The sequence below is a fragment of the Crocodylus porosus genome, unplaced genomic scaffold, assembly GCF_001723895.1.
Source record: "Crocodylus porosus isolate Cpor-Errol unplaced genomic scaffold, CroPor_comp1, whole genome shotgun sequence".
In the NCBI taxonomy this organism is placed as follows: Eukaryota; Metazoa; Chordata; order Crocodylia; family Crocodylidae; genus Crocodylus; species Crocodylus porosus.
Genome location: NW_017728917.1, coordinates 4,493,188 through 4,557,963, shown reverse-complemented (window position 1 = coordinate 4,557,963; position 64,776 = coordinate 4,493,188). Strand labels below are relative to the sequence as shown.

General features: G+C 42.2%; 1 protein-coding gene across 1 annotated transcript; it reads left to right on the top strand.

Moving 5' to 3' along the window:
• The first annotated feature begins 9,610 nt into the window (after positions 1-9,610).
• Positions 9,611-41,885, top strand: LRRN1 (leucine rich repeat neuronal 1). The gene is made up of 2 exons (XM_019536607.1): positions 9,611-9,800; positions 37,648-41,885. Exon 2 carries the CDS (start codon positions 37,904-37,906, stop codon positions 40,052-40,054), a length of 2,151 nt encoding a protein of 716 aa, XP_019392152.1. The 5' UTR covers positions 9,611-9,800; positions 37,648-37,903; the 3' UTR covers positions 40,055-41,885.
• The last annotated feature ends 22,891 nt before the right edge of the window (positions 41,886-64,776 follow it).

The following is a 64,776-nucleotide window of genomic DNA, read 5'->3' as shown; positions in this document are numbered from 1 at the left end:
TTGGGGCAAAGCATCCACGCCAGAAGATAGGCGGGTGATCCAGGCTGACCTGGACAAGCTCAGCAAATGGGCAGACGAGAATCTGATGGTGTTTGAAATCTATGAAACACAATCATTCTTCTCCTCATAGATCCAGGAGGTACAATTAGGCCCTGTGGTTGCTGGCATTTCACTGAATCTCCAGGGTGTACAGAGCTTAGCCAGCATCTGCACGGCCAGGAAATAGTTTGTTCTGTGCCTTTTATTCTCCTTTTGGCTGTTACTGAGACTACTTATAGCCTTACAACAGTGCCTATCTGCTTCACCTGCTTTCTCACGAACCCTCACCCACAGTTTTCTAAATGAAGAATATTTTTAACATGAAACTGATGAGATAAATTATATTTGGATTTATAATGAAACAAAGATTATTTCTAATTAAAATGAAAATATTTATATTGCTGTACCTGTCACACATGGAAAGTGCTATGAATATCAGCAGAATCTGTTTATTTAGTTTATTGCTCCAAAATGCTCCACAGGGAACATATCAAATGTACATGATTTTGCTTTATAATTAAGAAAAAATGCATATTCTCACCTACAATTAGTTCCAGGTGACCCAGTTACTGGGCCATCATCAGACATTGCCCATTTTTTGGAGCAGAATATAAAGAATAAAGTTTAACCTTTGTTCTTGAAAAGTATGTTTAGTGCTTTATCTGGCATGTGTCAAGCACCCCTCCAAAAGAAGGTTATGCACAAATAGCCACACTTCAGTCTTTCACCAAATCAACTAAATAACTTTGGGCAGGTGACATCTGTATTTGTCTGTCTGCTGGCACTACCAATATGGCTGGCAAACCTAACTAATGCTGATTCTTGTCATATGGATACCCATCTACTTGGATCTAGATGGAAAATACTGTTGTTTAATTTTCAGCCATGCCACAACTGACACAGGGTGTAGGGACTTCCTATCATCCTACCATCTTGGGAAGCAATAAAGGTTAAAAGCTTCATATATAGGTACAAAACTCACAAGCTTTGCAGTCCTCCAAAGCACAATGTTTATTCCAGAGGGAGTTTGGAATAAATTATGCTCAAATGAATATCTTCTGAGTTGCTATATTCAGATGTTAGCATATGAAAAGGTTTGAAAAAACATCTTCATTCTATACAAATCATATCCCTTTCGGGACCACAAATACAGCAGACAGATTGATTTACAGATGCCAGTTCAACATCTTAGCATGGAAGCATTCTTCAGTTTCAAGGTTAATTTCACATTAGGAAGATTTTTTTTTCAATTAATATGTTCTAGAAAAGATATATTTACTATGAAAAACCATAGCCTCTGAATTGGCCAAGATATATCCAGTGCAAGACTGGAGGGAGGAAAGAAGGGGAGAGAGAAATCAGTTTTAAGCCAAGCAGACACAAAGCAGCACTTGAGATTGAATTCAGGATGAAGCCTAGGGTACTTATTCGGAATGGTCCCCACTTTGAAGAAAAACTAGAAGTTATTTTTCATAATATGGCAGTGCCTGGGATTCCCACCTGAGCTCAAGGTCCCACTGTGTCAGGTGCTGCACAGATGCACAGTAATAGCTCTTGCCCTGAGAGGCTCATAATCTCAGTAGACTAGCAGGCAGACAAGAGAATTGGAGAAAAGAAGGACAAACTCAACCAGATACAGACATGACTACAATGACCCCTGCATTTGGACTGTCCAAGCTTCATTACTTCAACTCATATCTCTGAATGGAACTACTTATTCTGAAGCTACTAAAGGCAACAGACTGTCATTTTACCAACACAGGTCACCCTGGTACTCCATTCTCTGCTGGACTTCTACTGAATACAAAGTCCGGTTCAAGATCTCCATGCTGATATCTTTTATTAGACCAACTAATAAAAAAAGATTGTACCCAAAAAAGATTTACCCAAAAACCCTGTCTGCCTATGTCCTTAGTCCAACACGGCTACAACCAATACCCCTGAGATCTCCATGCTGGCATTTATAACCCTTCATGAATTGCCATACCTACTAAAGAGGTCGCCATTGCCTCTGGTCACCTCCTTACCCTGGAGCAATGGAACTAAACACCAAAAACAGGAGAGGCCTTGAGATTGAAATAGATGTTTACTGAATGCAAAACTCACTGTTGAATTAACTTCCCAACAATTAGCTCCTGATACACTTACCATATATACAAACAGACCTGTAAACTAACAAAGACTTTTCTCCTACAGGTAAGGCAGAAGCTGTTTCTGTGTTTCAGTTTTTATTACTTAGGGGCCACTGAGATGTCACAGTGAGGACTATGCACATACCATTATGTACCTTTGCAGCTTTGAGACTTTTGCATGCCTGCTCCTTTAAGCATTACACAAATAAATATCTGAGCCTTATATACACCTGCTATATAATATCATGAAATTTAAAGGAAGGCTTTTTTTATTGTCAGGGAAATATAATGAATCATTTCTTGTATCAAACATTGCAAAATGCCCTCACACTAACAGCACACCATGGAAGTCTGGTTGGAAGGGATTTCATGCCCTGTTTATCATGACTTTTATTCTTAGGGTAGATGAAAAATGATAGGCTGGCAATTAAACTTGGTAATATTCTTTAAGGTGAATCAAGCTTTCTAAGAATCTTATGGGGTTTCCTGGAAAAGTGATGAAATGGGATTGGAAGTCTTCCTTCATGAAATATTCACCTTTACAGTGGAAGGGTGCATCCACCAAAAAGAAATGCTCCAGAATGAATAATGCATAAGGAAAGTAGGATGGGATACTTGTCTGAAATGACTGACCTGCTTTAAGAACACAAATCATTTAGGTCCAGCCTGTAGAACGTCTGACATCAAGATCAAGGTGCATTTACTTCCTGGTGCCCTTGAAACAAAGATAAGACAACTGTTTACACCAGTCTTTCATCAACAGAAGCAGAACATTTTTCAGCCAAACATTCCTCCTCATCACAAAGATGGCTTCACAGAAATCATAGTCTCAATCAGCAAACCAAACAGTCTTTATGGAGCAAAACCGAGACTTTCTGTTGAATGCGGTACCTACATACTGCTATGGCTGGCACATGGCTATGCCCATATTGAAACGTATTGTGGAATCCGGTACATATAACTGCACATACAAAAAGACGAATGTATCTGTACATGCCTGTGTGTACTCGGTTACAACATCTGTCTGCATAATTGTGCTAGCGTTATGTAAATGGCCAGTTATACATACTAGTGGCCACTGGATTTTCACAGTTAATTACTGAATGGGCTGCCATGGTAACTTCATGCACAAATCAAGCCCACTTGCAATTCTGAATATAACCCCAGTAGGGTTGCCACTCACTAACCTATCGTCCAAGCTCAGGGTCCTAGGGACAAAATGCAAATACCAATTATTTCCTCACCCAAATCAGTCTTCAGTAACAATCGTATTTATAATGCAAAAAAATCCCAGGAAACCGGTAGGCATTTTTAGAGATTCAGTTTAATTTCATACCAGTTTGCAGCAGTTTCTGTTGTGATGCACAGCAATGTTCTCTGGCTCACACTATACTCTGCTGCCTTTCTGTGTAGATTTCCCACTGATATCACAGGGGTTCTCCTTACGGAAACGTATGGTAGGTTTTCCCAGCACAGTTCAGAGAACAGGACTCCACGCACACTCAAAAAGTTAAGCAGTTTAGTGATACGATGTCCGTTTCAGAAAAAAAATGTCAATGGTCAGGGAGAGCTGCATAGACTACTGCTTCATTCTCAGAATCACATTCATGATGGTAGCACCTAAGGACCAGCCAAAAGCAGGGCTCCAGTGCAAGCGCTCTCCGAATCGCTCTCCAAATGCAGAGCAACTAACACTCCCTGCCCACAAATGGTTCCAATCTAAACAGACGGGACAGGCACAGGGCGAAGAGAAAAACATTATTTCTGCAAATTTGGGGAAGGGGAAATGAGCTAAAGGAAAACAAAAGGCAGGAGAAAGCATAGTGAAGGCAGCAAGGCAGGAAAAAGGGGGCAGGAACAGAGGTTAAAAGAATAGGGAGGGAAGGAAGAGTTAGAGCAAACAGCTAATCAGGGAAAATTAAGCACTAAGAACTTTAGGAAGTTCATTTAATGGCTGAATTCTTTTTCTTTGACTGCTTCTGCTCCTTCCAGCTAGAGTTTCTGACTGGATCCTTTTCACGGTGCTTCCCCAAGACCACACAAGGAGGACAGGGCAGTGAAAAAGAGAGGCATCACTTCCATCCTACTGGCCCTGGAGAGAGAGGATGTGCGTTGAAGGAGGGAAGGGGTCTCTGCCCAGTACAGTTTTGGTCTAGCATTCTGTATGTGTGAGGCAGAGAAGCAACCCAAGCCAGGCCCTATGAAAAGAGGGCAGGAATAAAGTGAAGTTGAGGTTAAAAGACTTCCACCACATTCAGTAATGCCTGGTCTGACTGCTTCTGCAGCTGTTCCTATCAGCTGGAGTCTTGGGCTAGCAAAACTCAATTACCATCAATCTCTCCTATCTTTACGATACAAATTTATTTACTTACAGTTTAGTGTCACGCAAGTCACTTTTTAAAAATGAGTTCAATGACAGAAGCAGAATTCCCAAGCACGAGCATTTAAAAATCATGAACAAGGCCTCAAAGGCATGAGATGAGTTGAAAACTGAGCAATCTTAACAAATATTGCACCACGTAGATTCTCTCCGCAATTGAGAAACTTTTTTTAAACTAAAAAAATCAGACATTCCCCTAATAGCTTGACTCCAGAAACTGAAACTTTAAGAAAAACATTAAAGGCTCCTTATAAGTGTAAACGTTGGCCCCACTGTCAAATATTGTCCTCTGTTGCACAACTCAAAAAGCTGGGTAACATGGATGGGAGTTAATTCTGGCATATGGATGGGAGTTAATTCCAGCCATGCTGAGCTCCTACAACTCATCATTCAAACTCTGCCATGTTGCAGGTGAAGACTCTTGCAAGCAAGCATGCATATTCACCTGGTCACTCAGCCACTGAGGTCCTAAAATTGGACATTAGGGTTTACTACAAATGAACTAACCTAGTGGCTAGACCAGCAATTCTTAACTGGGGATACCATGCAAGCACCTACATGATTCACAAGATGAACTCAAAGATGTTGAATAGGAATCCGAAGTGGCAAAAACATTCTACCCTGTTGTGGTCCTTCTGAGTTCTTTGCAGCAAAAAAAAGGTTTATTGCTCTATGGTTTTCCCATAGTCAAAAAAGAAAGTGAAAGCAAAGAACTGGCACTTTCCAATGGGTCTTGAGTCTAACAAGGGCCTTAGTTTAACAAGGTTGAAAACCACTGGGTTGGACAAACATAATCGGCTTCCAGCGTCAAAATTTACCACGTGAAATATAGACAGAGCCATCCCTGGGGAAGAAGGGAGGGTGAATTGGGACAACTGCCCCAGGCCCTGGGCCCCACATTTTGGGGGCCCTGTGGTCAGTGCTGCATAGGCCCTGCTGCAGCCACCACGCACCACTGCCACCAAGCCACCGCCACTGCTGGCTCTGGCCGCTTGCCAACACCGACCCTTTCCACTGGCTCTGGCTGCTCACCATTCCCCCCCACAACCCAGTCCACCAGCTCCAGCCACTCAACGCCGCACTGGGCCCCGCACACCCCTAGGGATGGCTCTGAATATAGATGACTATTTAATATCCTTTTCATACTCCTACCCCAAGCTGCTGTTTCAAATTAAAGCATTTCACTGAAGTGTTTGCCAGTACCAGCACACTGCTTGTGCATGTTCCAAAGCTGGAGGGTTTTCAGAAGCTACGTACTCTACTTCAAAATGTCCTGTCCTACCCTCCCAGGACATGTCCTAGCTTTTTCAGCAGAGTCCCAACATTTCAATGAAGAAGCCAGTTGTGTATAAAGAACACTCTTTACTGGCACATATGTAATAATTGTAGAGCACTGTATGCCCAATTATGTAACTTAGCTTGCAAAGAACTATGGAATACACTGTTCATCTTAACTGAGAACCTTATTTTGTGCTAGCTGTTCCAATAAAACACGTCAACGCAAAGAAACATCAATGCTGCTTCCAGTGTCTCAGCTGCCACAGGACCCAGCCCCTCTGCCCCTCACCCATGGCCAGGGGTGCCAGATGGCGGGCGGGTGAGGTCTCCCTGGAGGCCGGCTTAGGACCCCTGAGGGCAGGGCACACTCGGCCGAGCAGACGGGATGGGCTGCGGGCAAGCAGGGAGTGATATCTGGGAGCAGGATAGGTGGACAAGGGGCTGGGATCATGGGGCAGTGACAGTGCGGGGCCCAGTCCCTGCCCACAGAACCACTGCCTGTCCCGGGGCATGCGGGGAGTGGACTGCAGCTCTGCCTCGACCCTATGCTGTCCCCACCCTGCATCCCTGGACCCACCTGCCCATCCCACTCCCACTCCCAAACACTGCTCCTCACCTAGTCTGTGGCCCCATCCCATCCACCCGGTTAAACATGCCCTGCCTCCAGGGGTCCTGACTCCATGGAGACCCTGCCCGCCCACCAGCTCCATCCAGCACCCCCAGCACTGTGTGTGGGGCAGATGGGCCCAGTGCTGAATAGGATCAATCACTCCCCTCTGCCCGGTCAGTTCAGCAACCCCCCTCCCCACTCCCAAAACAGCTCACCAAAACTCCTTAAGTGGCCCTCCAGCCCAAATAATTGCCCACCCCTGGTGTGGAGGATTTTGCTAGAATACTTCAGCTACTTTATCCTTTTTTATACCAAAAGCAAGCGATGGATAGTGGAGACATAACACGTAGACTGACTGAGAATTCAGAATGCTGTAGAACAGAAAGCAACATTTTGGAGGCCATTTATGGGTTCCTTCTGAAAATTCAATTTCCTTGCATATAAAAAACTTCACTTTTAATAGGATCCAAATGACCTTTTGGACGGATAGAAAAAATTTAGTGCCTCAAAGGGAAACCTGAGGCCGTCAGCATAATTAACCAAAGACCATATTGGCTACATATTTAACTTATCTTCACCTCAATTAAGGAGAGCTTTCCTTGTTATAAATTGTTAAACTGGTTTTTAAATCAGTTCCTTAGAAAGTACCATATTAAGTTTCCATTATCACAACGAAGTTCACCTGTCTTACATGTCCTCGGACTTTTTCCAGTTTGTGTTCAACATCAAGAGAAAATTTTTACCTGCAGGTGTAGCCTATGGCAGGGGTTCCCAAAGTTTTTATGCTGCGGCCTGGCAAACCGTGGCCTGGAAGTGGCAAACTTGCCATGGGCCTTGCACATCCACCAGAAAAGCAAGCACCAAAAAAGTGCTCGTGTGGTGGTGACTGCTCATGCCTAAGTGCTGTTTTATGGCCCAGAGCATAAGGTGTTTTCTGCTGCCTCATCTCTTTGAGCTCCTTACATTTTGGAATATCTAGTCTGTTTTGCTCTGTCTGGCTGGTGTATTTACATGCTTCAGTTCTGAATTGCCTCTAAAGGTAACACTGAATGCTTTTTTGGTCTAACAATTTGAACCCAGACGCCATCCTCCCAGGCCTGAACAAAGAAGCACTCAAGTAATGAAATGTCAGCCAATGTCCACAGTCCGTTATTTCAGTGGATAAAGTGGAGTCGGAAGTGGCAAAAGAAAGATGGGGAACAATACGACACAAGACTGAGAGTCAGAAGAGAAGGGAGAGAGCCAACAGGAAACAAATGGGAACCTGAGCATGTAGAAAGACTTATTCGAACAATTTCAAAGTCTTGAAGTTCAAGCCAGATCCTATCTTCCATCTTAACTAATTCATCAGGCTTTTACTTAAGCACCCACAAAGGATACATGAATATAACTTCAGCGAGTGATGTTGTTTCACTTTTCTATTGGAAAATTTCCTTAACCTGTAAATGCCTCAATTGGAAATGCCCTTTGTTTAGTCTCTAGGTACAGCGAGTTACTGCAGTACAGCAGTTGCCATTAACAGCAGCCCTTGCCTACGGTTACGATACAAAGGTGCTTCAGGGATTACTTTGCCCCTATACTTAGAATAGAAAAAATAAATGTGGTGCTTTGTTGGAAAAGGCCAAACTGTTAATAGCCACGATAGCATGACCTACTGTACGACACCTCAACATTTGCACTGTTCTCCTTCAGATACACTTAAATAATGTTTGTGAAGCATTTTGTCTGGATGAAAGACAAGAGTCAAATGGTGCTGGGTCACAGGCAGGCTGTGAGCTAGTAATTTTCTCTGGTAAGTGCATGGTGGGCTTTAGACTCTAACCTTTAATTTTTCAAGACTTAGGAAGTCTCTCCGCCTCATGGCTGTAAGGACAGGCTTCAGCAGGTGGATTAAATACTGCAACAACCGCCTAAGCCTGCCGATAAACCCCAACAAAACCTTATGGACAGACTTCAATGCCTTGCGGCGGGGTTAAAACAAAAGCCTAAAAAAAATAAAATTAAATTAAATCTAAGTAAGTCTGATCAGCAAGAAATCAGAGGCATCCGGCCCCTACAAGGAGCACCCTTCACATTTCTTTTCAGGAGTGCAGAAAAACTTGAGGACACACACAGGCCCCTCAGTGATGTTTCCTCCACCGAATCCCTGATGCAGAGGTCCTGCACCAAACCGGTCTGGAACAAATAAAGCATTCAGTCATTTAAACTGATCTTTCTCTTCCCTTCTCCATCCTCATCTCCAGCCATGGAGGCTTTTAAGACCCAGCTACACAAAGCCTTGGCTGGGATAATATAAGTGGGGATGGTCCTGCTTTAAGTGGGGCTTGGACTAGATTCATAGATCGTAAGGCTGGAAGAGACCTCGGAAGATCATCGGGTCCAGCCCCCTGCACCTCTCCAAACCCAGGACCTCTCTACCCGGGGGGCTAAGAACCAGGGCTCCCCCCAACTCCCCCCTCCTTGTTCCTGGCCCCTTTCTCAAAGCGCATCATAAAACATGTCAATACCTCCCTCCTTCCCTCTTTCTGTGGGGGTGAGGGAGCACCCCCGCACAGGCTCCAGCCCGGGACGAAAGCAGTGGCCTTAGGGGAGGGCCAACTGGGGTTATAAAAACAAAACCCAATTACGCTGAATATTGGTACGATCACTATTGCACTAAGATACTCTCACGCCAGGCTCCCGGAGAGGGGCAACGCGAAGGGGCCGCCAAAAACGTCCGAGGCCATCGGCACCAAGGCCCCAAACGAGCCCCCGGCCCCAGCCACGGCTGCTCCAAGCCAATCTGTCCGCCCTTCGAAGCCTGACCAGGCCAGACGGGCTAAAGAGCTGCCGGGGGCACGCCACAACAGATGCCCCGGTTTGGGGGCCCGCAGGCAACCTGCCAGGCAAGGAAATGACTTGGTACGGCGCGGGCGGTGCTGAGGGTGGCACGGCTTTACGTGAGGTGGGGCCGCAGCTTGGGGACCGCTGGGCCACTCGGCCGGGCGAAGACCACCAGCCCCTCGAGGGCGCCTAGAGCGAGCGGCCCAACCGCCCCGAGGGCGACGTCCCGCCGGCAGCGCGGGAGCGTGAGGGGGTGCGGGCCGGGGGGGCGGGGCGCGCGGGGGCAGCCGCGCCCCCCGCTTTGTTCGCGGGGAGCGGAGCAGCCAATCGGCGCCCGGCCGTCAGCTGACCGCCCGCCCCCCCCAGGTGCGCGCCGGCTGCGGCCGCACAAAGCGGGCGGGAGCGATGCGGAGCTGAGCAGCTGCGGGGCCGCCTGCAGCCCTTGCCCTTCCTCGCCGAGCCGGACCCCGGCCAGGTGCATGGGCAGCCGGGCACTGCCGCCGCCGCTGCTGCTGCTGCGGGGCTCCGCGTCCCCAGGGTAAGTGCTGGCTCCCTCCTCTCTGTGCAGGGCGGCGGTAGGGGGAGAGCAGCCCTGCACAGGCGTCAGCCGGGGGAGTAAAGTTTGCCAGGAACTCCCCTCCCTCTCCCTGAATTCGGGGCAAAGCATCCCTACCCCTGCTCTGTCCCAGGCCTTGCCCCCCCAGCCCTGCTGCCAGCTTTATTTCAGCTTCCCCCCCCCCCAACACTTAAGTTTCTTCCTCTGCTTGAACCTGGCAGTGCAGCGGGGATGGGATGAGCCCCCCCCCCTCCCCGAGTCCAGCTGCCCTGCATGGGAAGCGGCCCCAGGAGCGAAGTTTTGCTGGCCTCGGGTCCCCGGCGAAATGGGTGCATTTGTCTGCCTGTGTGCGCCTTTCTGATTTGCATGCAAATGGGAGTGTATCCTGGCAGATGTCTTGCCTCATCCATTCACATGAAGGAATTGGAAAAGACAAGGAGTCTTCAGTTTCACAATAGACCTTCAGGAAATGGAAGAAAGGCTCAGTGTGAGGCTTTTTTTTTTTTTCTGTTCGGGAATTGGACGCCTTGCTGTCACCTTTATCTGGAAGCCAAATTCTTTGGGAGCCGTTTGCAATGGAAACATTGCGCTGAGGACGGGGCCCCGTACCTGCATAATTTGTTTGGGGCAGATTTGAAAAATCTCGGTTGCTCGGGATGGATGAGAGAGGTGGGACTCCTGCAGCTTGACATAATGCTTCAGCACCAACTCTTTCGACTTGCATCCCCCCACACGCACCATTAGACTGAAAAATATCCCTCAAACCAGTAAAGGATTGGGCTGTTTAGGCAGGCTTCTAATATTTCACACTGTACTCGGAGGAGGAATATGCACTCTCACTGGGTTCCAGCAACTTAGGGCCAGAACTGGCCCCGAGAGCTAATTGAAGGTAATGAAGCATGGTTTTGGCCAGATAATAATCCGACCTATAATTCTGGTACATTTTTATATTGAGATATAGTAATATATATCAGCAGCATTCTTGTTTTGCATCATGCGGCTCACTGTAACAACCCTGAAAAAAAAATCAATAATCTCATTCAGAGGACCACAAAGCAAGGACTTTCCTTGTCTTTGCTAGCATTAGCTTGATAGACAACACCCTGTGCACTGTTCACCTCCCATCATTGTGAAGCCCAGTTAGACAAAAGGCTTGCAGCATGGGCTGCACGTGAGTCTGGGTGAATATACCTACTAACATGCCAAGCACAAGTTGCCTCTCCCTTTGTTAGTCTCATAAGCTATTCTCAAAAGTAAAAGGGCCCATTCAGTGAAAGGGGTTAACCCCTGCATTCGAAAGCTTCATTGAAAGAGAGAAAGAGAGTGTGCATTGTATTAGAGGGTTCAGTGTTATGAGGAGGAATACAACAGATGTTAGTCTGCTATTTTACATGTTTCCTTAAGTTATTTAGTGCTGGTTCAGTGCATTTTCCCACTAGGCAATGGAAGGCAAAGTAACAGAAACAAACTTAAATCAGAAAATGTTATAGTCCAAAGCCAGCAGATTACCCGACAGGCTGCTTCTAATTTTTTTTTTTTTTTTTGGTCTTCATAACTACCTACCAAATAGCAAATCATGATAGTAAGGTTCTTCTGTGAATATTAAAGTCCGTCTTCCTTATGGAGTTGCAGGATGCCTATAAAGCGAGCTTGACATTTCAAGCAGGACTATAAACAATTTATTGAAAAGTAGGGTAATTGGGGTGCATGTGAAACAATCCCAGAGACATTTGAAATAAACAGAGCTAATTGTTTAATCCCATCATTGCCTAAAGTTACCAATATTTTTCTTTATGTCCCGTAAGTTGAAATGAACAGTACTTAAAGACAGCTGCATATACGAAAGCAACATCCTGGGGAACGTATTAGTTAAGAGTTAATTGTTAGCCCCAATCAGATTGTCAGCCCATCAAATCAAGTCTGCTGCTTTTGGCCATAACAAATACATGATACTTCAGAAAAAGTTGATGCCCTCTTCTCCCGTGATGCTGTGGAGCCTGAAACAAGGGGATTCCTTCCTGATGTGCCAATATGAATACTTGGCTCATGCTCTGAAAGTTGCATTTTTTTTTTTTTTTTTCCGAGGGGGGGGAAACTCTCATGTGATGACCACTTACCCAAAAGGTTTTCTGCCTTTGCTCAAAATGTATCTGAGCAGACTTTTATACCGTTCCCTATGAAATGACATAACCTAGTAACACTTGAATCGTAAAGGCTCAGTCAGCAGTAACGGACTTAAGTATTTGTCAGCAGTTGACATGAGTGACATCCTATGGATTAGAGAGGGAAACGAGTTATCCATTTTGTACCATCTTAAATGGGATATAAACTATAATCAGTTAAAAAGTAGAAAGCAAGGCTAATCGCTGAAGGCAGACTCTGCCCAGGTGGGCAAGTTCATCTGGACAGTAAGCAAACTGGTAGTTAAAAAGGAGTTTTTGTTCAGTTAGCTTTTTAACAGTTTCAGGCTTTGTAAATATGTACAAGTCTTTCATTGGTGGTAGTAAAAAATAGTGCATTCAGGCATTTATTCCAGCTTGTGGAGATAATGAGGGCATCTTTAACTCCTTAATGGGCCTTGGATTAATATTTGTCATAGATTTTGTAAATGGGCATTTGACAGAGTAATATAATTGCCATCAGAATTATTTCAAACATGTATTTCTCTTCTGCTGCACTCAAAACAGTATTCATTTGAAGTAATGAACTAGCCTTGTTGTTCTGGTGTGATACAATAGCATAGCCCTTTGGAGACTAAGGAAAACTTCCTAATTGGTTTGTTTTCATCAGCTGTGCTTTCCTAGCACATCCTTCTATCAGCAGGCTGCCACTGTCAGTGAAGACCACATTGAGAAACTCTTGACTTCTAGGCGAGCTGTGAAATACCTTGAATGAACTATAACTCCAGTAAAACATATATATTATTTGAAACTGCAACCTGCATAGTTTAAAATTCTTGAAATGTAAATTACTTGTATTGCTTGAGTTTCCTGTTAATTTTCATGACCATCAGCTATTATGCTGGCCTCAAATTTACTAATTTATTTTCAAAGTAATCAATTGTGCAAATGGTCGCCTTTGTAACCAAGAGTCTTGTAAGAGTGCTTCTAATGGTATTGGCATTATTTCTGGGCTTTAGTTTGATTCATTAATATTATGGATAGAAATTAAAGTTTGTCACTGTTCTGCCAGATAAACAGAGGGTGAGGTTTGACCTGTACTATTTTTGCACTCTGAGGGCTTGCTTCTAGGGTACTTGCCTAGGCAAAACTCCCAATTATGGACCTGGTCCAAAGACCATTCAAGAAGTCTTCTTTTGACCTCAGTAGACTTTTTGGTTCAGAATACAGAATAGGTAAAGGCTGGAATCAGTTTAGGGCACTTAGAAGAAATGAAACCAAAAGGGGAAAAAATAACTTACATTTACAAAAGAATATGGGACTTGTGCATGTTCAGGGAAAAAAATGCTGTCGAGATCTGGATTGCCCAGCAAATGGCAGCAAGAAAAATGGAAAGGTTTACTGAGCAATCAAATGTCCTTCAGGAATGTTTTGCTCTGTTCTAATGTTCATTTTATAACTAAGAAGCTCTTTGAAGCCCTTATTAATATAAATGAGTTGTAATTTTCTGACCTTAAAGCCATCCCAGTTCACATATATTATTCTATTGGCAGACATGTGGTCTCCACAGCTGTCCCCTCATTTGTGTATGAAATGGAAACACTGGTGGCATTTGTAGGTTACCATAGTTACATGAACAATACATGTGTGATACTTCATCCTTCCAAGCTAAAGGTTTTTTTTGTTTTTTTTTGTTTTTTTTTCTGGCAGACATTTTGTGGACACAGAACTGAAGACAATCTGTGTAAAGTTTTGGGGGACATATAAATAATTTCCTCCTGTTATCTATTTTCCTAGCGCTGGTTCATAGCAATCTAATAAATGCTAACATACCTCCCTTGCCTAATTAAAATCCTACCCTGCAAGATACTGCTCCTAGGACTTAAGTGCTAAGTACCACACAGGAGACATCCAGCAATTAACTGTATCAGACCCTCAAATACTGCAGCATATCTATTTATGTCTTTAGAATATTAGATTCAACCTCTGCCTACCAAAGTTTTGGGTTTAAATGCTCTTTGTTCCTGTTCCTCTGTATAGAATCACTATCTGTAGCAATTTTAATGTTTTCAGTGTTTGATTTCCCACCCCGTAAAGGGAAAACTAAAAGGCAAGAAAAAATATACAAATACTTCAGGAATTTCCACACCAGATTCTTTTGTGAGTCTACAATGCTAAATAAATGTGTCTTTAGGAAAAAAACACAGGGCAACTAACTAAGAAAAAAGTATTCCCATTGATGGCTAAACATCTACAATTAATTTATACCCTACCAATTAATGTATACCCTACTGTTACTAAGTAACAGTAAAAAAAACAAAACAAAAAAAAAACCTGGCAACAATAACAAAAATGCAAATGCATCTTAACACAGACACTGTCATTATATCACAATAACGATAAGTAATGATGAGCTTCCCCAAGAATTTGTCAATTAATATTCTGAAAAGCTATTAAGAAAATCAAATGACAATTTTTTTTGTAGAAAATAGACTGAGTGTATGTTTTGAATTAGTCATTGACATTCCAAATTTTATTTTTAATAGCTGATTTAATAAGCCATCCTTTAGTAATGGGAAATGGATCAATAATAGACCTTTTTTCCCCCAAGATATGCCCAAATTAAACTTGCATTTCTTTTTAAAAACGCATCACTTCTTGCATTTTTTTTCCTTTGGCCTTTCCTATATGTAGGCAGCCCTTTCAATTTTGTTTGTGCCCTGAATGAAAATATTACGGATGGGATGTTCAGAACCACCTAGTGTTGGCCTAACGCTGTTCCCACTGAATCAACTGGGACTCACTGACTTTAATAGGAGTTACTGATTGTTCTTGAAACTCTTAAATAAAAATTGCTCAGTACCTTTCAATTGACAGCATCTCCTAATCTACAATTTCTCATTTTTAATGACGCACACCAGACTTCTAATATCCTGAGTATGCATTTGACTTGTGTGTCAAGGGAAGTGGAACCAAACTTCCCAGCCTCTTGTAGGCTAAAATCAAATATATATTCTCAGATTAGACCAAATGCTTTGAGAGAGTTTTAAGTTATGTATTTTAGGTATCTACCATCTAATTCAAGGCAAATAACTTTTAAAATGGGTCTTAAAATATCTGAGTTGTGTTGAGGATGCATGCAAGTTTTGAAACAGCCCTTTGAAAAGTAACTTTGGGACCTTTACTTACTTGGTTTTATAATTCTTTCTATGATGCCAGTCTTCATTTACAACAGTACAGCTGGCACTCTTTCCCCCTTGCTTCTTCAAAGTTAAGTGGCCTGTTTAATATTGGCTTTTTTGAAAATGACTTATGACTTATTTATTTAGGAATTCTAGAGACTGTCAGCATCTCATTTCTAGGTATTTAATTTAACAAACTAATACGAATACAGCAATTTCTGTGTCTGTCATCATTAATTAACATACTGAAAAACTGCAGGTAGATGGAAATATGACAATACAGAAGCTTTTTTGAGTGTATGTGTATATTTTTTCTTTAGAATATAAAACCAAAAATCAGGTTGCTTAAATATTTGACATTCTAAAATGTTGGCCCAAGTTCTAATCTCACAGGTATAGATGCAATTCCCACACAATTTAATGGAAATTAGGAACTAGCAAACCCTTGGATTCAGGAGTCTTCTCCACATTACTTGCAGTGAACCTGGAAGCGGACCAGAACTGCTTCTGGTCCACTTCTGGGTCTGCGGCCGAGCACACTGGGGAGCTCCCTGCACTTCTGTGGCCCCACCATTGCAGCATTCACGAGCTGCCTGGTACCCTGAGGTATATAGAAAAAACATTTAAAGCTATTTCTATGGCCAAATCATCAAATACTTTGAATCAATTTGGGGGTTGCGATTCAATTCAGAAGGATTAAAGGGTCTCCTGATTAGATTCGAATTCAGAGATTCGGCCACCAAATTGGGCCAAATCTCTGCTGAATCAAATCGGAGACCAAAGCTTCACCCAGCCCTATTGTGTGGTTTTTTTGTTTGTTTGTTTTAAATAGTTTCATAATTGCTTTAAAATTATCATAATTATTGCACAAAACATTTGTTTTCCAAAAACAGAAGTATGACACTCAAAAACTAAACTCTTTATCCTCATACAGTTCTTCGCTCAAAAATAGAATCTGAATGGGCGATTGTAACAAGTGGGCATCTGCCCACCTACCTTGTCTGCCATGCCTTTGATGATAACAATTTGATGTTCATAATGAGGCTACCCATTTACTTACCCCGATGCCAAGGGCCTAATACATGGCTCCAAACCTCTTCTTATACCATGTCTCACAGCTGACATCCATAATGCCCCAGTGCCTCACACTGGGATCTGCCCTCCTGTGCCCTCACATCAGGACTCTCACTCCAGTTCCCCCAATCTCTGTGCCCTTACATTGGGACTCATAATTCCCCACTCAGGGCTCGCAGCCCCTACCTTCTCCTCAGGCTCTGTGCCCAGCTCGGGACCCCCTTGGTCCTCTCGCATCCTTACACTGGGGCCTCATCCCCTTCCCTACACTGGGCTCACCATCCCCTTAATCTCCTTGCCCAAGGAGCCTTACACCTAGCTCCCTCATAGGCTTAGGGCCTCACACCCAACTCCTTAATGCCACTCAGGATTAATAGTGGGCCTAGAGTCTGCCTCGGATCCCTTCCTGACCCCAGCCTCAGGACTCACTGTGAGCCTGGGCTCCAGCTTTGACTTTGGGGTGTGTTTGCCTAGCCTTTCCCCTCCACAAGATCACCCTCAAAGCAGTGGGGGCTGAGGCTTTTTCTTGGTGCCCCACACTCACAGTTCATTAGGGAGGCATGGTGTGGCATTTCCTGAAGACTGCCCCACCACCAGCAGTTCCACCACACCATCCACCCCAGCAGGGTGTAGTTTTAACTCAAGCCCCAGGACCAGGAGCCTCCACCTTCCCCATAGCTCCTGCCCTATACTGCCAAGATGGCACGAGCAGCAGCTGTAGCTGGGTGGTGGTCTTCTCCCGGCTGCTAGCAACAAACTGCTGGCTTCACTGCTCAGGGCCCTGTTCTTATAACAAGCATCTGGGCCCCATTCCCAATCAGGTAGTTGTGCCTTATTAGGAGTGCAAACAGCCACAGGCTGCTCCTCCTGTTCCACTTCCCCCCGAGTAACAGAGCGCAACTTGTGCTCTGTTACAGTGACACACCTATAACGAACCCCCATTCAGGTTACACATTAAAGTTTTACCAGGGATTAACTTGATTTGGAAAACTTTTTATACTTGTGTCTTAAGTGGATTTCCATGTTAGGTTGGTTTCTGGCTCTTCATGCCTTGTGGGTTTGTAAGACGGGCCATAAGCTTTTATTGAAACGATTTTAACTCCGTCATTGGTCTTCCAAGCAGTATATGTATGCACATTTCTAACTGACACCAATTCTGTTCCTCAAATTCCTAAATTAAGCTGCGTGGTGTCTTTATGAAATATATTCATTTTTGTGCTTTTCACTTTCAAATATGCTAAGGTGACTCAGAAGTATTTGGTCTCTGCAAGACTCCTGGATGTCAGCTGCCACCATAAAGACAATTTAGCATTAAAAAGTCATGCAGGTTGGCTCATCTGGCTAAGAGGAATGCTAAAACTTACAAATTAGGCTTGCATTGTAAAGGCCTATCTGCTTTTTCTTTTTCTTCTTTTATAACAGGTTAAGCTGAAATCATTGCCAACTCCAAGCTTTCTTTGAAGTTAACATTCATCGACCTTCAAAGTTTTCACACCACTATCCTTGCAATCTTTCTAACACAGGAGTGGGCAAATCCGGCCCGCCAAACATTTCATCCAGCCCATGGGTGCTCACCAACTAGTTGTACGCTACCCAGCCCTTCTGCTCATGGGGGTGGGAGTGAAGTGCATACACATACACCCCAACATACCCTATTATGCCTCGCTCCCACCATCGTGCAAGGAAGGGCCTGGCCCGGCCAGCATGCAGCTTCCAAGCAGGGCTGTATGGCTTGGGCTGGCAGCAGCACAGAGCCTATACCTAGGGAGCGGTGGGACCGTGGAGTTTGGGTGGGCATCCCCCTCCCGCATGGTGCACAGCCCCCAACGCAGGCAGCAGTAACAGGCAGGAGCACTCAAGGCACTTGTGCCCAGCACAGGTGCTACAGCTGGTGGCATGCAGCTCTGACCAGCACTGCACATTGGGGGCAAGGAGAGTAGTCCAGGCAGCCTGCCTCTGTCAGGCGGAGCTCCCTGTGGTGCACGTGCAGCTCCCACACCACCAGGGGAGGCCCCTGTGATGGAGCTCCCTGCCTTTGCCACTCCCTGTCGTGCAAGTCCCTGTGCTCCGTGGGGAAGCAGGGGCCAGGCTCCCCTCCACTTCCAGCAGAGTCCTGGGACCTGGGGAAGGAAGCTGGCTCCATTGCAGGGGTTACCCCTGGTGGTGCAGGAGCTGCGCATGTGCAGTGGGGAGCCCCATGCAATTAGAGGTGGGCCAGACAGGTTGTACTTCTTGCCCTCATGTGCAGCACTAGCTGTAGCAGCGTGCCACCAGTGGCAGCACCTGGGCCAAGCACAAACATCCTGATCACCCCCACCTGCTGCTGCTGCTGGAGGCTCTCCACCATGGTGGGGGAAGGGGAGGGGGAGTCCCAGCCCCCCCATACCCCACAAATGTCACACACCCCGCAACGTACCTTATTGCCCCCCAAACATAGGCACACTCTCTCAAACCCCAGCTCCCGCACCCAATATACAAGTAAGACTTTATTTTTGAGTTATTATGTAATCATTTCTATATACACTACACAAATACAAATAATGATAAAAATATTTTTTGTAATAAAATTAAAATGTTATAGTAGGTGTTTGCAAGAATGGCGCGTGCCCCTGGCAGCTGGGGTGGGGCACGTCGGTGGCGGGAGCATGGCAGTGGTAAGTGGGGGAGCTCCTGCAGACCACTAGCAGCCAGTGGCAGTAGTGGCCAGCAGGAATCGCGGATCACCCGCAGATGCCACCGATGGTATTAGTGGTGAGCGGCGACTACCCGCAGGTGCCGCTGATAGGGTTGGCAGTGCCTTTTTGCAAGGGATGCACCGCCATGCTCGGAGGGTGCACGTACACCCACATGCACCCCCTACGCATCGCCCCTGGGTGCTTGACTTAGTGTGTGATTTGCTGTTTTTCTGGTTCCAGGAAAGAGATTTCACATTAATCAACCTTCAAAGTTTTCATACCACTATCCTTGACATCTTTCTAAGACAGGGGTGGGCAAAAGAACCCTCACCTCCCAAAGGGAATATTTCTGGGGGGCAGAGGGAGGGACTTCTGGTGGAAAAGGTCAAGCAAGGGTTAGGGGCAGGATTTCCAGTCCCAAGATGGTGACCAGGGGGCAGAGCTCCTGTCAAGGGGTGGGACTACCATTCCAGCCCTTGCCAGCTCGCCAGAATTCATTCAGCGGCCCTTCAGCTAAAATAATTGCCTGCCCCTGTTTTGAGATATAGTTCTCTCTTGTCCTGTCTAGATATGGAAATACTGCACACAGTTCCCATACAGAGCTGGAGAAGTACAGTCATCCTTTCATAGCCCAGTCAAGAGCCTAAAAATGTTCAGAACTTTGAAGTTAGTCTTGATAAATATCCATGTAAATGAAAGAGTATCTATCCTTCCGACTGTAAGGCTGGAGATGTCCATGTCGATGAGGTACACTAGCACAGGCTTTTGTGGGTGGGGGTGTTCTAGAAGTAAGGTTTGCATGGCTTCTCTACCATAGTCAGTCAGCATCTATTTGGCCAGCAGTCTTTAACATCTAATTCTCCTTGAAACAGTTAACACACAGCTTAAATGTCAGTAACCAAATTAAGATGCATTTATGGAGTGTTTGTTTTTATGAAGTGTTGACTTGGGACTAGCCTCTACACTGACTTCCAGTTAAACTCCGCAGTAGTCAGTGGAGTTTTATAATGTCAATGCAGAATGTGGCCTGTGAAGCTAACAGTCCTAGGTTCAGCTGCCAGGGAAGTCAATCGAAAGACTTCTGTGTATTCAAAAGAGTATTGGATTGGGTCCAAAGAACCTGCTTTAGTTGCCTTGGGTTTGCACGCTGGTTTGAGGATCTGCTCATTGTCAGCAAACTGGAGAATCTGGGCGTATGCGTTTACAATAGCACAAAAACCAGTAGTTGAAAATACTGTTGGGCTTAAGAACTAGTATTCCTTTTATTCTGCTTGCATTGTGCTCTGTTTGCTTTTGGAGGAGACGGCTGTTTAGGTTGTCTAGCATAAAACAGAAGATGGTGACATTTTTGTTTGTTACAGAATATAAATCAAGCTGGTAGACTCTATGTACTGTAATTTGCATGTTTATCATGGATGTAATTAATCCTACCTTTTCTGTTTTCTCCTGCGTCGATTCAATTTAAACAAAACCAAAAATACCTAGGAAATGCACACCTTGCTAATGTGCTGCAGTATGAGGCAGATCAGTTAATGATTGGGCCTTAGCTGTTCACTAAATTACAAATGATCTATCCTTCTAACAAAAAATGAAGTAAATACTGATATTAAACACACCAGGTAGTATTGCGAGGAGCAGAAATTAGTTGTAGATCCAGATTTTTACGTGTGGATCAACAAAGTTGGTAAGGGACCTATTTACAAGAAGAAGAAAAAAAGCTTGCTGAGAAACGGTAGCTTAAAGTCAGGTCCTTAAAACATCTATCACAGTACAAGATGCCAAGTGCAGCCAGACAAATGTTCTTCGTAAATTAGTTGGCAAGTCAGTCATGCCTTCCCTCTTTGTCTCTTTTTTTACTGAAGCAAGTCCAGTATACACAAATTAAGCATTTCAATGCCTGAATAAATCATCTTAATCAGAAAAAGTATTTGCATTAAGTAAACAGAACCAGCAGTTTTAAATTCTGGACTGCAAAGTACAATTTAACTTTTGTCTTCTGTAACAGGCAAAAATTACGGAATATACAGTTTTCAGAAGTGTAAGAAATAAGCAGTGATAAGCAGCAGGAAACTTGCTGCCTTGATAACGACAAGCTTCCCCAGTAAAAATTGGGAAGAGTTTGTATGTCCCATTGAAACCATTTATACCCACATTTGTTCACTTTTCGCTGCGTTCTGTCTGTAGATTTATGAACTTTTCTGAACCAAGATCCTGACTTCTTTTCTGTACGATAAATGCATTGTTTAGCTAATTATGGGTGATGCTTAAATAATATAACATTTAATACAGTCCTGTTTAGACAGAGTATAATCTTTGAGATGACAATAGTACATCCTATGTAATAGTTTGCTCTTAGTTTGCCATCATTATTTAATTCCAACAGTAATCTCAAAAAATCTCTCTCTTCTTTTGAAGCACAACACTATGTTTGATTAATGTCATGTTACCTTTAGAAGAAGGATGACTAGAAGGCTTTGCGTTGAGAACATTGAGCTGCTTCTGAAGAAAACTTTTATAGAGACATATATCAAGTAAAGTACACTAAGGTGCTGGTAAAACAGGAGGTGAAAATAAGGCTATTGTTAACTTGAGAAGAATTACTCTTACTAACACAGAGTAAAACTTTAATTTAGTGTAGTTGCAAAAAAACCAAATCTGTGGCTTTTAAATGGAATCGTTTCTGTTATCTAGGCTTGGTTACATTCCAGATCGGCAAGTTAGTGTTAACAGCCTATGTATTGTATCATTCACCACCTCCCATGAGTCATCTATTTATTTCTTTTATTGGTGTGTTCAGTCTTGAATGAGCACTTAGAAGTCCCTATATCAGCCAATTCTATATACAGTTGCATTAACTCATATGTATAAACGCTATGCCATTTAGAATGTAATCCTCTGTCTTGCCCATATCCAATTCCCAGTGAAGTCAGTAGGAGTGCAGAATTCAGTCTGTGCACCACCTTCCAAAAAGATTGGTTGCATGGACAGACTCTGTAAAAAGTAAAGCTCTAGATGGTATTTAATGTTTAATCACCCTGGAAATTGCAAAGCAATTATTTCAGCAGAGCCACGTGAAGAAAAATATTGAAGTGATCAAAGTGTGATTTAGCAACAAAAAATGGTTCTGCCTTTCCTCTTTTACTCACTTGCTTGGTACCAGATCTAGGCTATAAAATAAATGAACTGTTTGTGTGTATACTTTTGTATATATGCTTTTATCACAAGGCTTTTGTGCTTCCTATAGCCACGGTCATTAATATGTTAATTTTATACATGCACACTGGCTCTTCTATTTTATGTATTTATTGGCTACCCTTTCTAGCATGAGGTTTCTCTGGCATCATTCACTGTTGATATTAACCCCTACAAGCTGTGGTCTTCCCCTGGCAGAAGGGAAACCCAGAGGAGTCACAAAATTGGAAACCTCATCTAAAGTTGTATAGGAAGCACGATAATGTCACTACCAGGGAGCCAGTACAGGAGGAAAGAAAAGGTCATTTTTTCTGGCTTCATGAAAAATATGCATTTCTGGCATCCCTCTCGTCTTTCTGGTCAAAGATACGTCACATAGCACCACACCTGCGTGATAATTAATTCTACTAAGCAATCCCCTCTACCCTGTTTAGACAGAGTAGGGGAAGAAAGGATTTTCTCCAACACTTCCAACTAGGTCCTGGTGCACTACTGCCTGTTCAAACGTAGGGACCCTGGGAGTCAAACCTCTTCAACCAGCCTTGCACGAAACTGATAAGGGCCAGATACATCTGAAGGACATTTCAAGTCCTCTTTGATACAGGACTACCTGTATTTTCTGCTTACACTGAGTATGTTGATGAAGAGGGGAGATGAGAAGAAGAATGCAGTTCATGTTTAGTAACTGAACCATGGCCCTGAGTAGTAATGAGGGAGAGCAAACAGTATGGGAAAGAAAAGTCGAGAAAAGTCTTCCTGAGGAAATTGGGTATAACCCGTTTTCTTTCCTTTATTGCTAGGAACTACCTGTCCCAACTGAGTTGAATGAGATTGCTTTTTTTTTGCTGGAGGCAGGGAGGGGGAGATAGGCAGAGAGCACAACTGCAACAAATTGTGTTTCATATCATTCTCAACATGCTCATTTCTAGGTGATCATTCACATGATTATAATATTTGGATACTGTTTACAAAAGCAAAGAGACAGTTACAGTTTTTATACAAATCCAAATACGGTTTGCTAGCACAGGACCAAATTATGCCTTGAATGGCTTTGGGACCTCTGCCACATTGGAGCTGTAGACTCGTTGAGGTGTAGCCTTGGTCCCAGTGAGTTAAATCCAGGTCCCTGATTCTGTAATGAGCAAACCGCTACACCAGTCACTATGAACTTGACAGGTACCTCCTTTGTTTCACCTCAGCTGGGTCAGATGGATAAAGAATGAGAGGAAGGATTACTTACATTTATTTAGTGGATGGCAAACTGAGATATGGGAAGCCTGTGGAAGAGCTAGAGTATAAACAGATTATCAGCTTTCCACTTTAGTGCCTTACCACTGTCAACCACCTCTCTGCTTAATTGTCAACTAATCTTATCAGCAAAGAAAATGGAAAAACGAGTGAGCAAAAAAATCAGTTTTGAAGTCAGGTATTGGCAAACCAGGATGAATCAGACAGTCGGTCATCTAAAGCAGATTTGCTGGTTGGGACTTTGCAGATACTAGTGCACAATGAACAAAAATGCATCCTCCGTAATAGCCAGACCATGAGAATAAGCAACGGCACTATATGCTGCAATAAAAAAATACTCAGAGCAGTAAGTCTCTGCAGATAACTATAGAATCATATAAAATTAGAGTTGGAAGGGACCTCAGGAGGTCGCATCTAGTCCAATACCTTGCTCAAAGCAGGGCCATCCCAATTAAATTATCCCAGCCAAGGCTTTTTGTAGCCAGCTCTTAAACTCCAGGAATAGAGATTCGACAACCTCTCTGGGTAACCTGTTCCTGTGCTTTGCTACCCTTCGAATGAGAACATTTCTCCTAATAGCCAACCTAAACTTCCTTTGCTGCAACTTGAGACACTGAGGGAGCTGGGCTTACTTGATCTGGATAAGTCGTGAGCCGCAGCCTCCTCACCATTTTCATTGCCCTCTACTGGACTCTCTCCAATCTGTCCACATCCTTTCTGTCGTGAGGGGCCCAAAACTAGACACACTACTCTAGTTGTGGCCTCACCAGTGCTGAGCAGAGGGAAGGAATTGCTTTCCTCAGTCTGCTGGCAGTGCTCCTACTGATGCAGCCCAGTAGGCCATTAGGTTTTTTCACAACAAGGGCACACTGTTGGGTCATACTCAGCTTTTTCTCCACTGTAACCCCCAGATCCTTTTCTGCAGAGCTGCTGCTTAGCCAGTCAGTCCCTGTACTGGTGCATGGGGCTGTTCTGTCCTAAGTGGAGGACTTCGCACTTGTCCTTTCTGAACCTCATGAAATTTTTTTTGGTCCAGTCTTCCAATTTGTTGAGGTCCCTCTGAATCCTAGCCCTACCCTCCTGTACTTGGTTCTGTATCTATCTGCTGCTTGTCATCTGCACACTTGTTGAGGGTGTACTCTGTCCCATCTTCCAAGCCATCGATAAAGAGACTGAACAAAACCAACCCCTGGGGCACACCACTTGATACCAGCTGCAAACTAGACATCAATCCATTTGATTATTACCCTTTGAGCCTGATGATCCAGCCAGTTTTCTATTCATTGTACAGTCCATTCATCCAACTCTTACTTCCTTAGCTTGCTTTCAAGAAGATTGTGGTAGACCATACCAAAAACCTTGCCAAAATCAAGGTACATCACATCCACTACTTTTCCCACATCCATAGAGGCATCTCATCATAGAAGACAGTGGAGTTGGTCAGTGAATCCAATGCAACTGCTCCCAACTACCTTCTCCAAGCGCTTAGAAATGGATTCCTTGAATACCTGCTCCATGAATTTTCCAGAGACCGAGGTGAGGCTGACTATCCTTGCCTCATTCTGAAGTCCACAATTATGCCAAATGTGACCAAGTACAGAAAAGAGATTGTCTGGTATTCATGGTTATGAGAATAGTAAAGGCAAAAGGAGGACGAGACGATGATGAAGTTTCCAAGGTATTCTAGCCATACAAGAGATTCTAAATGTTGTGTTAAAAAAATGGTATTACTTTCCATCCGTTGTGGTACATTGCTGTAATTGCCATGCTTCTGAACTTCCTTAATGAAGATCCTCAAGGATGGTCAGAGTTAGCAGAAGGAAGGAGGAAAACTGGTCAAAACCCAGCGCAAGCATTTTTGTAGTTGTGCAAGATCGGAGTACACCATAAGGTTCCACCATGTTGATCCTAGAAGAATTTATTCACAGAAGTTCATCCTAAATGCCAAGCAATGGAGCTGTAAATGTAAGGAAGATGAGCACAGATCACAATCATTGTGAGCAGTGGAAGTGCTCTGCTATCCTATTGGCAGTGACTGACCTGGTCACCAATAGTGATGGGAGCAAAATAGGCTGTATACAGCCACTGAGGTGCAATAAATAAAGGTGGCATTTGGAGTTAGATTTGCCCAGGGTAGTGAATAGTAACAGCAGATGTCTGGGTTGCTGGCAGTATACTGTGGTTACTGCCCATATGAAAACATTCCCATATGGATGAGTGGGTCAGAGGGTCAAGCCATGAAATGTTGTGTCGTGTACTATTGGAGTTAGAGGCACTCCTCAAAATGAAGACCATAGTGAAGAAAATACTGAAAATATCACTTTCATCCCTTCTCAGGTGAAATGTTTGAGGTTAGTCTGTGGAGTCAGCCTTGCTCCTTGGAGTAGGAGAATCCACACCTCATCTCCAAAAAGGTTCCAGCGAATTAACTGTAAACCAAATGTGAAATATTTCATTGGTTATATGAAGACCTACCCTATTTAGAGAATCTTGCGAGCAATTTTAGTTCGCTCACCTTCTGATAAGCATATCCTTGGTTAAACAGGAACTTTGCTACAGACTTTTTTTCATCAAAGGATTGCGTCCCTCTGCTTAACAGAACATTAACATTTGAGTGGTAGCAGCAGAAGCACAGCACATTTCCCCAAGTGCTTACCTGTCACTTCTACCATCAGTAAAAATTAGTGTACAGGCACAATGCTACCCAATAAATTGGCCACTATTGTATTATGTTATATTTTGCTTTGCAGATTTTCATAGCTTTTAAATGTTTTTAAGAGGTTTTGTTCCCTTTAAAAATGAATAACTAGACTATTAGCACATGTAATTTGACAGCCCACTGTTTGAAAGCACTTATTATTCTTGAGGTTTCTAATATGGCTTGTTAAGGCTAATTTGCTAGAGGTTTTCAACTGGAAGTCAACAGAGAGGCAGTGTTGCAATTCCATGCTTGAGTTGGTCGCTCATCAATATACAGTAGCTACATTCTGCACAGCACCCACATTGCACTCATGTATAAATGAGAAGAATCTCTCTACTGTGACTTTACTTCAAAGTGTTAATGAAAATTGCTGTATCTAATGCATAGGCTAAAAACAAGGCTCAGTAACTGATAAATTTTAGAAGGGTTGTTGGATTGAAATATGCTGGTACTATAGTATGCATATTATTAATGGACTGATCTTTGCATTTATTCTGAGAAGATAGACTCTAATATTTTCAAAACAACACCAACGGAACAAGCTACAGTTATTTTCTGAAATACAGCAAATTGACTTGCTTGGAATTAAACAATTTAAAGGTTTCTCTACAAATGTACTAAAAAATAATTTTAACTGAAATGCTGTCTATGGAGGAACAAAAATGTGAAAAAATAAAACATACCTTAGGACTCTTTTAGGGTTATAAAATGCTTTTTGAAATTTTCATACTCTAAGCCTTTGTTTACTACTGTGCTTCTATTAGCAAGCTCCCATGCAGATTTTGGAGCTACAGCATGCTCTTTTAACAAAACAAAGGCTCCCTGGCATCTTCTTCAGCTTGACATTTTCTAAAACATATACAGGTGGAATCTATAAACATCTTTTTTTTTTTTTTCAGTGCCATTTGAAATATTTAATAAGACTTTTTATATTTCAGTAATTAACTGAGAGAGCTTCGCAGTAACATTTTTGGATATTTTTCTGTGCAGACAAAACTATTTTAAATGCAACACATGAGAAAAGTGCTCTTTTAATAGGCTCCCTGTAAACATCCTGGTTATTTCCAATGGAAGACCATGATCCAATTTTTGTCTCTACAGATTCCCTTGATTTTTGTGATACAAGAGTCCTGGGTGGTAGATCTCTTTTCCCAGAGCGAAACAGATTATAGCAATTATAAAATGTAGGCTGTACAATTACAATTTTAAAGCAACACACATTTCATGCAATTCTGCGTATAAGCGTAGTAACGGCACAAGCAAATCACTGCCTGGATGTTTCCCCAGTCACCTGTATTCTCAAGACTAGGTCCTAATTAGCAACAGGTCATTAATAATGCATACTTTTTTTCCAAAAATGGCAGCAACTAATTTAGATATGCAGGCTTGGATTCTGATTTCTGTCCTGTGTAAATCAGGAACAGCTCAAAGGAATCCAGTGGAGTCGCATCAGTCAACATTTAACTGGAAGAGAATCTGGCCCATTGCCTGCAGATGTAAACTAGGAAATGTGTGTGTCATTGATCTGGAGGTACAGCAGGAAGGGGCTGCTGGGACTTTTGTTTTTCCTCCCCAAAACACGCGTTGCCTAAATGTGAAACAAATCTTTTGGATTCTAAGGAGGCATGTATTTTAAGATGACAATGCTGCTACGTTACTGAACTGAACTGTCTTACCTTTTATAACATTGTGGGCCTCTGCTTTCCCTTCCAAGTATTAAAGATACCCACTCTTTCTTCTTTACTCACCTGCCTTGTTTTCTTATTGCACTGACAGTCCATAAGGGCATCGGTGTAGGGACCCAACTGAGCACAAGCAGCAGCAACTCCCATTACCCTTTGTGATCGCAACTGCGATTGTGCAGCTGGAGCCACTTTTTATTGTCCCACTCCCCAAATTGGCAGTTGACCATCCGTCCAGGTGTATTTATGCCACTGCACAGTGGGCCCAAATAGTTGCTGTTGAATGATTCAAAACGCTCCTCATCCCTTTAGGTACAGCGAGCCATTCTCAGAGGTCTTTGACCACTCCAGCATATAATACGAAGTAATTTGCATGGCTTCTTAACTGATGTTTAAGATCGCATAGAAACAAACAAACACTAGGCTGTGCAAAACACCATCGTTTCATTTCGACGTCTACTTCGCCGTTCTGAAGGGACAGAGTCTCGCTTCATCATTTTGTTTCATTTCAAAGCAATGTCCTGCTTCATTTAGCCCAAACTACTTCATTGTTTTGACATTTTGCCTATAGGCTATAATGGGGAATCATGAAAATGCCTAAAACATTGTCATTTCTTGCCTGATTTGGATGAAAATTGCAGAAATGGTAGCCCCTTCAGAAGGCATGAAACCTGCCAAGGTTCAAGTAGATAGGTACAGGGGTTTCTGGAAAATTGCACCTTAAACTCTTCAAAGCAAAAGTCCTGACACTTGCCTGCATCGGCAGCCTCCTCTCATCCAGCATGCAGACCCTGGGGAGGGCTGCAGGGCTGTGCCAGACTCCTCCCAGGGCTGCAGGCCCCCAGATCTGCATGCCAGATGAGGAGGCTGGCGCTGCTTGCACCGAGCACCGGAGAAGATTGCTGCTGCTGCCTGGGCCTCCTCTCATCCAGTGCACAGATCTGGGGGCTCCCGGGAGGAGTCCAGCACAGCCCAGCAGCCTTCCCAGGGGTGTGAGCCCCTGGATCTGTGCCCCAGATGAGAGGAGGCTGCCTTGTTGCCTGGGACCAGTGCAGAGCATGGCTGATCAGAGCCTGGGCTGAGCTCCATGGGAGTGGTGGAGCCGATCGGCAGAGTCAGCGCTGCGCTCCACCCGGCTCCGCCAGCCCCACAGAGCACAGCCCTCCCAGCCAGGCTGAGCTACCTGGGGCTGTGAAGCCACTTGGACAGCAACTCTGGCTCTCCCCTGCCTCCCATGACTGGGCTGCTTCGAAACTTTTGAAACATTTTGAGTGCCCTCATTTGGTTTCAAAGCTGTTTCAGTGCTTTTGGTTTTGTGTTGATTTGCCTGAAAGGCATCGAAACAGCTTCAAAACAAAACACTCAGCGAAATTTCGCACAGCCCTAATAAGCACAGAACTGGAAAAGATCCAGGCCCCTGCTATCACTGTTATCCACATTATATCATGTCTCAAATGTGGGCTTTACCTTAAAACCAATTACGTGCATTTGTCCCTTCCCCCCCACCCCTCATTTTACAAGGGTGATACGGAACATCTCATTGCTTTTGTGTCACCACTGTTCTCTGAGTTAAGTAGTTCTCTTCTATTCCTTGCATTTACAACCCTAATGGAAAGTAATTATATCCGTCTTCAGCCTTCAACTTGCTAGGCTAAACAAGCTGAGTTCTTTCACACACACCCCAATCATTTGACTGGCTCTTAATTCCCCTGACCTCCCTACAAGCTCATCTCTCCATCTGTTTTGGTTTGCATTCATCTTAATTGAGCATGTGTGATTAGAACTGTGCATTCTATTCTAGATGCAGTGTTCCCAAGACTTTACACAATGGCATTACTTCGTTTCCATCTCTAAATGTTCGTTTACACTGCGGGTGCACTGATAAGCTTTTTGGGGCCAATACCAATAGCTGATTTTTAAGGAGGCATATTGGCCGATACTGATCTGCTTTTCTGATACACAACTCAGCAGCTTGAAGAGCAGCATCTGGCTGGTAAGTCTGTTGTGGTGGAAGGGGCATGGGGGGCAAATCAAGGGCCCCTGCGATAGAGGGGTTGGGGTTGGGGCAGGTGCTGCCTGGGCAGGGCAGGGCAGGGTACGGGACAGAACTGTGGTTTGTCGGGGGGGGGGGTGTCAAGTGCCCTCCAGATCTGCATGGGGTGGGGCGGGAGAAGTGCCTGGCTCTTCCTGGCAGGGCTGGGCCGGGCTACGCTCAGGACGGGCATCAGTGGCGCTGGAAGGGGGTCTATAGGGGGCAGCTGCAGCCACCCCAAGCTTTGCTGTAGTCCCCCCACCAACCCCCACTCTCAGCGCTGCTGCCCACCCTGAGCGCAGCCTGGCCCAATCCCTGCCAGGAAGAACCCAGCACTGCCCTGGCCTCAACTCACCCCACCCTTTCCAGATCTGGGGGGCACATGCCCCCCCTTGTGCCCTCCTGGGTGCATGTAGAGGCAGGAGCTGTCCCCCTACCCCCCCAGCCATCAGACAAGCCACAGCTCCATCCACAGCCCCACTCCTCCCTCACCATGGGGGCCTCGATCTGCCCCTTCCCTTCCCTCTCCCCATCCACCACAACAGACGTACCAGGTGTACACAGCTCTCCAAGCTGCCAACCTGTGTTGCTTGCCACCTATGTGCTGCACTGCGGCTGCGCATATGAACAGGGCATTTATCAGCCATAACAGGGTGACTTCTGATGCAGTCAATTTTCTTTATATTAGTGCTAATCTGATATTGGACCAATTTATCTCTGCTTTACACATGCAGGTGTACATGGATTCTGATATGCAATCCACACAATTGCATCTCCTACCATGCTGCACGTGGTGCATGGAGCACCCCTGTGGCTGGGACACTGCATCAGTTGCAGTCTTGCAGCTGCAAGGGTGCATGGAGCACCTGCCTAGTTGGGACACTCACATGAGCAGCATCAACTGCCGTCTCCCAGCTGTAGGGGTGCATGGGGAAGTCCCTGCAGGTGGGACCCCTGTCAGCTGATGGGGCTCCCAGCTGGGGGACATGCTCCCACAGCTGGGAGCCAGTGTCAGCTAAGAGGTCTCATGGCTTGGAGGTTCACATGGCTCCCCACAGCTAGCAGCTCCAATCAGTTTATGGGGCTCCTAGCCACTGGGACCCCTGGCCACACAATTAATGGTGTGATAGGAAGCAGCTACAAAGTTGCTTCACATTTTGTGGAATATAAACATGTGGCCAGGTAACCATTCAAGACGTGATTAAGGCTAGGGAAAGACATTACATACATCAACTGATCAGAAACTGGTTTCAAAATAGCCAAAACCTGGTTGAATGTAGTATCAGACTTAACTAATACTGCCCAGGCTGGCCATGGTCCCCCTTCCTGCACCCAAGGGGGGGCTCTAGCACCACCACCCCCCAGCTCCTGCCCTGAGCAACTGCAGGCATGTGCCTGCATTTCCTCAGTCAAGAGGGAATGTCTGTGCAGTTGCAAATCAGTTCAACCTAGGCAGGTTAGAGTAACCTGCAAAGACTGAATCAATTCAGGCTTTGGCTTTTTTAATGTCTGTCCCTAGTCTAACATGCCTCAAGCGTAATGTGTAGATGGGGCTTAATGGATATTCCTCCCCTCAAACATCCTGGAATAGTTGGTCATATGTAGCATTCTCATGTAACATAAAATCTTCCAAACAGACTTTATGGAGATAGCATCTGTCAGTCCACTGCAACTATTCCAACATCAACTGCTTTACAACAAGGCAAGGCAAGGGCCTCACAAACTGAGGTCAGAAAGAAGGCCACTCAAGAGGGCAACATTCAGACAATCTTGTGAAGACTTGTGGCTCATGGCTCAACTTAGACTTGTCTGAGGCAGGCTTCATTTACGTAGCTACCAATCCAAACTTATGCAGACTATGGTAGAGGGAATTTTTGCAAGATGAATGGATACAGCAGCAATTTCTACAGTACTTATCAGAAATATTCTGTCCTTCAGCAGCAAATATTCCTATCTTTTTGGCCTGGGCATGTTTTTCCATACTTCAACGATTTATAATTGGTACCACCGCAAGAATAATGACACCTTTCATTGAAAAGGCTCATGTTTCACCCCATTACAGTAAAGAACATTTTATTACTTCTGTCGTGCTAGCTGGCAGTTGCTATTAATTATGAAAATTGTTTTTATTCTTTCTTATTATTCCAACTTGTTCTTCCTTATGCTTGTTCTACCATATACTGCTTTGTTTACTTAAGTGTGTGCATACTGTTTCACTTGCACAGTGGCCATGAGTTATTCTGTATGCTGTCACCACACATCTTCTTCCTAACTGACAGGAGATTTAAAACTAAAAGTGTTCCAAAAAGCAACCAAACAAAACATCAGTGCACCCCCCGCACCCTCCTATTGGCATCTCTTCACTTCGCTAGTATTAATGATGGTGTTTAAGACACTTCATGGTTATAAATGAACCGTAGGCCACATGCTTTATGGTGTATATTAAACGTACTAGTGTGTTTTCACATTCTGCATTCCTGGGTTTGTTTCCTGTTGGCTACCGTGGGCTCCTTGAGACCCAAGTGTATATAGGCAAAACTGCTCCTTTTCCCATAATACAGTTGCCCCTTGCCTCATTTTGGCAGCATTGATAAATATTCCAGTGCCCCTTGAAAATCCGGCATACCAGCACCTGCGATTTATAAAGTGGCAGAAGAATTGGAAGATTGGGAGTGTGTTTCAGTTGAAGAATTAAAATGAAAAGGTAGAGAGGAGAAATCATAGTAAAAGACCTATCTGCAAGGTGGGTAGTAAAAGACGTATCTTGTTTCTCTGTAACATCCTCATTTTCCCCTTCTCCTGGGACTAATGCTTATAAATATCCTACTTCAAAATTTAATGTGTTTTAAAGAAATGGGATCAACTGAGAGTTAATTCATGTGTCATCCAGGTACTGAGATACTGGGTATTTATAAGAACAAAATCAAACAAAAAAACCCTCTGATTCTCGCAATATTGACCTGGCCCAGGTGATAGAAGGTTAAACTGTCAAAACCTCCAGCATTTCCTTCTACACTATTTTACATGCTAGTCTGTAGGGTGTCACTCACGTGAGCACAAACATTAAAATGGACTGGGGCTTGCAAAACCAATCAATTTGTTTTTTGATTACAGTGGATTTTTACTTGCAGTGTCATCCATGCTGCCTTGGGCTGGAGGAGATTGGAGGCAATAACCCTCAAGTCATTTTTGAAAAACATTTTTAGTCAAAGAAAATTAAAACTAGCTGCACTAAAAATAACTAGAGAAGAGGGAGGAAGTATCACTATTAACATCTTAAGTTATATATCTGCAATGTTCAGGAACTCGGATTCCATTCCATAAAACTAGAAATGCAGTCTTACAGAGAATGAATTATAAATGTAATGCACATCTGATAGGATACGTTTTAAACAAAGAAAAGGTAGAAATTCACAATACGTCCACAATCCAGGTGTACGTAAACAGTCTGGTGCAGTTTTATTTGAAAACAAACAAACAATAAAACTTGTCGTCCATGTAACCAGAGTGGAGCTAAGCCAATAATTTAGAACAAACTGAATATATAGGTGTAAATATTAAATTTAAGCTCTTTCTGGTTTTGGGCATCATGAGGTGGTAACAATTTCATTGTATTGATTCATTATTCATATGTATTTAAGAAAGAGTCTTTTGGTGTACTCTCAGGATCAGGTATGTGATTTGAGCTTAACTATAATAGCTTAAAAGAAACACTCGGTAGTGTTTCTGTTTCCTGACTGAACAAGCAAAAACAGCATCGACACCCCGGCTTTCTATGACTATTTTTGCCAGTAAATATCTTGGCCGCTACTCCCTTAGCTGTATCATAGAAGTTACAGAAGGGGCTTTGAAAGAGGGAATGGTAGAACGTGTGGCATGGATGTATGGTTTTTTCCTATGAAGGTGACTATGGTGAATTGTAGAGCCACTTACAAGCTCAAAGAGTGGAATAAACAGCTTTGGGAGGCTGGCCCCTATTCAACAGTGGTATGCACTATTCATAGGAATACACTAGACTTTAAAATAACATTTAATTTGGAAGTCTTCACTAAAAAGATGCCCGAGTAGTCAAATGGAACATATTGGAATCTCTCTGTAATTAAGACCAAATGATCAGTTTCCATTAAAACTGAGGTTAAAGTTTACTGAAATTAGAAGAGGGACCTCTCATGATACCAGTTAGGAACCACAGGAGATTTCCATAATTTTAGTAGGATAAGCCAAAAAAGGAGGAGAGTTTCTTTAGTGTTTTTAAGAGAGGATAAGGAACTTTGGTAGTTCAGCTAAAGCCCATTTTTATATGTACTTTTTAAATATAAAATTGATATTTCCAAAGAATTTACAATCCTGTATAATGACAAGTATAGTCCTATAGTATTACATTTTTCTTTTCTTTTTTTTTTTTCTTTTTTTTGGATATAGTAGGCTTGTATCTGCTTTGGTAAACAAAGGCAATTAAGTAAGAGTCTTCTCCTTCACACGTACTCAGACATATGATTTCCCCAGCTGTCCTCAGTTCAGATGAATATCATCAAAATCTGCACAACAGAAACCTATGGGTCTCCCAGTCAGCTTACAGAGGCCAAATCATGCTTTTCTTATCCAGTTTTGTCCCATAGTTTGCTTTTAGTATCTTTGCATTGAATTTGATACACATAGCTTAACTATCCAAGAGAATGGATCAGCCTGACTTGTCAATAGCAACATGCTCAGTGAAGAACAAACCTAGATATAGCGGAAATATCCACCTTGACTAGAACCCATGAAAAATGCCTGTGTAGCTTCACTGCTACCTTTATACGTCCCTCTAAACTGAGTAGCCAGAATAAGCCAAGGTGAGAACAGAATTAATTTTGTTAACCATGTAGCTCTTTTAGTAGAGTATGAGTCTACAGTAGAATCCAAGTACCCATTAAAATATCCTTCCTATCACAGGGCTAGCAGTGGTACATAAGGCCCCCTCTACATCTTATATCTGTTGTGCAGTTACCTTGTTAATTGTGCAACAAATTTAGACTATTTACACATGCAGATTAACTATCCTGCATTAAAAAGGTCCAACCAGCTATAAAGGTATTGCTTAAATAGGTGTAATAACTTGATAGCTGGTTTCTATCCAGCTTTAATTTGCATGTGTAGGCACTCTTCAGTTGAGAGACTGCAGCTACTGCTATCTCCCAGGTGCTGGGGAGCACAACACACCCCTGGGCCTGGAAGATTTCAGCCAGTGCAGTTTCCCAGCTGCACCCCTGTGGCTGGGAAGCTGTAGCAGCACCCAACAGTTAAAGAGGCTGGGAAGTCCCACAGCTGACGGGGTTCTCAGTCCCAACTGCACGTGGCCTCCAGCTTGGACCAGAAAAAGGGCTCCCGGCCATGGGACCCTGTTTTTTACTGATGCAGGGGAAGCCCAGGACCAGGCTCCCTCTACACCATCTATCAGGTGCAACTGGATCTAATACACAATCCCACAATTGTGCCTCCTGCCATGCAGGTGTGGTATGGCAGGAGACACAATTGCATGGATCATGCATTGGATCCAATCACCCCTTTGCCTGCATGTGTAGAGGCGGCCTAAGAATACAGAAACTGGATTACACAAGCACACAGAGAAAACACGCGTGTTGTTTACAGAAGAGAAAATATCACTAGGTTTGCATATATGACACTAACCATTTCTCTCTCCATCAAAGGCAACAAAGGTGATTTTCTGTTAAGAGCTCGGTATCTTTCTTGAATGAACATTTAATGACTCAAAAAAGCACTTTAATGGAATTTCCCACTACTGTCAGATAGTGTATTTTGATTAATTCAGACACGCACTCTCCTGTCTATGTTGATACCTAAATGTTGCAAGCTTTTCATTGTAATTTATCAGTGCTGTGAACAGTCAAATGCAGAGATGAGCAAGAGAGTGACAAACAGCTAAACTGAGAAGGTGATTTAATGTAACTTATCACTTACGTGGCCTTATCCTGCAACAGCTCTACCTGTAATTAATAGGAATTAGGGGTACACTGAAAGCTTTTCTAGGCTGATACCGATAGCCCATTGATTAACCAACCATATCAGCTGATGCCAATCCAATAACTGATACTTAGTAATAGTGCCAGGCATTTTAAACTACTGACATACATAAACCTCTTTGTTTGTTTTGCACTTACACACACACACACACACACACACACACGTGCCTCCTGCCTGCTCCATCCCTCAACGAGGAAGGTGGGGACTGCCTTATTCCCATGCACATCACCCGCTCGCCCGTGGCTCTTACCCACAGCCTTGCTCTCCATGCAACCTGTGTTGCCATCCCAAGTGGGTGTGGTGGATCCTCATGAGGACACCAGCTCTGGGTGCATTGGGTGCCACAGAGCATACTGCTGCCTCAGTGCTGGGGGGCCTCACGTAGCTGAGCTCCCATGGCTGCTGGGGAGAAAGCGCTTTTGCAAAGGTGCCCAGTACCTGACAGAGCAGAATGTCCCTTGCACGATGACCCCTCCCCTCCCACTGCCCGCCACAACCTGTAGTCTGCCCCTGGCTCAGGCTAGTGGTGGAGCATGGGGACCAGACTGCACTTGCCAGGGTGCTCCGGGCATGGAGCCATAACTATTGGCTACAATGACCAAAAAAGCCGATAGCCTATAACATCATTTCTTCTTTTATTGGTGCCGATCCGATAGCCAACTAATGTATATGTACAGCCCTAATGGGAATAGTTCCTGGTTAAAGACAATATCAGATCCAGGTTTTGAAGACAGCCCAATGTACATTGTTTTGACAATTCAGATTTTTGACATCCCAGAGTAAAGAGAAATTTCTCTGGGTAGGATGGGGGCTAAAAATAGTAAGCATATCAGTTCTCTGTAAGCTCCATAGCATATCGGTTCTCTTACTACCCACGTATAATATATAGTGGCAAAGGGTATACCCCAACTACCTTGCGCTGCTGGGCTATTTTCATTTCTTATGCAAAATTAGATGTTCTCCGAATAACACAGCCTCTATAGCTATGTAGTTATGATGATAATTTATATATAACTGAGCAAAATTTGTTCTGGATTTGAATTCCTAGATAATTTTTTATCTCTAGTATTTACAGCCCAATGTTTATCACTAAAGCTGAATTGGATATAAATCCAGTGGGCGCATCCATGTACAGTCCCGTTATTACTGTGCTGTCAATTAGTACTTCCTTTTGGAAATACTGAATGATGGCGCAGTAACAGCCAATACTGCATCGTGCCAGTGGCGCAAAGTTATTTTAGCCATTATGTTGCTGTAGCAATGCAATATAGCAAGAGAACATGTTGCTACAGCGACCTAGCTGTGGTGTCACAGAGTTTTTGACGTAGCATTTCATGTAGGTGTGCCCAGTTTTATGGAAGTGGTTCATATAAAATTGCAGTTGTCCAAACCTGGGAAGATTTCATGTGTTTGACTAAAATTTCTAAGGAAACTCCTATAATATAGCGAGTAGTAAGGTGGAGCACAACTGCAATCATTATTCTTCAGTCTAATCAGGATCAAGTTCAGAACTACTTCCAGTTGCAAACATATTTCAGAGAGTTTCAGAATATTCAGCATTTTAAGAAAAGCAAGAATTTAAGTGCTTAAACACCAACTTACAAGTATAGCACAAAAAACCTTCTGCAGAAAAGTGTCCTTAAACAGTGTTGTAGCTACTTATATTTTAATGGTCAGTTAACTAGAAATATTAAAATAATTCTTATTATTGAGGGATATATAAAGAAGAGCTTCCAAAATAGATCTGGTTTATCATACCAGAATAACTTTGCGTTAAGCAGGTTTGCAAAATTTGGTTGTTCTTTTAAGGACCTTTACCTTCCAGAGGCTGAAAAAACGAAAGGCAGGTAGAAAATATATATGAAATGAACGTAACATCTGTCCTACTCTGCTTTTCAGGCACCTGTCCAGATACTGATTTTGGGTTGATCAGCTCACAGCCGAACTTTGTGCAAGCTTCTGGAACAAAGAGGAACAGTAAAGAGACTTCCGATCATTTCCTGTCTTCAGGAAACTTTTAAAAACATCTATCTTCTGGATGTCCAAACATTTCAAGCTGATGTTTAAGTTTTATATTTTCTGCTTGATAACCAATTATATATTCACTATATTTCTATCTTAAGGGGCTGGCAGTTGACCTTACCAGCTAACCAGCATGGCTAGGATTAGATTTGTTTTAACAGTTTTCCAGTTGGTGCTAGAATTGCTGATGAATTCATTAACGGAGTCTTCCATACAGAATAATGAATGTCCGCAGCTTTGCGTATGCGAAATCAGGCCATGGTTTACACCACAGTCAACCTACAGAGAAGCTACAACAGTTGATTGCAATGACCTTCGTTTAACAAAAATCCCCAGCAATCTTTCCAGTGACACTCAAGTTCTTCTCTTGCAAAGCAACAACATTGCAAAGACTACAGATGAACTCCAACAGCTTTTCAATTTAACAGAATTAGATTTTTCACAGAATAATTTTACTAGCATTAAAGATGTGGGGCTCGCAAATCTCTCTCAACTCACTACATTACATCTGGAGGAAAACCAGATAACAGAGATGACTGACTACTGCTTGCAGGACCTGTGTAATCTTCAGGAACTGTATATAAATCACAACCAGATTAGCAGCATTTCTGCAAATGCATTTTCTGGCCTGAAGAATCTTTTAAGATTGCATCTTAATTCTAACAAATTAAAGGTTATTGATAGTCGCTGGTTTGATTCTACTCCTAATTTGGAAATTCTGATGATTGGTGAAAATCCAGTGATTGGAATACTAGACATGAATTTCAAGCCACTGTCAAATTTAAGAAGTCTAGTTTTGGCAGGCATGTACCTCACCGATATCCCTGGAAATGCATTAGTTGGGTTGGATAGTCTTGAAAGTCTTTCCTTTTATGATAATAAATTGGTCAAAGTTCCTCAGCTTGCACTTGAGAAAGTACCAAATTTAAAATTCCTGGATCTTAACAAAAACCCGATTCACAAAATACAGGAAGGTGACTTTAAAAATATGCTCCGGTTAAAGGAACTTGGAATAAATAATATGGGAGAACTAGTTTCTGTTGATAGATATGCACTAGATAACCTTCCTGAACTCACAAAGCTTGAAGCCACCAACAATCCGAAGTTGTCTTACATCCATCGTTTAGCATTTCGTAATGTTCCTGCACTGGAAAGCCTGATGCTCAACAACAATGCCTTGAATGCAGTCTACCAAAAGACAGTGGAATCCCTTCCAAACCTACGTGAGATCAGTATCCACAGTAATCCACTCAGGTGCGACTGCGTCATTCACTGGATAAACTCAAATAAAACCAATATCCGTTTCATGGAGCCCCTGTCCATGTTTTGTGCTATGCCACCCGAATACAGAGGCCAACAGGTGAAAGAAGTGTTAATACAAGATTCAAGTGAACAGTGTCTTCCAATGATTTCTCATGAGACTTTTCCAAATCATTTGAATTTGGATATAGGCATGACAGTGTTTTTAGATTGTCGGGCCATGGCAGAACCAGAACCGGAAATTTATTGGGTAACTCCACTGGGAAATAAAATAACAGTTGAAAGTCTCTCGGACAAATACAAGTTAAGTAGTGAAGGTACCCTGGAAATCTCTAATATTCAGATTGAAGACTCTGGGAGATATACGTGTGTGGCTCAGAACGTAGAAGGGGCCGATACAAGAGTAGCTACTATACGAGTGAATGGAACGCTTTTGGATGGTACTCAGGTTCTGAAAATATATGTCAAGCAAGCAGAATCTCATTCAATCTTAGTTTCTTGGAAAGTTAATTCTAATGTCATGACCTCTAATCTAAAATGGTCATCAGCCACTATGAAGATTGATAACCCTCACATTACATATACTGCTAGGGTCCCAGTTGATGTGCACGAATATAACCTCACTCACTTGCAGCCATCCACAGATTATGAAGTGTGCCTAACTGTGTCAAACATCCATCAGCAAACACAAAAGTCTTGCGTTAATGTTACGACAAAAAATGCAGCTTTTGCGCTTGACATTTCCGACCAAGAAACCAGCACTGCCCTTGCAGCAGTAATGGGATCAATGTTTGCCGTAATCAGCCTTGCCTCCATCTCTGTTTATATTGCTAAAAGATTTAAGAGAAAAAACTACCACCATTCATTGAAAAAATATATGCAAAAGACATCTTCGATCCCACTGAATGAGCTATATCCTCCACTTATTAATCTCTGGGAAGGTGACAGTGAAAAAGACAAAGATGGCTCTGCAGAAACCAAGCCAACTCAAGTCGACACATCCAGAAGCTATTACATGTGGTAACTCAGAGGATATTTTGCTTCTGGTAGTAAGGAGCACAAAGACTTTTTTGCTTATTCTGCAAAAGTGAAAAGTTGAAGACTTTTATATTTTTGACTTTGCTAGTTTGTGGCAGAGTGGCGAGGACAGGTGGATATTTCAGAATTTTTTAGTATAGCGTATCGCAATTGTTTGACACAAATGGCGGCTTCACCTAGCTTCCAATTTTTTTTTTATTATTTTTTTTTATCTTTTTATTTAGTTTCTGTGCTAAAGTTAATAATACTGTTCTAACTACAGTGCTGAAAAAAATTAATGACAGGCTGGGGTTTCCCTGTGAGTCACAAGTAGCAAGACCCCATTTTTTCTGAAGCCATCAGTAGAGAGTACAGTATCCTGCAAAAGCTAACATACAGTTTTGAAACTGCATTGAAATAGTTCTGTAACACTCTGGTCTAAAGACTCTTTAACTGAGAAACAAAGACTAGATCTTGAATGATGTTAGTTGACTGTACTGTAATGTTGTATCAACTGATTTGAATGTTTTTTGAACAATGACTTTTCTTTCCTTTTTTTTTCTTTTTGTAATAGTTTAAAAGGCTTAGGTAAAGCTAACAGGCAATAGAAAAATGTACATCCAGTTTTTTAAATGTAACAGACTAAATGTTAATTGTTATCTTATTCTTTTTATTATATTTAGTAGACTATTTTAAAGATTACTAGAGTTTTGTTGTGCTTAATCCACCAACACATGGTGTATAATGAAGGCAGAACTATAATAAATTACAGTTTTGTTCTGATTTTTTTTTAGAACGGTCACAATAACGTATCATTTTTAGTTGTCACTAGTTTGGCTGGTGAACATATTTAGACCTGAAATATATCCAAACTGCTATATAAAACTTGTGGATTTTCTATAAAGCCAGTTCTCAACAGATTTCCAATTTTTTTTTCTTCTAAAGAAGTATCTCTTTTTAATTGGGGTGTTTTTGCTGGGTTTCTATATTAAAAACAAAATATTGAAGAGAACGTAATCAGAAAGACAGTGTGGTCTAAGACTTTGTTGCTATTTCACATGCAAAATTAAAAATGATATAATGAGGTACATGGCAAGAAACTATACTGAACATAATGTTTTCCCTTTTTAGTTGGTATTGAAAGCTAAGAGATACACAAGGAATCAGAACTCTGGGTAGACCAAGTAGATTTTTGCAAAAAAAATATACACCTGAAGCATTTTGCTGCCACTCTGACAGAAAGAACTGTTTCTCAGATCACCAAGTTGAATTATAATGGTGGAATCCATACACATATTTTACCGTTAAAAAGATCCATTTTTATTTGGACTTTTTTCTGTCTTCTCACATAGTAATAATGCATCAGTTTTACATATCATAAACTGATGTAAAATGTGTCCAACAATCAATATTGGTCTTGTATAGACTTTCAGATAACCTGAGCTCAAGCTATATTACTAAAAGTAATAGAGGGTAGATTAATGTGGTTCAAAATTAAAGAACACTGTGGTTAAATTTTATTAACAGCTGACAACTGGGTTTTCAGAAGCAATCTGTTTTGGCTCCTAGCAAAGTCCTTGACACAAGGACAGTGCGTTGAGGTCACCAAAGGGATAGGTTTCTGATGCAACATCTGTTATTGTCATGCCAGATGCCAAAGGAGCAAGTGCAGAATTCTCTAAGTAATTTTCTACATTTCCTCTTCTCCTCCTCACCCCGGTGTAATAAAGTGCTGACTTTGCAAATACCACGTGGCGTGTGCAAATTTGGAACATGCTTCCATATCAAGTAACTATTTTTGAGTTACTAGTGAGCAAAAATAAATCGTCTTTATGTTTGAAGTGTTTTGGTGGCTTTCTTTTTTTTTTTTTTTTTTTTTACTCCCCAGTAACTCAAAACTGCCTGTGATGTCCCAAAACAAAACAAAAAGATCTTCAGTCAGTTGCCTTTGAATATCTGAAAAGTCTCAACATAGGCTTATCTGTATTTTAGTGGTGGAAGACTTGCCTCATCATAATTCTGTACACTTAAATTATCTCTGACTTGCCAAATTACATGTTGTAACCAAGAACATTTATCAGTGCACAACATCCTTTACATTCACATGAAATCGCTCAGACTTGTACCTATATGCTATTTGCATGTGGGATTTTAAAGGGCTTTCCTCCGAGATAACAAAAAAGTCAGCAGTATTATTTTCTATTTCTTATTTTGTCATTTCCTATTTTGTCTGCCTTTCGTTGTCCATGGAAGGTATTGTCCACTGTTTTTAACTATTGAACAGCTCCAAAGCAATAACTACCATCTTGCCTATATGTTGTGCTAACCTAGAGTGGCTCCTGCTATTATAGCAGACGTGATGAATTAAAGCTGGGGTTGGTTTTGCAGCAAAGAAATCAACAGGGCATGTTCATTGTAAAGGGCATGGCAAGGACGAGGCTGACAGCAAAGTTATGGCTTCCCACTTGTGTGGCATCATTAAGTAGCCTTTACAAAATCATTCACTGAGCAAGTTATGGATACTGCAGAGCAGGCCCTGTTCTGATCATCTCTTTCAGCCTACAGCAGCACTGCACATCTGTATAATGGCACTCAAAATAAAGAACCTGAAAAGACGGTGGTATTCTACTTGAAACTTCTTATCTAACCTGATGGCAAAAACAAGCTAACTTTGGTCCAAGTGTAATGAGCCGTGGAATATTTTTAAGCAGGTTTCCTTTAACTGTGTTCATGAAATGATGGGGCAGTGGTGGCATAATCCATCTTTGGCGCTATTTGCTACTTTTTTAGAGCAAGGTCTTTAAGGAAATAAGAGGACAGGAGAAAAGCTATTAAGCAGGTGGCCTGTAGCACAGCAGAGACAATTTTATGCTTGTAGTTTATTGGAAGGATAAATACATGTTACATGTTTACCCAATTCCCTCCAAAATACATTTGCTTCCTCTATTCATTTTAGACACAAACTTTTTCCCTCAGAAATGAAACAAAGTAGCTTATAATTTCTTTCCTCCCATGCTGTTAGCATTTATTAAACTATTGCTTTGTGCTAAGGAGGAACATTTCACACACAACTAAACTTTTGCAGTTTTCTCACTTGGCTGCACAACAGTAGAACCGGCCCTGCTCCCTAAAGAGCAGCAAGCGTCAAAAATTGTGTCATTACGTGAGTTAGCAAAATTCATTTTTAATTTCATCACCTAAATCATAATATCCTATTAGATTCACAGAGCATTTGACACACAGGCCAAACCATTCACTCTAGATATGGTAAGTGCACATGCAAATTTGCCGGAAGATGCATAATTTCACACATGATTGCACAAAGTTTTAAAAGTCTGTCCTCGACTCCTGCTCAGAGCATTTATATATATATATGTTATTAAGAACCTCAGTTTACAGAGAAGACAGTTATACAACCAACAATTTAGATGGCTTGGGTTCTTAGCCTATAACTTCAAATGATCTTATCTGTCATTTCCTATACTTTCTTGTTTCGTTGATAGCCAACATTTTGACTAAAATATTTTCATATGGTCTATTCAGGAAGAAGTGGGCAGATATGTTCTCATGCAGCTTACTGGTCAGATCTCCGATTAGGTGTGGGAAGTTATAAAAGGCATGGTCTACTTCTGCAGGGAATGGTACAAGCATGGAGAGCTGGAGGAACTCATGCCAGACTCCTTATTAACAAGCAGGCTGCTAAGCCCTACAAAGGGGACATGGGAGATGGGGGTATATTTGGCGATTCCCACACCCCTTTCTTTGTCAAAATAGCCTTGAAAATGAATGTAAACCAACACAGTGAGACTGCCACAAGCAAATGGCATGTGCATCTGGACACAACTTGAGCAAGGGAGGAGTTTACACAGCTTCCTTTCAATAGCAATGAAGTCTAAACAAGGTTACCATTAAAGGCTTTGGAGTCCTGCCTCCCTCCCTCTGCCTTTGATTCTTGAGTTACTTCCTTCCTCTTTCCAAAATTTCCCCCTTGGAGACCACAATTGCTGCTGATTGTGTCAGTAAGATTCAGATCAAGATCAAGCAACTCAGCATGCAGAATTTTAATTTTAACCTTGAGCTTTCTCCTCTACTGTAATCCACAGGACTCGCACTTTCAGTTAGCCGGCCTTCTTATCAGTACAGTATTTGTGAATATATTGAGACATAAGGTATTTTCCCTTTAGTTACTGGGGAAGAGACTGCCCCCCCCCCCATACCCATTAAGGTAGAAGTCATCTGATAATAAAACTTGATTCTGAGTAGCAGATGCTCCTGCTAAAGGGGCATCATGGATGTTGCAGTAACTGAGTTGCAGCCATGGCACTTACAAGGCTAGAAACAAATGTGCTGGCAAAAGCTGACAGACTCATTATACCAGGTAAAATTTCCAGACATCTAAGTGATTTAGGAGCTTAAATCCCAACGGTACTTAGGCTTTTAACCAACGCATATTAAGGCCTTTTGAGGTTTTAAGTAACCTTTTTTGAAGATTTTCTGTGATATTTTGTAACGTTTCCAAATTCAAGCCACTGAGCACCTGGATCTTGCGCTCGATTGCACAAAGGAAAATCTGGAATTGCACTGCAATCCCTGGAGCCCCTCCTGATTTTTACGTGAATGAAATCTCCATCTGGCTTTGAAAAGTTCATCTGATTGGAGCCATAAACAAGGAATAAAAGTCCTTTGCAATTTTTATGACCAGCCTTCTTCCAGCCTGTTCTCTTGGATTGGAACCCGAGCATGGATTATTCTAAAAAACAGGACAGAACAAACCAGGATGCCAAGAACGAAAATGTGTTTTTAATATAGATGAGTGTTAACAAGTTTCATTTTTGGACAGACCTCAATGGACGGCAGCCACAAAAAAACCTGCAAGTTGTACTGAATCAAATACAGCAGACCATGTGCAATGCCCAAGAACTTGAATGAAGGTAAGTATACACAACTAAAATTTCTTTTATTTTCAAGCATAAGTCTGTCCTGAAACACAGGGTAAGTCTAGATCAAGAGTAGCCTAATTTTCTGTGCCCATTTTGACCTACCTACATGCATAAACATACTTTTTTCCAGATTACGTGGTATTACACAGCACTTGATGTGTTAAAAGTCAATTTTCTAATGATTCCAGTGTGGCTGGAAGAATTTGGCACGTCTTAAATTCATATCCAGGCTTTCAAGGGAGGTTCCCAGACCCAATTAGAGTTCCTCACCTGTGAACAGTTTGGTTTGAAGTGATATGCTCAGTGAAAAAAGACTTATGTCAGAGACGGGGCTAGAATCCCACTTCTCTAGGGCAGCAGTCAATTGCCTGAATCATGACATGGTCCTTTGTCCTGTAATTCCCGCCTCACTCTTTGTCATCTGCATCAAATTAAAGAGATCTGAACAACCTTCTAGACCTCCTCTACAGTCCCAGCTCATGCCCAGAAGGTCCTATGCATGAATCCTGATGCAAAAAAAAAAAAAATTATTCTTATCATTTTATTAAAGACTGTATCACAATGCAGACCCACAAGGTTGAACCAAAGGTTAAAATTAAGTGCATTTGAGTATTTGGCCTTTAGCAATAATGTGTTAACAGACACTTTTGAGTTCCAATTTAAATTTTAAAGAAGCAATTGGGAAAAAAAAAACTTGTATGTGAATTTATATCACATGGTATCAATACAATAATAGGTCATATTATAAAAATCTATTCAGGGTATCTAATGTTAGTGTCACCACTGGACAATGCTTGGTTTGTGAGTAGGGCCTGGGAGAGTCTTGCAACTATTCCCCTTTCCCCTTTTATTTAATAGGGAAGAAATTCAAGATTGGCCTAAACACACCGCAGTGAACAATTTAGCTGCCAAAGCCAAGGTGCAGATGTTCAAGTACATTGCTGAATAGTATTTTTAACGAGCTCCTTGAACTGAAAGAGCTATTGAGAACCATGTGGAAGACTCTAAATGGCAAATTAAAAGTGTTTCTGTGGAAAATGATGTAATTAGTGACTCTCTTCTCTTACCTTGCAAAATGGTGTTGACACATATCACAAGGGGCTTATACATTGCAACCATAGTCCCGATGCCTGCCATGGTCTTCCACCGTATGGATTAGGAGAGGAGAACACTACCCAGAATTGTTGCAAGTTCACTAAGTTTTTCTGAGGGGAGGAAAAGAACAGGACACTGACTCCCATGGGATTTAGGTTCCTAATTACCTTGGACTCGTTTGAAAATTCCAGCCTGAAAGAATAGTTTGGGTCAGTTTCCTTCACCTTACATATTAATTTTCCATTCTTTAGCCAACTGAAGTCTATTTATACTATGATCTTGGATCCCGTTCTGATTGACATTAAACGCAAATTCCATTATTAGTATGGAATAAAACATTAAATAAATGTGTTGAACTCTCCTGTGAAACTTCTCTTGGTCAATCGTCTTGATGTTCAGTGTTCCACAAAAAGCAACTGCATTTAGTGCCAATGTGGCTGACCCACCAGATACCTCACCAGCCCTTTCCACTACAAAAACAAAACCATTATGAACAGTCTTGAAGCCTCAAACCGAAATTCTGAAGTTAAATACGAGTCCAAAACAGCAATTTGAAGGGATCGATGGGGATTCCTGGATGATGGATGGTTGGGAAAGATTTGGGAAATCAGCCTTTGCCTATTAGTTGGCCCTCTACCATATACTGTGACAAATATGCCAGTGTCCGAAGATCATAAAATTGTTCCTTGCAACAACAAAAAATAGTAATCAGTGAATTCCATGCCCCAGCAAAGAATATTTCTCCCTTATCTTTTATTTTAAGAAAAGGTCAGTTCAGTGATGGAACACTGCATTTTTACAACAGTGAAAACCAGGATTCAAAGATCGTCGCCCAAGAGTTAAATAAATGAGCCAGACACGTGTACTCACACGCACACTATTTGCTATAGTAATGAAAGAAAAAGTAGTTTTCCAGCTAGAAAATCTGTGAATAGCTTCATTACCAATATGCCATGTTTCAGACAAGAGTATGTGGATTTATAGCGTTCCCTAATCCTGTTTATTGGTATGTTTCCCTGAACAGCTATCTTTTTCTTCATCGACTGAAACGTCTGGTTTTAATGTGGGATAACATAAGCTATCTCACTAAAAAATCTGAAGTGGAGATAAGACATAAAGAGATAAGAAGAGGTAAGTCAACAGGTGAACAAGTCAAAGAAAGCCACAGCCTGGAGGTTCAGTTTTGACCTTACCCAACTCCTTCAGGGTAAATAGGCATTTTGCCTCCGCTGAAGACTTTGCAGTAAGATAACCATCTTAGTCATCATTCCCCCAAAAATGCATCTTTTGATCGTAATGCCTATGTCTCACAACCATGTGCAAGGCTTCTTCTAATCCTCTCCTGATCCTATATTTACATTTTTATGTCCAATCACCACTAAAATATGCATGTTGAATGCACCAAAAATAGACCATTAGCAAGCAATTAAACTAAAGCTACATGCAAGGCAGGATTCTCTAGTGTTTATAGGGGCTCTTTTTATACTTACTATATTTCTACACTAATTGCGATACTAAGTTTGGATTGAAACTGCATTTCCAATTGGTAGAAAATCCCTAGCCCAGTGGTATTAAAGTGTTAATGCTATTCCAAATCTTGATAACTCAAAAGGCTTAAAATTATCTAAGGCATTTTATGTGAAATTGTTTCCTTTACCTTTCTTTACTGCACACACTTGTCCATGACCTCAGGGGTGAGCATGCAAGTTTCTTATCTCTGAAATCCTTAAAACATCATTGTTCAGTATTCTTACAGCACAAATACACTCAAGGCCCTGATTTCCTCTAGAAATCATTTTCATTCTTATTTTGAAAGGCTATGCCCAAGACCTTCAAGGTCTCACTTCCTCACAAAAAGGGGGCTTCTTCATTTTCTTATTCCTTAATGCTCTGAGTGAGGAAAAAAAATAGGATGCCCACATTAAATCATTAATCATAATCTTTTTCAAATATTGTGCATCTCCAATGCAATTGTTTTAACCTCTGCCAGGAATGAAGGCAAAAGCTGTCAGAGGTAGAAAGCCAAATACATCCTTAACAATTTGCCTAGAAGATAAAATTCTGAAAGCCTGCTGCATCTGTCCTTAAAAAGTGCACACATCCATTTACTCACTCCAGCAACATTGAGCAAAAGTGTTTAACATCTCTTCCTTCATCTCATTCTCTCAAGAGTCTTTAAAAGCTGCAGACAAAATGATCAGCCAATAAAGGGGCACGAGAGGATACTATTACAGGGCAAAGGAAAGGTGGGTCTTTTGAGGAACCAGCCCACGATTGTTTTACAGCATCAAACATCTTCATTAAATTTTGGTAACCGCACATTACATGATTAAAATGAGGAGTCAGCTTGCTGTCAATTTAACAACAAAACCAGAATGTTTTGAAGCCAAAACTCAGGATAATTTCCAGATGGATTAAAATAGGAAGCACCAAATGTTATTTTGTCCTTGGAAAACAACAGTCCTTAATAAGGTTAACAACTTTCATCCTTATGTTACTCTGGATGCCAGTTCATTTGTGCCACTTTTTCTTTCACTTGTGAAATCCCAGGACGGAGTCTCGCCCCTCTGTTGATATTTCTTCCATTATAGAGCTATATGAACCTTACACATTATATATTTTGCAAGCTGCTTTCAAATATTGCACTTTCATATCCCAACACATCAATATTGGCCACTTTGATTCTCGTATCAATGTGGCTGATTTGAAAATGCACATTTGAAATGGCACACAGGTAAATGACTGACATTTGATGCAGCGTTTTACTTTTGCACAACCGGTTTTTATTGAGCTCTTTCAATTGCCTGCTTCCCTCTGAGGAGCCTAAGTAATACAGGATGTCAGTCATTCTATATAGACATGCAAAAATAAAGCTGCACGCAAATTTAGCACACAGCGAGCACATCTACACAAGATGCTTAATGCGCAGATGACTAATTCTACTGCATGTTAGTGCGATGGGCAAAACCTGTGCTAATGCGCATTAACATCACTTAAAAACCGTTTTTCTGCGCCAACTACAGCACATTAAGTTTAGTACCTGTAAAGACAGGTATTAACTTAATATACTGTAATCACAGCAGACTCAAAAACATGTAGACATACCCAATGAGAAGAAGATGGGAACGCCAAAGCACACGCTGGAATCCACCTCGCAAAATTATTGACACAAGTATCTCCCCGTCGCCACATTGCCTGTAGTCTATACCTACCTATACTCTTGTTTTTGGTTAGTGGAGTGAAATGGGCCACAATCCCTTCGTATCATTTATTATGATGCCTTTTAACATAGTCCTATAGGAACTATAGCATCACACTGGTCAGTAAAAAACAAAGGGGTCTTTACACATGCTCTCGGGCGGGGGTGGGGAGCACTTTAATTAGAGCTGCTCTTAGAAGCCGCTCTAATTAAAACCACCCACAGCATCTTGTGTATTCAGCACCCCATACTTCAAAATGGCAGCGGGGTGCCCCTGCCACCATTTTGAGGTGTGGCGATGCTGAATGCGTGACACATGCAGACTACCAAAGCATGCTAATTAACATCCTCTAGCAGACCTGGTTAATCGAGTCTGCTCCATTAAGCGCTAATTAGCATGCATCAGAGCAGGAGTCAGGCACATGTGTAGGCGTCCATAATGCTTACTTGAGCAAATCATTTCTCAATCCAAGCCCTGCACCAATGCATACTGAAGTCAGTAAGAATCTTTCTTTTGACTCTAATGAGCACTGGATGAGAGGCTTAGACCTTAAGACTGTTCAGTGCATAATATATTTTATATAGATAGGAGCAGAAAGAAGTAAAATATCTCATTGATATTGAGTTTATTAGTAACCATGGGTGAAATCATAGCCTATTTCACTTAATGGCAAAACTCTCATTGATTTTAATATGGCCAAGTCCCATGCCATTTCTTCCTTCCTCTTAAGTCCACCTGCATCCCCAGCCATGCTGCAAACTATGAGTTGTCCTAACCTGATCACCTTTTCAGACTTGGGTGGATATGGGGCAGTGACATTTACAACTCCTATTAAACGTGTTGGTTGACAGCCCCACACAAAAAATCTTATTGACAAATTGAAGATGTATTTTCAGGAAAATTCATAAGTCCATAGGTTCTTAAGGCCAGAACCAATCACTGAATCATTTAGTCTGACCTCCTATATAACATAAGCCATAGGATTTCACCAAGGTTACCCTCTATTGATTTCAGAAACTTGTGTTGGACTAAAGCCTAGATTGGAGAACAGCATTGTCTTCATTTGATGACACAGAGATGGAAAAATCCACCATTTTCCTTGGAGTTTATTCCCACAGTTAATCCCTACTGAGTTTTGTTATTCCTCTCCCTGATAGATTAAACAGTCCTCATGTAAAGATATCTATACATTGTAATCAAGCTCTCTCTTGATTTTCTGGCTAAGTAGGTTTTTGTGGCTCTAAGCAGCACTTTGTGGCCTTTTTCTATATTTTCTAAATGGGAGATGTGGGAAACCATTGCAACACACATGAGAAGGAAAAGAGGTTGACAGCCGGGATTTTACAGAAAAGAATTTGCAAAGTCGTATAATTATTTCAAGCAACACTCTTAACCCAGTGCCTAAAATATGAGGCCATGATTCCTGATTGAGGGCTGCAAAATCAATACCAATTAATACCACTTTGGTATTTATTACCACCCAGAGTGTCCAACACATTTATTAGCTGCTTCAGCCACAGGTTAATTTTACACTGTAACATTTTGTATATGATACAAAATGGTGAAGTACACTAAATTTATATTATGCTGTATTAAAAATATGGTAGGCGTAGATAAGTGGATGATCAGCTGGATCAAAGGGAGAAAAGGTTTACAGAAAAGAAATGTAAATACACAGCAAGGAGTAGTATGCTCTTCTCACAGGAGTATCAACCATATCTTCAGAACATGCCTCCCCTCAGGGATTTTGTATACACCACAAAGATTAATAAAGAGCTATTTTAGAATGTTTTGTACAACGTAAGTTGGACTATTTGTTGTATTTTCTACCTGCAAAGGCACATGACACATCTACTATTAATCCCAATTTATAGGCCTCACCCTAAGACTGCTACATTACATGACTTACTATCAAATTTCTTTTTCTAGAAAATAAATCATTATTCATTTATGTGTTAGCAATCCAAACTTTTTCCGAGTCTTCGATGGCTATGACAGAGTCATTGAGAACAAATATTCACTCTTTCCCAAAGCTAAAAGGCTTTCATACCCTGGAGATTTACAGACTAGCAGCCTATATAACCATTAAATATTTACATATTCCTAAATAGAAAACAGCATGAAGTAGGTCAAGTCTAAATCTCTCTCACTCTGGGTCACATTCTGAGCTATACTCACAAGGAAAAAAAAAAAAAAAAAAAATCGCCAGAAAATCATTGAACCAAATACCAACTCTGCCGGTCATGCAAGAGTTAGATGTGGAACCCACTGTAGAAGAGTTAAGCAAGGCCATTGATTCATTATCAAGTGGCAGGGCTCCTGGAAAAGTTGGCAACCCAGCAGAACTGCTCAAGTACGGGAAAGAAAGCTTACTATCATATCTTCACCAGCTACTACTCAAATGCTGGAAAGAGGCTGAGGTACCACAAGACATGTGTGACACAAACATTGTCACTCTGTATACAGATAAGGGCAACTGCAACAACTACACAGGTATCTCACTACTAAGTACAGCAGAGTCATCTTGGTGCACCTACAACAGCCGGTGACTCGTGTCTATCCTGAATCTCAGTGAGGATTCAGGGCTAGAAGATCAACCATAGACATGACATTTTCCCTGCAGCAACTTCAAGAAAAGTACAGAGAGCAAAACTGACCATTGTACATCACCTTTATGGATCTAACCAAAGCACCTGACCCTGTCGGCAGAGCAGGTCTATTTGCAGTTCTAGAAAAGATAGGACGCCCATCAATCCTGTTAGATCTTATACTTTCCTTCCAAGACAGCATGAAAACAGCTGTTCAGTTTGAGGAGTTCACTTCGGATAGCTTTGAGATGAAAAGCGGAGTGAAGTAAGGATGCCTACTTGCCCCTACGCTTTTTGGAATCTTCTTCTCGGCACTCCTGAGCTGCACATTTCAAGACATGAAAGGCAGAGGTACCTTCACACCAAGATCAGATGGGAAATTCTTCAACCTGTCATAACTTAAGGCAAAGACTAAAGTAAGAAATTTATCATCAGGGAGCTTCTATTTGCTGATGATGCTGCCCTTATAGCCCACAACAAAAACCTACTACAAGATCTCATGGATCACGTCTCCAGAGCTTGCAAGGCATTTGCTCTCACCATCAGCATAAAGAAAATAGCTTTGTTAGGACAAGGAGTTGCACAAGATCCATCAATCACTCTTAATAAGAACAAGCTAGAAGTAGTCCAAAAGTTCTGCTACCTAGGCACCCCAGTGACCACCAACCTCTCATTGGATGAAGAACTGAATGTTCACACTGGAAAGGCTGCCACCACTTTTAGCAGACCAACTAAAAGAGCATGGAACAACTCAAAGCTTACCATCAAGACCAAAATGCTAGTGTATTAATACTGCATATTCAGCACTCTCATGTATGGTGGAGAAACATGGACAACTTTTCCCTATCAAGAGAAAAGGTTAAACAGCTTCCACCTGCACTGTTTATGCCACATACTCAACATCAAATGGCAAGATAAAGTTTCCAATGCAGAGGTTCTTCAAAGGGCAAGTTTACCAAGTGTGACAGTCCTACTCAGACACAACTGCATTGCCTAGGCCATCTGAGCTGACTGAAGATGTATATATACCCAAAGACTTGCTGTACAGGGAACTATCAGAGGGAACAAGAACAATAGGACATCTAGGCTTCACTACAAGGGCACATTACAAGTGAGATATGAAGGCATTTGGAATTGATCCTGACCACTAGGAAACCTTGGCAAACAATCAGAACAAGCGGTGTCACCAAGGCATTAAAGTCCATGACAGGTATTGGATCCAACAGCTTGAAGAGGAAAGAGTCCGCAGGAAGCAAACAGCCTCTGAACCACCCCATCATGATGCATACGCTTGCAACCACTGTCACGCATCATGCAAATCTCGGTTGAACTATTCAGTCACCTAAGACACTGCTAACCATCTACACCAAAGGCTACAATATCCATCATCTCTCGCAGACAAAAGGATGCCAATTAATCTGGGTCGCAGAAAGAGTTAAAAGGTGAAAAAAAAAAAAAAAACCCCAGTGTTTATTGTTAGGAATAAGAAACAATTCTAAGAGTGACTTAATAACAACTAGCAACTTGAGAGGGATTTGGGATCAAACAAGTCCCAGTAGAGATGGTGAAAAGTGAAAAGGTCAAACATACATGGTATTACTTATCTTACGGTCTGCACCTAATCACATAGCTATCACTTTACATAGATGACCTGTACGCGCCAGGGCATTTCAGAGATGGGATTTTCGAAGCGCCGTACTAGCATTGTACTCAGAGAAATCAAAATAAATTCAATACTGAGAGCCTTTGGAAAACATACCGTTTAGGTGTATGCTAAGAGATGTCCATATACAGCAGGCTTGTCCAACATGCGGCCCACCGAGCCGGTTTCTGAGGCCCACAATCCCGCAACGGGAAATGAAAGTAACATCGTTTACTTTTGTTCCCACCCCTTGTCCCTCCCCCAGCCCCTCAGCAGCTTCCTAATGGCTGCTGAAGGGCTGGGGGAGGGATACGGTTACCACACGTACCGCATCAGCTGGACATTGCCGACGCGGTGCACGTGGGAAGAGTAGCAGCCGTGTGCCACTCGGGACAGGATGAACCGGGCCGGAGCAGAAGGGGCTCAGCTGCATTTTCCCCCGACCTGCGCTGATCAGTTCTGAGCGGCACACGGCTCCACCACCACCTCTGCTGGCTGATGCCAACCTCGGCGAGTCTGTCCCATCCGGAGCAGCACGCAGCTGAAGCCAGCTTCCCACGTGCTACTGGGGATGGGAGGAGACCTGCTGTGTCGGCACCGGCCAGCGGAAGTGGCGGTGGAGCTGTGTGCCACTCGGGACGGGATAAGCCTGGCCGGAGCGGCAGGGGCTGAGCTGCATTTTCCCCCGCCTGCACTCAGTCACACCCCCTTTGCTAAGCGCTTCCTATAGTTAACTGCTCTCACCATTAAAAATCTGCATCTAATTTTTACTTTGTCCTTTCCTGAAGTTTGGCAAGATGGCTGGTTAATGGCCTTAGTTAATGAAAGACAAATTCAATAGCATGCAAGCTCTTTGCAGGAAGGAGCTATCTAGAGTGCACCAAAAATACTATTGGTAGTCAGTAAAATACTTGCAGAAAAAACCTCTAATAACTTGTAAACAGATGATGCCAGTCAGACAGTGAAGCAGTCCAGCCTGATGAGGAAGTAAATATAGCAGTTCATTATAAGCATTCAGATCAAGCTTATATCAACACGATAGACAGAATACTGCTGTTGAGTCCTGGCTCCTACACCAGCAGGAGTTTTCAGGGTTTGGCACAAAGAAAAAATACAGTGTAGAGCACATGTCAGTAGTCAACTAGACTGGATGACACGCACAGTCCCTTTGCCTCTATCAGTTACACAAGGTGAAGTTCTTCCGTGAAGTAACCACCAGAAATCAGGATTGTAAATTATTGAAGTACATCACTGCCACGTGATTCAGGGATGACAGAAGATGATAGCAACTTCTGATCCAGAAATGCATATTTTAGCCTTTTCTCTTGCCCACACATGCTACTCATTCTGCTGTAGGTAAGAGGGTCAATGAGAACACAGATGCAGGAGGTGTTTCCATCTGTATCTATTAAAACATTTCCTTTTGTCTGGTGGCTGCAGACATGAGAAAGAAAGAACAGTGCTGGCTCTTGAAGAACAAGCGAATGTTTGTTCCTATGTTTCAAAGCAGGTGGTGGTTTTTAATTATTTATATTACAGTGCCCCAAATGAGAGGAGGGCACTATTGTGCTGACCATTACTAATGACCAGTAAGACAGCCCCTACCCCACAGGGTTTATATATATTTTTAAGACAAACATGAGCCAAAAAAAGAAAATAGAGGTAGAATCAAACCTTTTAATAGTCTGCCTAAATCTAAACTTCAGTAAATTCCCTGCAAACAAAAGCAGCGTGGGGAGTAAGGCCCAGAAGCCGGGTTCCTGAGTCATGCTTCCTCTCCTTTGGGCACATGAATTTTTAATTCTTCACTGCCTTCGATAAAACAAATGAAGGATGCCTCCAGTTCCATCTAGCCCACAGTGGTGCTTAGGGCACTTTCCTGGGAAGTGGTTCTGAGCATACTTGATAGCCCAAGTCCAGTCATCCTGGAATCTTTTCATATGGAAGAGGAGACACCTAAGAAATGTAGGTATTTTCACAGACTTCTGGCTGCAGCACAGGATGGAAGAGGATAAGGCTTTGTGACCGAAACCCGTAAGTGCCACTTAGAAGTGGAATAATATCTAAGTTCAAAAGCAAATTTGTTGCTAAAGATTCCTTCTATCGAATTCTTTTTATGGGTAACTTTTACTTCTTACGTTCTGTATTACTATAGATGTAAAATATTTATGAAAGGCTTTCCATAAGAACCTTAATGGCATCTAAAACTATTTTACAGAATCCTGTTGTAAAGAACCAGACCTTACATGCTAGGATGTTTTTAAAGGAGCTATAATATATAAATAGCAGTAGCCCATGCAAGCTTTCATGTCTTAAAATGTAAAATGATTCTCAGTAAGAAGAGAAATAAACCTTCACTCAAACTGAGGCACATTAAAAGACTCTCTTACTTTACTGAAATCCACATTAGCAATTAGCAATTAACATCTTCTGGAGACAAATGATCGGTAAACCCCCTAGCAGAAGGGAGTCATAAAGTTTCATTGTACCACTTAAAAGACATTTAACTACATCATAAATTAAGAAGATTTTCATCTATTGTAATGTATGTTTCCTAAACTAATTGGATATAATTAAAAAATGGACATCACACCGAGCACTATTACTAAAAGGGCTTCTTATAAAAAAGTAGTTATGGGAATTATATAATTCAACATATAAAGCAAATATTGTCTGGAGCATCAACTGTAAATTGCAAGTGGCATTTCCAACTGGAATGTGCAATCATGGTCCAGGAGGATTTTGACGTTGTTTGAGAATCCCCCATATTTGGATGCAAAGGGTACAGTTTATGAATTAATACAAGCCCAGAAAATATTTCAGGCTACAGTCAGATATGAGAGTGATACATCCAAACTTTATGTCATCAGGCACACTAATAACAGAAATATTAGGGCTAAGTACAGACAGTCAAAAAAGGCCAAGGCACAACCAATTCAATCTAGACAAATTTGTCTAAACTGCATAGGTTGAACCGATACCCAACTGAACTGATGTTCAGTTGTCAACTAGGAAAAGCAGGGGAGACCTGCACTGACCCAGGCCAGGAGGTAGCACACATGCACATGGCCGGGAATACAGTCCCAGGCAGTGGTGGAGAGCAGCTCCTGTGGTGGCCACAGTGAGGGAAGAAGTGGGGCAGGGCTGGTAACTGGGGGTGCTGCCCAACCAGAGCAGTGCCCAAAACCTGGGGCCAGGGCAGGAATGTGCAGACACAGGACCCGGCTCGGGAGTGAAATGGAGCCATAGGGCGCTGGCAGGGGATCCAGCTCCCCAAGACACGTTGGGGAGGCTATGAGAGGGGTATATGGCCCACCACATTTGTCCATGGCCAGGTGTCACTTGCCCACCCGGTAGCAGTGGAGGTGGCAGCAGCATGGAGTCTCCCGCTCTCCACCCGCTGCTGCTGGGTGGGCAGGGGGCATCTAGCCATGGCAATACAGCTGGCACAGGGCTCTCAGGGATGGTGGCGGCACTGAGCCTCCCTGCTCTGCTCTGCCCTGCCATGCTGGGTCCCACCCACTGGGCCATGGAGGCTCCCAGGGGGAGGGCAGCAGAGCTTGGAGATCACAACAGGCAGCCAGCATCCTCCCCACATCCCCCATGGGCTCCACTCAGCTCCGCTCCAGCCGTGCTGCCCGCGAAGGGAGGGGGCGCCTCCCGAGCACGCGGCTGCTGGGGTTCAGATGCTGATGGCCAGCTGCGGCTGGCATCTGTGAAGCAGGGAGCAGACAGGATGGTCCCATAGCCTTGGCAGCTTGGGGCCTCCTCTGGCATGGCTGGGAGGGGGCAGGGGACTGCGAGTCAGAAGCGAGGGGCACCAGCAGGGCTGGGAAAGTGGGGTACTGTGGTTTGGGAGTGAGGGTCAGGAGTAAGGAGCACTGGGGTATGGGAGCTGTGGCTTGGGAGTGAGGGTCAATGGCAGAGGCAGGGCGCCAGCATATCAGAGTTTCCCAGCGTAACAAAGCAACTGGGGGCGGGGTGGGGAGGGGACAGCCACATCTGGTGAGAAAAGAGGGCAGGGGAAGCTCTGATTTTCTATTATAAAGAAAACAAAATCAAACACCAACATATACAGGTATTTAGAATTTATTTTTATTACAATGATTGAGGCATGGGTAGGCTTCCCAAATTGCTTTAAAACTGTAAATATACCCCAAAAAAGTTGTGTTCAACTGATACATGCACACATATATGTCATGTTTGGTTTTAAACTGGGGAAAATGGGGATTTGGGATTTTAAAATGAGAGAATTTGGGATTTTTAAACAGAAAACCAGGCTCCTTACAAATATATAACTTGGGCAAATTTCCTGAATCCAGGCTCAGCCGGGTCTCTGATGTACTACAGGTGGGGTCTGGAACATGATGAGGCTTTTAATCTTGGATACCCAGGAAAGTTATAAACTGCCAAATAATTATTAATAAAGATAGGGAGCTCCTCTGCAGCTAATTAGAGTGATAAATGGCTCTACAATTCCACCACACTGCAGCAGCAGCTCCATCTTCCCATTTGCCACCTTTTCATTAACCCTTATACTTGAATGATAAAATAGTCGTCAGGTTTGCTTTAACTGCTAAAAGAATATTAGCATATTGAATGATAATTACTTACAATGTGCTAGAGGCTAACCAAAATACTTGTCAATACAATAACTTGCAGAAAAGAACTCTGAAATTAGCACCTATTCCCAAAACCAAGAATTGGACCTCAGCTCAAATACAGATTTTCATGTTCTGCCAGCTAAGTCATTCAAGCAGGGACTGACTGCCCTTGAACTCTAGACAACAGGCATCAGTCACTGGACTGAGAGCATGGTGAAATCAGCACCCTGAACCTCAGAGACTGAACATGTTCGGTGTTCTTCATAGTAGTTGGCTTCCAAAGGTGTTTCATTCTGTTTTGAAAGTGAGGTCAAGTGCTTGCATGCAAGTGAACACAACAGAGGGGGGAATGAGTAGTGAATTTTCAGACAAAATGCGTCTGGTACCATCAAAACCACCAGAATATTTAATGTGATCTTACTGTGCGACCGAATACATCACACACGGAGGGAGTTTGCAATGGCAGCAGTTCATGTGCCTACAAATTGTAGACTAAGTATTAATCTAAGAGAAAGAAAAGGGGAGAGAGAAAGTGTTGGCCAAATGCATATTCGTGCATTTCAGTCTCGCCAGGATCCTCAGAGCAGGACCTTGGAGAGTGACCTGGACTAGCACAGAAATAACCCAGTACAGGCAGATAAACACAAGCATACACTGAATCTTCTGCTCAAAACTCCTACTGATTTAAACCTTGAGCAAGATGGGGCATAACATAGCCTACCTCTGAGTAGTACTTCTCTGTTATTTTCAGGGCATTTCCCCATTTTTCTTTTTAAGATAAAGGCATCGAGGCCCATCACCAGAGTAACAGATGGTAAAATACTGCGACGTGTAAATCAATCCAACTGCCGGCATGATTCCCTAACAATGGCATGCATACAATCACAAAAGGTGAAGGGTTATCTGGCAGAGCTTCCTACACAAATGCAGGAAGTTTTCTCCTAAATCATCCCTATCCAACACTTATCCAGCCACTTCCTGAAAACCTCAAATGAAAGAGATTCCCTGACTTCCCTGGGGGGTCTATTCTCTTGCCTCACTGTCCTAACACCTTTTGGTTTCCAATATTCAGCAGCCATTCATTTTTTTTTGCCCTTCACCCATGAGTAAAGCAATGGCAAACTGTACATTTTCCCGGTAATCCTACACTGAGTGAATCTTATTGACTGCAAGGGTTAGACTTGGTCCAGCAGAATATTATCATTAATTTTTAATCATATAGTATAACATGAACCAAGTCATAAATGTTATTTATATTGCTTTGTTATCTGCCTAATCAGGAAATATCTTTCATGGCTCAGGAACAAAGACTTGAGCATAATAGCAGCCCAGCTGAAATTATTTTGTGTCTGCTGCTTTTTAATTAAAAGGCTTCAGTAAACTCATAAAATATGAAAATAGGTGCTTATGTATGAATATGGGGGAAAGTACCTTTCACAGCCCAGAAATGCAAAAGCAGAAGGGAGAAAATGACAGTCTCTGTCTCATAAAACACAAACAGAATAAAACAACAGAAGTGTACAAAAATTAACATTATTCTCAAGCTCCTAAAAGAATATAAACACATTTTTGAGCTTTTTAAAAATAACTTAAAGTTCCCTACTTGTCTGTACAGGGCAAGGAGAAGGAATAAGGCCCCCTTTCCTCACCAAACACAGCTCATTACCACCAGTGGAGGGATAGCGAGTATCATGACAACCCCAAACAGACCCCACGGGAGAGCAAACCACAGCTGTCTTCCTCCTTTTCCTAGCACAGCAGCTAAGGCAGCAAGAGAAATTATCTGCCATCAGGGAAGGAGTAGATTAGTAGAGCTCAGGTGGAAACTAGTGAGGGAAACAAGACCTGAGTTTTATTTGCTTCCCTGGAGCACCTCCTGGAAGAGCACGGGAACGTGCTGCCCTTTTCTGAGCGCTGGGGAGAGTATATTAACCTCGCCCCAAAATTTTCTGGCATATTTAAAGATACCATGCATTGAATTTATGTGACAAATTGTATTTGACCATCTTTCCTAAATAGTTTCACTCAAAAGAAGGTCCATCCATCACAATAAAGTGGCGTGTGCCTGGTCTGTTGGCCCAGGCTTCCAAGAAAGAGACTCCAGGCACACTACATGAAAAGCACAGATGGGAATTCATCCCTCGATCTCCCCTGTTCACCTCAATACAAGGTAAACATCTTCACTTAAAATACAATTACAAGCAAATGGAAAACTCTCTCACCTTCCTCTCTCATTATATTGTGCATAAAATATCACTCTCACACACACACACACACACACACACACTTAAAGAACTACTATCCAGCAATGGAAGTAATAGAGCTAAAATCACAGAAGTCAGGAAACATAGAAGTGAAGGCTTCATTATCCATATTAATCCAGCTGCATTACACACAGATTCTTTATCTTTACACCACAATTTGTATAGAATATTAAATATACAATACATACAACACAGCCTAATTAATAATGCCTTCAGCATATTATCTTCCACACTTCAGAATTATGAGTGTTTTCAGCTGTGGAAATTTAGCATTGCATTATGCTTTTTGGCAGTTAATAATACCTTAAAGCATATGCTAATGAGTAAAACAGCCTTGAGATAAACATTTTATGGGTCTCTGACATGCAGTGTGCTGAAATGGCAGCCTGAACTTATTTAGGCCAGTGTGACAACTCTCCTGCCCCTCCCCTTCTTCCCAGCCCCCTATTTTTTTTTTTTTTTTTTTTAGAAAAAGAAAAGGTCACATGAAATGAAATTTTGCTTCTGCTTTGTAGCTGCAATCAGTACACTGTACACGTTTGTTAAATTTGTTGAAATGCAGTTGACCCAGAATGCCATACATAGCGAATTGCTTTCCCTCCAGGCATTCATTATCTACGAATCTTGACTGTTTTCTTCAGCTCTTCGAATTCTCTGATGTTTCATTTTTTCCCCCCTTATTGAGAACAACCATGCTATAAATAGAAATACTTTTGGGTAGTAATTGGTAATAAAACTGACTAACACGGACTGTAATCGTTCGGAAAATTTAGCCTCTAACTGAATAACCTTACAATTACTGGATGCCTGATATACTCTCTTGCCAACTGCAAAGCTGTTTTGCATTTAATACATCCTATTGTGTTTATTAAGGTGTAAAAAATAGCATGAATATGTTTGTGTATATATTTCACAAGGAAAACATATTTGTAGATGAAGAGATTGCCACAACTGCGCACACATTGTGTTGCCTTTCTGTTTTGAATCCAACATTTTTTACCCTGGATAAATGAAGCCAGAAAGGAAGGCCCTAATACTGCCACATGTTTTATAAATAGGTGTGGTGTATTTCAGCTCTTAAATGCATCAAATGTTCCCGCCACTAAATGGCACAGAGGAGAGCAAAGGAAAGGAAATTTAAGAGAACAGAATGGGCACCTGGCTGGCATCTTCTCCCTTCCCTATGAAAACTGTCTGGGAGCTCAGGGTTGGGCCAAAGTGGGTGTAGCTAAAAACTAGAGAGGGTAGAAGTCCATTGTGCCCTGCTTTCTAAGCAGTCTCCACCTCTCCCCCCAACAACACACATATGTACAGGCCTTATTGTTGCTCTTGGTGGTGTTAGCTTCACTGTTGTGGCACGTGCTCAACCTACAGGGGCACATCTGCATGTTCACTTTAATATGCTTTAGCCTATTTTAATGCACATTCAAGTGTCACAAAAATGTGCTCTTTAGCCAATGCACATTAAAATAGGCTACTGTGCCTTTTTCTAGTAACTCACAATGGAGGTACTAAATTTAACGAGCATTGCCTAAAGTGCATTAAAGAACATGCAGATGTGCCCCAGAAAAGGTGAGAGTTGCACTGGCAAACCAAAGTTACCATGATAGCTGAATGAGATGAATGAAGCAGGCTGCCTCAAGAGAGAGAGAGCCAGGCCTGCCCCAATCAGGAATGAGGTTTAGCTCCCTGCACCGTTGAGGTGGAGCTAGCACCAGATTTTTCAGTGGATAACTGGGCTCCACTGGGGTTTCAAGACTAAGGAGCCTTGGGGTTAAACCCCATCATCCTTCTTCTTACACCGATCTCTGTTGGATGATACACATTGAAAAGACAGGTTCTAAACTTTGATGCATGCATTCTCACATCCTACTTTTATTTTCACAATTACCATCTTGCTGACAAAGCAGGGGTTGTAATAGACCACCATTGTTGAAAACGCAAGCTGCAATAGCCTAAAGTAAAGAGCCTGAGCTCTCTGGCTAGACTGATGGACAACTCATACCTAGAGCTGTCCAATGTTCCTTGCAATGGTTTTTCAGGCTGTTTCATTAGCATGCGCAGAAGAGACTAGAAAAGCTAAAGTATGCTAGTCCATCAAAGTAGCACCTTCATGATTTTAAAAATAAAATTAATGGAATAGTTCAACCATTTTATCCTATTTTGACATACTAAAACTGACATGTCATGAAGTCATGCCGAAGAAACATTAAATTGCAAACCACAATAGACAATTCCATCCACAAAGTAGAAAATCCAGAAATTATAGTTTTCTGAAACAAATCGTTTGAAAATATTTACTTTCATATGGTCATTTGGCATAAAACAGAAAAAAATCCGGTAAAGGCAAAACTCCAGACTCGACTAGTCATACTAATATCACCCAAGGAGCAGAAAGCTGTCACATCACTCTGCTTAGTAACAGCTAAGCAAGTTCAAAATTGTGACCAATTCAAAGTAAAAGAAATAAAAGCTTTTGCTTGAATGAAGTCTAGTAATGCCTTAATTTGAACAGCTTTTATTTTGATTTTGGATATTCTGCAAGCTGAAAAGAAGCCAAATCACAGAAAAATGTATTGGTTACCATTTATTTGCTCAGCTATACACTGTACTATTTATTTGCCCAGATATGCACTGTACTCTGCACAACTTACAAGTATCAATAAAGTGCTCCTCAAGTAATTAAAAAGTAAGGGATTGTAGTAATAAACTGTAAGACACCATGCATCAGATGAGAGACTAAGGACATATTTGTACCTTTAACACTTCCGAGCTCAGGTAAATTCTTCCCTTTTATATGTCAATAAAATCCAAAAACGCATGGAAGCCAGTTTTATACACACCGGGTTGAGATATTCAATTTTATTTTTAACCAACTTAAATCAACTGTAGATATCATTCTCCTTTAAAGAGCATAGCCTATATTAGTCTACATTTGTGTGTTAAAAAGGACCCTAAACAAAATTATAAATTACCTAGAAACTTTTTTTAGCCTGCTCAAATAAGTGGAGTCTTAATCTAAATGCAAACCAAGCACCTTTAATGTATTTTAACCTTAAAAAACTTAAAATGGCAGAAAGTATTACCTATATATGTTTTTCCTATACTCAAAATGTAGGAATAACTCTTTCCACTAACTATTCTAATGTATCATCACTTGCAAGGCAACAGAAAGCCAGCCAGCTATGAAAGAGCTTGGGCCCAGTCCAAGCCAGCCAAAAAAAATTTGAAAAAATTACATTTAAATCCATATTCATTGAATACTCAGCAATAAGACAATTCTGAGGAGCAAACCCACAGAATTATAAACCTTCACCTACAACCTTGGATCAAATAGCTACCAACCTACTTAAGACTCAAAGGTAAAAATCAAACAAATCAAGGAGCCCGAGAATAAAATCTGTTAAAAGACATGGGGCAGCAAGTAAAGATGGTATCCTGCCAGAATTTCTTCTAGAATTCAGCCCACATGCAAGAGGGTGGCTGGCAAAACTCTTCACAAACATCATATATTCAGGTCACGTCCCTAAAATTTGGAAAGAGGAAAAATTATTGCAGTTCTCAAACCGGGGAAAACCCCTGATCATGCGAAGAGTTCGAGGCTTGTTTCCTTTCTGTGCATGGCTTTCAAACTCTTGTCAAGATTTAGCCCTATCCTAGAGCCCAAGCTTCCTGTACACGGGGCAGGCGGTAGTCCAAGGAGGAGCTGCTGTGATTAAGTTCTTGCTCTCACCTCCATAGGCTCCTTCAGCTCTTTTATCGATGGAGGTGAGAGCAAGAACTTCTCTTATTCCAAAGAAAGCAGAAGACTGGAGCAACTGTTACTGATCTCACTTTGTCTTGATTTAACCATAAGGCCGTTTATCTGTACTGTATCATAAGCCAATGAGGTGCAAAAATAGTATTATAATATTGCTTAATATCCTGTCCAACCACAAGCTCAGAGTTTGCCTTGATAGTAAAATAAGCAGACCCAGATTCAGCAACAGTGGTTTACTGCAGGGCTCTGTTCTGGCACCCAACTTTTTCAGCTGGTACACACATGATATTCCCCATACAAAATTCAGGAAAATTTAATTTAAGCTGACAGTATCACCATCCTAACATAGGACTCTGATTAGCATTATTGACACTACGCTCAACAATAATTTGTCAATATTAAGAGACTAGGTTAATGAATGGTATTTCACCCTGACAAAACAGTTTCATAGTTTGTAGGGTCGGAAGGGACCTGAGCACATCATCTAGTCCGACCCCCTGCCATGGCAGGAAAGAGTCCCAGGGTAGGAGCCAGCACCACTTCTCTTGGAAGTTGGTTCCAGATCCTAGCCGCCCTGACCATGAAGTCACGCGTCCTGATGTCTAGCCTAAATCTACCTTCTGCCAGCTTGTGACC

Coding starts and splice junctions, on each gene's coding strand:
- LRRN1 (XM_019536607.1), top strand. CDS start 37,904: ATGGCTAGGATTAGATTTGTTTTAACAGTTTTCCAGTTGGTGCTAGAA.